The 51,843-nt window shown below is 40.3% G+C and overlaps 2 protein-coding genes and 1 long non-coding RNA gene across 4 annotated transcripts; 1 reads left to right on the top strand and 2 right to left on the bottom strand.

Annotated features, from left to right (window-relative positions):
• Window positions 1-2,974: 2,974 nt before the first annotated feature.
• On the top strand, window positions 2,975-17,897 carry naalad2 (N-acetylated alpha-linked acidic dipeptidase 2). The gene is made up of 19 exons (XM_081371115.1): window positions 2,975-3,130; window positions 4,174-4,279; window positions 4,619-4,805; window positions 5,685-5,786; window positions 6,395-6,520; window positions 6,711-6,897; window positions 7,002-7,095; window positions 8,421-8,516; window positions 11,984-12,069; window positions 12,171-12,290; window positions 12,390-12,472; window positions 12,836-12,899; window positions 13,096-13,163; window positions 13,328-13,416; window positions 13,519-13,609; window positions 13,727-13,991; window positions 16,500-16,581; window positions 16,766-16,858; window positions 17,183-17,897. Exons 1-19 carry the CDS (start codon window positions 3,049-3,051, stop codon window positions 17,388-17,390), a joined length of 2,229 nt encoding a protein of 742 aa, XP_081227241.1. The 5' UTR covers window positions 2,975-3,048; the 3' UTR covers window positions 17,391-17,897.
• A 215-nt stretch (window positions 17,898-18,112) lies between these two features.
• Window positions 18,113-26,399, bottom strand: LOC308693951. Of its 2 annotated transcripts, none has more exons than XR_014030527.1 (4): window positions 26,266-26,399; window positions 25,552-25,739; window positions 22,708-22,770; window positions 18,113-19,571 (listed from the first exon to the last, which is right to left on the bottom strand). It is a non-coding gene; the product is annotated as an uncharacterized lncRNA (long non-coding RNA). The 2 variants fall into 2 exon arrangements; XR_014030528.1 differs by having other exon boundaries at window positions 26,123-26,340.
• A 6,429-nt stretch (window positions 26,400-32,828) lies between these two features.
• LOC308693253 (NLR family CARD domain-containing protein 3-like) lies at window positions 32,829-50,554 on the bottom strand (the record flags this gene model as incomplete). The annotated part of the gene is made up of 8 exons (XM_081370047.1): window positions 32,829-33,003; window positions 42,417-42,587; window positions 43,108-43,278; window positions 44,393-46,207; window positions 48,427-48,513; window positions 48,857-48,952; window positions 49,784-50,338; window positions 50,415-50,554. 8 exons carry the CDS (start codon window positions 50,552-50,554, stop codon window positions 32,829-32,831), a joined length of 3,210 nt encoding a protein of 1,069 aa, XP_081226173.1.
• Between the last annotated feature and the right edge of the window lie 1,289 nt (window positions 50,555-51,843).

Below are 51,843 nucleotides of genomic sequence, written 5' to 3'. Positions count from 1 at the left end.
TGTATTATATCTTTTTTATCTATGCTTATTATTATTATATGTTTGTTTCTATTATTTATTTATTTTGCTATTTGCTTGCTACAATAGGCTTACTAAATGTTCAGATGTTCTAAACCATTTTCTGTTATTTTAATGCGTTGGCAATACAATATATATGTGTGTGTGTGTGTGTGTGTGTGTGTGTGTGTGTGTGTGTGTGTGTGTGTGTGTGTGTGTGTGTGTGTGTGTGTGTGTGTGTGTGTGTGTGTGTGTGTGCCCTGGTTTATATTACTTTGTGGGGACCAAATGTCCCCATAAGAATAGTAAAACCTGAGATCACCTCCATTGTGGGGAACAGCCAGCGGTCCCCATGAGGGAAATGGGTTAATAAACATAGTAAATTATACTTTTTTGAAAATGTAAAAATGCAGAAAGTTTCCTGTGATGGGTAGGTTTAGGGGTCGGGTTAGTGTAAGGAGACAGAATATACAGTTTGTACTGTATAAAAACCATTACGTCTATGGAGAGTCCCCACAAAGATATGTGCGCCTGTTTGTGTGTGTGTGTGTGTGTGTGTATGTGTGTGTGTGTGTATTTTCATGCCAATAAAGCTTTCTGAATAGGATTGAATTGAGAGAGAGGGAAACAAAATAAAATATACAAAATAGGCCTAAAACTTGGTCCAAACTTTGTTTCTTGGAGGAGTTTATTAACATCCTGGCTATATCAAACATGGGTCAACAGCGACATCTATTGCTGAACGAGAGTTATTTTCATTTTTACACATCCAGTCCCAGTTATAAGAATACACACACGCACGCGCTGCACGCACGCACGCACGCACGCACGCACACACACACACACACACAACGACCTGCTTCTCTCCCTTCGCATTCCTGGAGATGGTCCTCACTGCAGAACACGAAATCCAGGGGGAGGAGTTGGATCCAGATCCAACTCCTCCCACCTTACATATACCTAAACCTACCCATCTCCACCCCCTGATCCCTAAACCCACTCCTAAACCTACCAATCTCCACCCCCTGATCCCTAAACCCAACCCTAAACCTACCCATCTCCACCCCCTGATCCCTAAATCCACCCCTAAACATACCAATCTCCACCCCTTAGATCTGGATCCAACTCCGCCCCCTGGATCTCGTGTACTGCAGTGAGGTGCTTCTGGATTGTGCTTCTGAATTCGTCGCCTCTCCGAGCGCGTTCACGCAGAGCCGTCCGCGGGGGCGCGCCAGTTAACATACCGCAGCTGTCTTTACTCTTAACGGCTAAAAATGAATTCAGTTTACGCAAACTTACACCTAACTTTACTAAAATTATTAGAAACTTTGATTTATTTAAGGTTCACTACGTGCCCGAACCCCATTTGTGCGCATGTTTGTGAACTACTGAACACTGAACCGATCGATGTCCGACTCATGCAAAAGAATCGTTCTTCAGAATCGATTCATTTTGATGATTCGACTGAACCTAAACAAATTTTGAAAGAAAAGGTAGCCTGTGTGTTAAAATAATACAAATGTGTACCATCTGAAAGAACCAATATAACTGAATCGAATTAAGAATGAAAAATAGTCCCTACTTAAAACAACAAGCTAACCAGCCAAAAGTGGTGCGCTAACCATCAATCTGGCTTCATACCAGTACTGGCTCCTGCCATAAATTTAGATAGGGCTGATTCTGGGTCTTAGCGCTAGTTTACGATTTATGATAGCTTTATATTCTAATCGCTGAACACATCATCAGACACACTTTTGGCAGAATTCTAATGTCCTTGCGTTAGTCAGCCTGAGGGTGGCGCTCTAGTGATGATTGACAGACTTTAGTACACACGACAAACGCATTGAATGCCATCATAGAATTGCCTTTATGTATTTATTGCATCCAAATGTTGTTTTAGAATATTGCGGTGAGGAAAACAAAGTCATGTCTATTCCCAGAACAAAAACAATACAAACACAACAGAACTACTGTATATAAAAGCTATTCACATGAGCATGTTTAAACTAAAGGGTTTATACTTTTATTAATTTGATACGCTACTCCACATAGGAAGAACATTTATTCCATTCCATTCAATTGTTTTTTGTTAAAAAAAAAAGACAAATAGCATAAAGAAACAGAAACAGTGACAAACTTAAAAGTTAAATAAAAATGTCAAAATGTTTACAAATTGAAAAACACTTTGCAGCTTTCTTATTTTTTAAACACAATATTGTGTTTATGTATTGTTGAATTTCTCATCTTAAAATTAAAAACACTGGCTTATTTCCTCCAAATTTACATTTGTGAATACTAAATTTAGCAAAAAGAAGTAGCAGATTAACTAACTAATATTCCTCATGATAAGATTTGTCATAAGAGAAAAAAATAATAACACAATAACAAATAACACATAACACGTTTTTTAAAGCACATGAAGCGGACTGATAGCGTCTTGTTCTGTAGCGAGGTTTACAAGGTCACGTGAAAATGAGAGCGTGCTGCAGTTCCATTATTCACTACAGATTTACATTGGAAATGTGTGGGGGCGCTGTAGAGCTGAGGAGGGTTTTGCCCCGTTTAGTATCATAAATAGGCTACATGTCTGCGAATCCATGCGCTATTTATAATATATCCTGCTCACTTTACGTCTATAAAATCCGATTTGATCCGATATTTGTTGCAGAATGTTGAACACATTTATAATTTATTATTAATTCAGTACATATAGAGGTCCAGGGGTGTAGTTTGGGGGGGGGGGGGGAGATAACCCCCCCAATATTTAAATCTATGCATTATGCCTTCTAATTAGGTTAGTTGAAGTAGTTTATTATCAGCGGCAATGTTTAAACATTTGTCACTGCGAAGAGGAATTTGTAAAATGTCGCGCGAGGACTTCATGAATCGAGCGAGTTGGTGAATCATTTTTACTCAAAGGAACCGATTCGCTGCAATGAACTTTTAAACATAAGCCAACCAAGACCCGCCTACATTTCTCATCACCTCTCTTCTCCTGCTCGCAGTTCTAGTTCTCCAGCTTTCAACAAGTTATATGTGGCGCTTAGTCAAATGGGATCTGAGGATAAACTAATCAGCTGGATCTGCCGGTTAACGGTTATTACAGCTTTCTTCTTGATTGGCTTTATTATTGGTGAGTTTCTCCACCTTTATAAGTATTTTAGATTATGTGCAGTGTCTCTCGCAAGACAGGTTGTTTTTTAGACTGTCCCTTGTGCATCATTTTGCCATAAAAACATGTTGACACAAAGTTGCCAAATAGTTTTCGTTAGAAGTAGCAACTCATATGTTTATTAATTTTTCAAATTGAGGCGTTTGATTAAAAATCAAACTGAGGTGTTTGATACCTGTTGGTCTCACCTGTCCAGATCTCCTGTGCTGCATTCCTCAGGTCTTGAATGTCTGGATTTAGGACAGGTGTGACTACTGAGACCCCATAGATCTTTATTTAAATGCAGGTGTTTAAATTCCTTTTATTTGGATAAATATGTTTACAGATAAACACAGTCTTGAAGAAATGTTCAAGGGTCCCACAACCATGAAATATCAGAGAATTTAAATATTTATTTTAAAGATCTGGGAAACTCATGGAAATATAAATCAGTGATGTAGCCTATATTTATTTTCTGAATGCATTTTTTGTGTAATTATGTTCAGCTCTAAATATTGCATTAGCTAAAAATTGCTCTCTGTGAGTTAGATTCTTTCATAAACATGCTAAACCAAATCTGCATGGAAAAAAAAGTCATGAAAATCCATTCGACGAATGGTGTGTGAACCCCAGATGTTTTGCTCCCTTTGTTTATTGTTGCTTTAAATGATACGTTACACAAAATAAAGGTTCTTTATTAGTTCCATGAAGAATCATTAACATTAATGGAATCTTTCCATTGTACAAAACATTATTTAGATTCTTAAAATGTTCCTTACACTCGTTTCTTTGAAGAACTGTTCACTGAAAGGTTCTTTGGGGAACTCAAACTGGTTCTTCTATAGTATTTCTGTGAAAAAACCCCTTTAGGAACCTTTATTTTTAAGAGTGAGTGCATTTATGATGTTTAATTTTGAACAGACACCTTCATCATGAATTCCTCTTATGCACATTAAACAGATGAATTGCTAATATTTCTCAGACCCGGTTTGGGTGTAACAGGTGTGTGTTTCTCATCATCTTAGGCTGGTTTGCTCGACCTACTACTGTCAATCATGGACACACACCGAAAAGCTTCCTGCGAGACTTTCTGGATGAGATGCAAGCAGAGAATATTAAACACCATCTCAGGTGCCTTCAGATAAACGAGTCCTGATATTATTGAATGATATTAAGTGCATCTAAAACATACAGTAAGGTGGTGATACGACTGCATGTATTGTTGGCGGATTACATGTAATATAAATATAGGAGTTGCATCCTTTTTAGGTAATTTATGAACAAAGTGTTTATCTTTTTATTTTCTTTATTTAATAAAAGTGTTTTTATTTAGTTTAGGGAAGAATGTTTTATGTGGAATGAATATTAATGTTGTAATGTGAATGATGGATGTTTTGCTAGCCTAGTTGTCCTTCCCATTTGTAGATGAGCCAGTCTAGATTATGTTTGTCTCGTGTTTGTCATATATAGGAAGTTCACCAGGCTTCCACACCTGGCAGGAACGCAGCAGAATCTGGATCTGGCGGAGCAGATTGGAGCCGAGTGGATGGAGTTTGGGTTGGACTCGGTAGAGCTGGTTCCCTACGACGTGTTGCTGTCATACCCAAATAAAACTAAACCCAACTACATCTCAATAGTGGACCACCTGGGCAATGAGGTACTTACTGACAACCAGAACCCAAACACACACAAACAAGGCTTCTTCTGAGAGAACCTGAAGTTATTAGTGATAGTGATGACTCTCTTTCCTCTAGATATTGCAACTGATGTTGCACAATTATAAAATTACAAAATGTTTTCCTCAAAGTCTCCTTGCACCCACACGCACTTCTTCAGAACAGACACATTTGTAATTGCATTGGTGTCCGCCAACTTTTTCAGCTGCGCTGGTTCCTGGAAGTATTTTTATTCATGAATCGTTCCCATAGGGATTATAAAATAGTTATTGTTAAAGTTTTATAAGCCATGAACCAAACCAATCAGCCATGAGGTGAACCACAACACTACAAACTTTGATTTGAGGCAAAAAAGCTTTTGAAAATCGATCGGACAAAATACAAAGGTAACGGCTTTAGTGAACTGCAATAAAACTACTCATTTACAAATGTTGAGAATATGTATAAAACAATATATCACGTCATTCGCTGCTTCATGTGAGTGGGCGGAGCTAAAAAAACTATTTTGGCACATGTTGCTTTTTTCGACTCTGATTGGTGTAATTTTCTGTACAGCATCATGGGTAATGTTTTTCACCAGGAAAAATGAAGAGGACTCAATACTGAACATGTTCTGTTCTCTCTCATGACATCAGAAGCCTGATGAAGAGCAAGTGTGTTTTTAAGGCCTTTATCTCGTCACGAGTGAGGCTGCGAGTAGCGGCTCCAGCTTGGTTGTGATGGTGACAGATTAAAGTCCATGACTCTGTCAGAGGATGTTTTATAGTGATTACTGTGCATAATTCAATCAATAGCAGATGTCTCTCTCTCTCTCTCTCTCTCTCTCTCTCTCTCTCTCTCTCTCTCTCTCTCTCTCTCAGATCTTTAACACCTCTCTGGCTGAGCCGATCCCTGAAGGTTATGAAGATGTCACCGATATCGTTCCTCCTTATAGTGCTTTCTCTGCAAAAGGTCAACCAGAGGTGATGCACACATACCAAAGCCAAATGTAAAATCAACATGAAATCAAAACTGACCCTGTTAATTGTCTCAGTGCATGATCTGTGCTTGATTAATCATTGCATCTAATTCAAAATGAAATAAAACTTATGAAACTTATGAAACTGCTGTTGAAAAGTGTGCAGTTTTCATCCTTGATAATAATCAGAAATGTTTCTTGAGCATCAAATCATCATATTATACTGATTTCTGAAGGATCATGTGACACTGAAGACTGGAGTAATGATGCTGGAAATTCAGCTTTGATCATAGGAATAAATTACATTTTACAATATATTCAAAGAGAAAACAGTTATTGTAACTTTTAATAATATTTCACAATATTACAGTTTTTACTGTATTTCTGAGCAAAAAAATGCAGGCTTTGTGAGCATAACATTAAAGAAAAATTTAATGGTAGTTTACTGTAAGTTTACGGAAGTAAAATTAATTTACACACACACACACACACACACACACACACACACACACACACACACACACACACACACACACACACACACACACACACACACACACACACACACACACACACACACTCCAGCAGTAACCTGATCTTTGTGAATTGTAGGATGAACTGGTGTATGTTAACTACGGACGGACGGAGGATTTCTTTAAGCTGGAGAGAGAGTTGGGAATAAACTGTACGGGAAAAATCGTCATCGCTAGATATGGCAAAATCTTCCGTGGGAACAAGGTAGCGTTTAAAAGTAGTTTGGATGTGATGTTTAACGAGTTATTTAATCTTCACATAAGAAATAAAACCCTATGGCCTTTGAAGGACAGCTAATGCTGTGTGTGTGTGTGTGTGTGTGTGTGTGTGTGTGTGTGTGTGTGTGTGTGTGTGTGTGTGTGTGTGTGTGTGTGTGTGTGTGTGTGTGTTGCAGGTGAAGAACGCGATGTTAGCAGGAGCTAAAGGGATCGTGCTGTTCTCGGACCCTGCGGATTACTGTGCGGAGGGCGTTGAGCCGTATCCCAAAGGCTGGAACCTGCCAGGAGGAGGCGCTCAGAGAGGGAACGTCCTGAACCTGAACGGGGCGGGAGACCCTCTCACACCTGGATACCCTGCCAAAGGTGCGAAAGAGACTCTCCAGGACATTACAGACTCATGAAACACAAGTTTTCTTCATTATTGTGACGTATAAATTGATTTCACGGTGACTTTAAATGTGTTGTAGAATACACCTACCGGTCCAGCATGGAGGACGCAGTGGGGCTTCCCGGGATTCCAGTGCATCCCATTGGATATGATGATGCAGTTCTCCTGCTGCAGTGAGTCGGACACTGCTGAAAACAACTTGATGGCATACAAATAATTTTTTTAATTATTTAAAATATTTTTTCATTTAACAGTACAATAGTACTAAGCTGATCACATGCTTGTTTTATTGATTGAATAATATTATATTTAAATATTATTTCATATTTATAACACAAGTTTACTTTATTTATTTTTAATACAAGAGTACAATAGTATCATTCTAATAGTAATATATTTCTTTATCAATTTGTTTCATTTTACTTAATTTAAATAATATATATTTTTAAATAATTGTAATAATAATATTTAATAATAATAATGATTATTATTATTTGATAGTGTGGTAGATTTTTCTTCTTACGCACCCGACTCCTAATTACCGGGGTGTCTCCAATCGACACCCAAGCGTCTACAGTCAACAACTGGCTTCCAGTCTTTTCCTATAACACTGTCAAAGTGTCTAGTAAGCTTCCCTAACACACTTGCTGTGCAGCATTAACTAGACAGACTCCAGACAATGCCTTTGAATATGCTTTAATCACGGCCGGAGGATCTCAGAGAGAATCCCACCAGCAAAAATAATACAACAGTTTTTATAGAATAGGAGCATGGCAAAAATGACATGATACTTTACATCATTTCCCTAAAATGTGATTGGTTCTTCATATGCAAACCCTTCTGTTACTTGGTAGAAGCAACTTAGATCTCAAATCATTAAAGGTTAGAAGTTCAGTGATGACTCAATATGTCATGAGACTATTCTAGACTGTTATATTTTTGATATTGTCTCGTCAGCATCTCAGAATTTTCCACTGGTTTCGACACAAACTTTTGTGTGTAACGAGTACATTTTGTTCAAGTGGTAGAATGTTATAATTATGATTAGTTTAATATACAGTTTACTATTTTATTTATTAAAAAATCCATCACAATAGTCATAATAACATTTTTTAACGGTTTAAAGCTGATCACATTCTTGTTTCACTGATTTAATAATATAATATTTTAATATAATAATTCAAATATAAAATACTTATTTTTATTTTACCCTGCAATAGTTTTATTGCCTTAGTAGTGTATTTCTTTTATTGATTTGTTTCATTTTTATAACCTAAATAATAATAAAACAAAATGAATCTTATTTTTGAATAATAATAATATTTAATAATATAATAATAATCAGTATTATTTAATAGTCAAATTGAATAGGGAATCAGTTTTTCTTTCTTTATAAGTTGATCACATTTGTTTCATTGATTTAAATTTACAATATCATTTACATTTTGTTTCTTTACCTCGCCTGAAACGAGTCATTATATGATGTCACTTCCTGTAGGCACATGGGCGGGCCTCTTCCTCCGGATAACTGGAAGGGTTCACTTAACATCTCGTATCGACTTGGACCGGGATTCATGGACGCATTTAAGCAGAAGTACGAGACTTTCCTTCCTGTAAATCCACAATGAAGCTCTAATGTGATCCAGGTTTATCCAGTGTTCAGATTTCTGTGCTGAAAATGTATTACAATAGTGCATATTTAATTACGTAATGCCCATTTCCATATTTAAGCTTAACATTTCAGAAATTTGCAATATAAGTCTTAATGTACTGTGATTAATGGACAGTGCTGATATATATATTAGTTCAAATCATTTCACCTGTGGTGTCATGCTTTAAGATTTAACTTAATTTGAAAATAATGTAGGGAATGACTTGTTTGCATCGTAAAAGTTTTTTAATTAAAGAAGTAAACTGATTATATTCAGTCAGTCAGACAGTTACTATTCTGAACCAAAGTCAAAACCTCAACCATTAAATCCCCGACTTTTAACCCCACAACCTCTGATCCTGCTGTTCTGAAGTGAGACTTACACTTTACACAATCTTAATCATCTTACACACACATATTCACACACTCCTGGTAATCGTTAACTGATTTGAATGCATGATGTCAGCAGTGCAGAGAGGTTTGTGCGCTCGGCGATCTCATGAAGGGGCAGAGGCCACACGTTTGCTTCTCACAACACACACACGCAGAAAGATTCACACACACTTCTGTGGCTCTGTTGTTTTTCAGAAATAAATTCTGGAGGTCCGCCAGTTTACACAATGGCCTTGTGTTTGGCAAGCCCATCACACACACACACACACACAGAGAGAGAGAGAGTCAGCAGGCTATAAATAGCATAATGAAGCATGCGTTTCTATTTATGCATTTTGTGGATGCTTTTATCCAAATTGACTGTCATTAATTACTTGCCCTCATGTCATTTCAAACCCGTAAGACTTTCGTTCATCTTCAGAACACAAATGAAGATCTTTTTGATGAAATCTAAGAGATTTCTGTCCCTCCATTGACAACTACCACTCTGACGCTTCAAAAAAGTTCATAAAGAGATCGTAAAACTAATCCACAGGAATTGAGCGGTTTAGTCCAAATTTTCTGAAGCGACTCTGTAACTTTATATGATGAACAGATTGAATTTAGTATTTTATTCATATAGACATTCATCAACTCACACATCAGGTGTGGTAAATCGAAGCTCAAGCATGTTCGCTTGATGTGCGAGAACCAATGAGGTTCAATCTCGTGTTACGCACGTTTGAGATTCTGCAAGAACCATATAAAATTTAATACTTTTAATAAAATTAATTAAATACAGAAAACAATTCCAAACTGAGTTTTCTTTCACATTTTCCTAAAACACGTGCAAATGATGAACTTTAGCTCTATGCAGAGGTGTAAAAAGTACTAAAAAATGTTACTCAAGTGAAAGTACAAGTACTGAGGGAAAATATTACTCAATTAAAAGTAAAAGTATCTGGCCAGAATCGTACTCGAGTAAAAGTAAAAAAGTACCACATAAAAATTGTACTTGAGTATTAAAGAAGTAAAAGTAATAGCAAGAATGAAAACTAGAGATTCTTGTTTAAGCTTTTAATCTCTAAAATCATGAAGTGAATGAACCACATACAAGGTTTTATCCTGCTTTAGAACTGTTTGTATTTAATTGTATTTATTTATCAAACTATAAGACTACTATCTAATGCCAGTATGCAACATTATTTAAACAATCAACTAAACATGCTTTTACCACTAAAAGAAAAGAATTCGCTAAGGTACAGCCACTGGTGCTCTTGATCCTGTGGCTGATTTTGGACCATAAACAATGGACAAATGGAGTCTTCAAACGCCTCAGATGTAAAGTTATTCGCTTTCAAAGTGACGCCAAAATGTAGGGGTGTAACGATACACGTATTCGTAGAACGGTTCGGTTCGTTGGACCATTTTTCCTGCCGACCAAAATTTTGTTATTTCAAATGTAGGCGTGTTGCACGTGGCAAGCGCACTCATAATGTAAGAGACGCCGGCACGACCACAACATTTCCCAACATCAAATGGCAAACGTAATGCAAGAGGAACGAAACTGCTCGTTATTGTGTGGTTGAAGGACCGTTTATCAGTTTGAATCAAAGCAGCGCGAGCCGATCTTGATCAAGCGACACTGTTATTACACAGCGCTAATAAGATATCCAGTAAAGAAAGCATTTGAATTCGCCACAGAAGTAATAACATCGCTGCAAGATCTAGTGAGAAACATTCACATTTCTCCGTTATTAAAACCAGGAAGAAACCAGGAAGCCAGGAAACCAGGAAGAAACATTGTGCCATGAATGAACTATCCAGTGTCCACAGATCAACAGTTTGACAGGAATAGTAGGCTATAATGCCTTCAATGCCATTGAATGCCAATCAATGCCATTACGTCGGTTTTATTTTGACATTATGAATACAATTGCTGCCCTCAAATGTTAATCTGAACTAAAATAAACCTTTGTTTATAACTACTACAATATTAAATTTCATTTTTTCCAAGGAGCTGTTTTGTTTTATATGCTCCTAAGAGGAGTGAATTATAGCTCTAGAATTGCTCAAAGTAAAAAAAAAATCATACTTTATGATGTTAGTTTTAATAATAAAAAAAAAATGTAATCAAGGAAATTTCTCTGGCATTTCTTTCTTTTTGCTGTATCGAACCGTACCGAACCAAACCGAACCGTGAATTTTGTGAACCGTTACACTCCTACCAAAATGAATGGAAGTCAATGGAATGCTAACAGCAGGTGATGGCTTGTTAGCCAATGGCGGCCCCCGGGGGTGGTATGCTCTTCGGCTGCTGGATTGTCCCCCTGAGAATGACTGTTATAATTTCTCTAATTTCTAGGTCAAGGTGCTGTGCATTGTGGTAATAGATGCGACATGACGTCACTTCCAAAGGACCAATGAACATGTCTGACCAATTTGGTGAAATGTGAAAACAAATCTCATTAAATTAGACTAGACACTTAACTTAATTAAACTAGGCATCAGTGCAATTCAATTGGTTTGGTAATAGCAAGGAAAAATAGAATGAAGTGATCTCCAAAAAAGAAGTACTTTTTGACTGTAAATAAAATTGTAAGGAGTAAAAAGTACTTTTTTTTCTTAAAAAATGTAATTAAGTAAAAGTAAAAGTACCGATTTTTAATTGTACTCAAGTAAAGTAAAAATCCCCCAAAATAATACTTAAGTACAGTAATCAAGTAAAATTACTCAAGTATTTTACACCTCTGGCTCTATGATGGTTAAACTTTGCAATAATCAGAGAATCGTGTGTGTTTTGATCCGTGGTTCCTGGCCTTTACAATCCCTATACTTGACATCGCACATCCTGCAGTGTGACTATCTGTGATATCGATGCTAAAACGATATATCATGCAGCTCTAGTCGTTATCGTTAGTTGTCGTCCTTGGTGTGAACAGGCCTTTACCTGAGAAAGAGTTCAGGAACGCATTCAGTCTCATGTAAAATACTGAAGCTATTGAATAAAGCATTGCTTTGTCTTTGTGATATTTTAGTAAAGTACGTATGAACATCCACACCAACAATCAGGTGACCCGTATCTACAACGTGATTGGCTGGATCCGAGGAGCCGTGGAGCCAGGTGACATTACATTATCTGCTTTATTTTGGGGGTTTCTCTGTTTGAGAGTTTGCGTAGCTTTATTTTATACGGTCTAGTTGAGTTTGGTTGTGTTTGTTCAGACCGGTACGTGATTCTGGGTGGCCACCGTGACGCTTGGGTTTTCGGAGGGATTGATCCCGTGTCAGGAGCCGCTGTGGTGCACGAGAACGTCAGAGCGGCTGGAAAACTCATGAAAAGAGGTGTGTGTCATCTCACCGTCTAGTTTAATGCCGTTTAAACAGGACACTTCTTGTGTTCTCAGTTTCTTTTGGTAATGGCCATGTGTTTGTGTGTGTCAGGCTGGAGGCCGAGGAGAACGCTGATCTTTGCCAGTTGGGATGCAGAAGAGTTTGGTCTGCTGGGATCCACAGAATGGGCAGAGGTACGAGCAAATGAATGAAAGAAGGAACAAATGAGTGACTGAATACATAATTAATGTATTTTGATTGATTGAATGCATGGAAAATGTAACTAATGATGGAATAATTGAATGAATGATTGATTTGATTGATTGATTTAATGAGAAAATGCCTGAATGAATCATTGAATATATGAAAAAATTGCACAAATGAATGAACAAATTAATAAATGATTGAAGAGTTGAATGTAAAAATGAACTCTTGATTAAACAAAATAATCAGTGAATACAGTGAATCATTGAATGAATGAATGAATCGACTGCATGAATCTACTCTCCCTGTATCTCAGTTTGCTGAAAGCTGCTTGTTCTTCTGTGTGTTTGCAGGATAAAGCCAGAGTCCTGCAGGAGCGAGCCGTGGCCTACATTAATGCAGACTCTGCTATCGAGGGTTAGTCACACACACACACACACACACACACACACACACACACACACACACACACACACACACACACACACACACACACACACACACACAAGATGAGATCAACACTGTATTTACTGCCTTTACTGAGATCAACACCACTTTTACTGTCTGTCTATCAGAAATACACTCATAATGGAGTGTGTGTGTGTGTACGCAGGTATGTACACACTGAGGGTCGACTGCACCCCCTCCCTACACACTCTTGTTTATGACATCACCAAGAAGGTGAGATTCAGTTTAGAAAAGTTTATTAAGATCTATGTATCTTTCTTTCTGTCTGTCTGTCTTACTATCTATTGTTCTATCGTTCTGTTTTGCTATCAACAATTCTCACTAAATGCAAGTCATGTTAATATGTGATAAAGTGTAAATTAGTGATGTTTCTGAAGGTTTTGAGTCCAGAGGAAGGAGAGGAGGGCATGAGTCTGTACGAGAGTTGGCACAAACGAGACAACTCCACAGACAGAGATGCACCATGGTACTGACGTGCAGCTTCAGGAACATGATGATCATAATCATCTATAAGACTATCTGACTGATTATAGATTCATGATCTCAAATGTGTGTGTTCTCCCTGCAGGATCAGTAAACTGGGCTCTGGTAGTGATTTTGAAGCGTATTTCATCAGATTAGGGATTGCGTCTGGAAGGGCGAGATACACCAAAAACCGAGTGAGTGTGTTTGTGTGCAACACTGTATTTATTTAAGTCCTGTCAGTGTTCACATCTACGCAAAATAGATTTTAAATTTGCAGCATTTAAATTGTTTTGTACCACCATTTCCCCCAGAAAACTGAGCGCTACAGCAGTTACCCAGTTTACCACAGCGTGTACGAGACCTATGAGATCGTGGAGCGCTTCTACGACCCGAGTTTCCGCCGGCTGGAGGCGGTGGCCCGTGTTCGAGGTGGACTGATCTTCAGTTTGGCTGATTCTCTGATCTTACCTCTGGACTGTACAGAATACGCCTTGGCTCTCAGCAAATACGCTAACAGCATTCAGCAGCTAGCACTGAAGCATCCTGCCGCCATGCAGCAGTTCGGCATCTCATTCGGTACGCAAACTATCCATCATTTAATATGCAAGATTAGTATGTTCAAATCATGCACTCTATCCATGTTTCCACCAAAATTACCCAGAACTATTTGTCCCAGGAACTTTTTTTTCCCCGGACCTGTTGCTGTCTGCGTTTCCACCGTGGTCTAAAGTACCGTGAAGATTAGGCAAATTAGTTTTAATAAAGCCTGAACCTCATCATCGGCCCATCTGTCGTATTTTTAAAACTCTATTGTTGATGTGAATACCAAACATGTTGATGTGAGTTACTGCACGGAAAATGGTGGTTGAAATAAAATGGTGTATGTAGTCAACCAATCAAAATGCGGCATGAACTCAACCGATACGCATGTTCAATGCCCAAGTCCCGTCCCCTAAAGTTCCCGAACTTTGTAAAAGTACTACCTCGCCAGCAGGGACTTTCTGAGGGGGAAATATTTACCCAGAACTTTATTTAGACCCTGGATCCTGCAGTCGAAACACAGAGAGCACCACCCAAAGTTCTCAGTTCCTGCGGTGGAAACACGGCTTCTGAATAAAGGCTCTTTATTGGCATTAAGTTCCATGAAGCACCTTTAACATCCATGTAATCTTTCCATTACACAAAAGATTCTTTATAGTGGAAAACATTTCTTCAGATGATTAAAATGTTATTCACACTCAGGACCTATCATGCCTTTTTCCCCATGTTCATCTTTCTTTAGTGTGTAAAGTTGCTGTTTGAGCATGTTTGAGTTATTCTCTATATCAGTGTCACCGTTTCTGAACTCCCTGAAACGCCTCCATTGTAGTCTTGAGTTTCTTCTGGGAACGAGCACATCACAATATTCTTCATTTAAATAATTAGTACGCAGGATAAAGGGGGGGAGCCTGGTTGAGTTAGTTAGGAGTGTTGAAATTGGCGGTTATGGTAAGGGACGGGACATTTCGAAAAGCGCTTGACCAATCTCAACACACTGATCCAGCTGACCAATCAGAGCACAGTGTGCTTTTCAGAAGGAGGGGCTTCATAGAGACAGGAACCAAACAGAGCGTTACTGACAGACTGGGAAGAGAGGAGGTGCAACAATGAAGAATATGGGGAAATAATGTGTTTTTGAACATTCAAGTATGAAACCCTGTTCTAGTAGAAGTTAAAGGGGGGGTGAAATGCTCATTTTCACTCAAACTCCTGTTAATCTTGAGTACCTATAGAGTAGTATTGCATCCTTCATATCTCCAAAAAGTCTTTAGTTTTATTATATTCATAAAAGAAAGATAGGCTGTACCGAGTCTCTCCGGAAAAAAACGAGCGGCTGAAGGCGGGCCGTGTGGGCGAACCTAAAGCTGTGCTAACACGCCGAGCTAACAACACACAGAGACATTTGAAGCAGTTTTACTCACCGCCCGGTTCCAACGCACGACCGCGAACCTTTATCATTGTGACTGCTCGATCCTTAAGCATTAGACAATCTGCAAATCCGTCGGTCTTGCACAACCTCCGTTGATGATGCTCTGGAAAAACAAACTCCATCCACGGGTGCCTTAACGCTGGGTTCTTTGGGAATCTGTCCAGGGTTGTCTTGCCCTGGCAACCAAAAACCCACTTCTTTGGTGACATTGACTTCCCTAAAGCTGAGCATAGCGCTTTGATGGGCGTACTGCTTTCGCTCTCTCGCTCTGGTCTATGGTTGCGCGCGCGATCTTACCGGAGAAGTGCCCTTAGGACCCATATAAGGAAATTCCGTTACATCTGACGTCACACATGCCCATACTCGAAAAAAACTTTCCGAAACTTGTGACAAACCGGAAGGAGCATTTTTGGAACAGAAATACTCCTTCAAACGTACAATTTAATTTTTGAAACTTTGTCCATGTTTAGCATGGGAATCCAACTCTAAAACAGTGTAAAAAACTAAGTGTAAAAAACATGAGATAGCATTTCATCCCCCCTTTAAGTTAAAACTTAACTCCAAGTCCTCCAGAGTCGCGGCCAAAGCCGATTCGAAAGACTGTTCTCCAGCAGCCACCATTCTTTGTTTTCAAGTTGCAGGGAACCGTCACAACTCTGTCGTCATTATGTTAAGCCCGCCCCGCCTACTCTAGACACGATGTGATTGGCCTAATTTTGTTTTTTCCAGCTTGAAAGTCAACGGAGAGTTGCTAGACTACCCTGGCTGCAAAATAAATGTTGCTGCCGCTAGGGTGCATCTAGATTTCTAGGCTACTATTCTAGTAGAGCCAGAAACCAAACCAAGACTTTGAAAAAGGACATAATAGGTCCACTTTAAGAACTGATCACTGAAAGTTTCTTTGAAGAACCAAAACTGTGCCATCGCTGCAAAAACACCCTTTTATAACCTTTATGTTTTAAGAGTGTAGCACATTAAAAAAAAGTGTGCCATAGACATGAGTATAAGAATTTGGATGCATCCCATCTCTCCACATGCAGTTATTTCCATGTCAAATGCAAAACTCTTGATTTATCTCCTGACAGTCAACGTCTTTCTTTATCATGTGTTTCTAGACTCTCTCTTCTCAGCGGTTGAGAACTTCACAGTCGCAGCGCGAGACTTTCATCAGCGTCTTGATCAGCTCGACACTTCTAAGTATGAATGAGAAAACAACAGCACAGTCTTCAACATTTAAACGCTAGATTTGAGTTTACGCACAGGTCAGGTGTTGTGTCACAGTGCTGTCATGCAGTCTCAAGGCCTGTTATATGATGACGTGTTCCTGTGTCACATCTCATGACACATTACAACTGTTACCTTATCTTCATCTGTCTCTCAGTGCCCTGGATGTACGGATGGTAAATGATCAGCTGATGTATTTAGAGAGAGCTTTCATTGATCCGTTGGGTTTGCCTGGAAGACCATTTTACAGGTAAAGCACAATCTATCATTACATTGTGAAGTTCATAACTCAAGTTTAATACTTCGGATTAGTGGTTTAAGTCTAAAAACAGAAACAATCACACGTTTTCTTGTATCAGAGCCCTAAAGAACAGCTTTTTCTTGGTATAGTTCGCTTCTACCCACAATGCACTGTCAAATGCCAAATTTGGCATAACCTGTACTTCCATTAAGAAGGTAATAACCACTCAACAGTGTTTTGTGGATCAGTTTAAGTATTACCCATGTCTGATTAGATGTTTTTTGGTACATGCACAAACATCATGTTTGTCTTTTTCTCTTTCGTTGCTTCCAGGCATGTAATTTTCGCACCCAGCAGTCACAATAAATATGCAGGCGAGTCTTTCCCAGGGATTTATGACGCTTTGTTCGACATTGAGAATGTGGCGAACCCGCAGAAGGCCTGGGACGAGGTCAAACGCCAAATCAGCATCTCTGCCTTCACCGTCAACGCAGCCGCCGGGACGCTAAAGCCGGCCGTCGGAGAGACAGACTTCCTTTAAATCTGCTTTTCAAAACATGCTATTGATGCATGACTACAACATGTTGGCAAAACAGTTAACATGTCAATGTTTGATCAAACGCAGCAACTATAAGGACCTGACATGCAGATCTGTCTCTCGCGAGCGAGCGGATAAATCGTCAATATTAAGCAGATTTCTTTCATCCAAAGAGATTTGCAGAGATGGCATTGATTTCTTTAATTTAGTTCACAATATTATTCAGTTAGGGTTGACTGTAATGTTACTGTCAGCAACCCTGATCTAGAACCAATAGGCAATCACTACCGACATATTTTACAGGTTTTACAGTGTTATTTTTGATGAAGTGTACTGTACAATGTCATAGTTGAACATTTCTATTGACTTGCATTGTTAATTGTAAAAGCAATGTTTTTTTGTTGCTTGTAAATCTTGCATAAATTGTGACATTTGAGAGAATTATTTGTAAAACTATTCTTACATACACATGTAAAATTACAAAAATTGCAAATATAGCTTGTTTCTGAACTTGAATTCATTGTGAAATCAGACCCGACACGATAAGATTCAACGCGACAAAATCAATCTCGAGTCACAGCCAATCAGAAGAGCTTGTGGGCGGAGTCTCTCTAAGCGAAATGGACAAATAATTCATAAATTATTACACTACTTTGACATTATTGAAAATACACCAACTGAAACAATCTTTGTCATTGAACAGACTTGTTTGATCACAACGAGTTGACAGTTTCAAAGTTCTTGTTTGTTTTATTTTCAGGTTCTGAGGTGAAGTATTACATTTACATTTAAATGCATTTGGCAGAAGCTTTTATCCAAAGCGACTCACGTCGTATTTCAAGGTACACATTTACATTCTTATCAGTTCTTCTGATTATCCATTCTGGTATCCATTGTCGCTCTCAGTGTGTCTATAAAGGTCACCCGATCTGATACTCACACTCTCATTAGACACTTTTAACATTAAGAAAAGCACACACACAATACCTGAGATTTTCATTGAGAGTACAGTACAATAGTTTGTTTACAGTAACATGATAGAGTCTCATAAACAGTAGATCCATCAGATGCACATAAACACATTAATATTTCATTCTAGTCTATTTCTATCTTCCAATCCATGACAGGAGCAAACCTAATCCAAGCTCAATTTAGACTCAAACTCAACTAAGACAGTTGTTTAGGAGAGTATGTGCATGAAAATTAAGGCTGTAAATCATCAAAACAACATGGAATGATAAAACAACAAAAAGGCAACACGTATATTTGCTTGTATAAATGTTGACAGCACTAACATAGAGTAAATAACCAAAATACAGACAAGACACTGTTTTTTTTAAATTGTGTTTGATATTTTGATGCGCATTAATTGGACTCATCTTACTCTCACCTCTACAGGAAAGCTAGAATTACTGCAACATCTGTTTTATTGCCATATTGAAATTTTAGAAAGACTTAATATGCCCTATTGAAACAGACACCAATGAAAACAAGGCTGTGAGAGACATTAAACTAATTGTTCAGCCAATGAAATTAGCATTTCCACAAATTAAGTGGAAAAAATTTATGCAGGGGGACAAAAAGAAAAAAATGATGCTTCATTGATGTCATATTAGAATTACGAGTTCCTGAATAATAAAACCAAATTGCTAGTTGACTGTTGTGATGTGATATAAAAATAACCAAAATTGCAGCAGCTCCAACAGTTAAAGGTAGTTAGTAAGGTATTTGGATGAATTAGTTTGATATAGTTTTAATATTACTATAATATTAATATGAAGATTGTTTAAATGTAGGCTACTTTCATCCTGGACCCTCACAGCTTCGTTTTCATTCACATCTAAACTGATTAGAGTGTAAAGCAAGAACAGTCTGCGGCTGTGCTCATCCTACACAATCTATATTATCAGATTATTATGAACTCCAATAAAGTAAATCAATAATCTCACAGATTTGCCAGATCATACAGCGGGTGAGGATGCAGGTTTAGTTGATCACTGCTGTCTGAGAGCCTGAGCGTGTTGGCGGGAGTCAAGCGATCATTTTCTCTTGGTCTTGATCCTCTTTCTTCTCATTGGTCGGTTGAGGCTTTGGAGGGGCGTGTCCAGCCGCGCCCAGGTTATAGGCTCCGCCTTCTTCATGACCACCTCCACTTTAGAGGCCATCATGTTAACAACACTCTTACTGATGTCAATCACCAGTCAAACACACAATCATATATCAACAAAACGATCCAAATACACTGCAAAATCATGACCTTTTAATTCTTCTTTTGTCATTAATATACAGGGACAAAACCATTCAATGGATCATGTCTAATAAACACAACAGGTATTGTGCCTTTCTGCTTATTTGTGCTGTAACGCCACCTAATTGATGAAATTCACACTATAAATCATTGAATTGAAAGTGTTAAAGGGGTCATATAATGGTACATGCACTTTTACAAGTTGATTGTACTGAAATGTGTGTTGGCAGTGCCTGTACACAACCATCATATAATGATAAAAATCCATCCAGTGTTTTTTTTTTTTTAAATCTCCTTATATGTTTGTCTCAAATCGAGATCACCCGCCCTCGCTCGTGAGCGAGCTGTCAATCATAGTCCGCGCGGTCATTGTTGAAACGCTGGAGCGCTGTCTATGAGCAGAATGGAATCTAAGCAATTGTGGTGTTCTGTTCTTGGGTGTAATAAGGAGCACCGCAGTCATTTTGATGTTCCTAAATCCGAACCGCTGAAGACACAGTGGCTGAGTTTTGTTTTCGAAGCGAATATTCCCCACGATCAACGTCAATGCTTTCATGTTTGCGCAAATCATTTCACACACCAGACTGCTTTACAAACGAGGTCAGTATAAAGCTGGATTTGCTAAGAAGCTGCTCCTAAAAAAGGATCGGTACCAACTATTCGTGTTCCTGCTGAACCTCCAGAAGAACTGAAGTGAGTGTAACATTTTATTAACCTTTATATTAATCTTTGCAAATCGCTTGCACGCTTCACGATGAATGCGGCTGTTTACACTCAGGGTACATTACGGCATGTTTTCTATGTACAACGTTCTCAATATAATTCATAATCCCAAGTTTATAATGAACAACGCGTTATGGTTATTGTGTTATGGTTATTACAAACGGTGTACGCACAGAACAGAGGGGCGGGGTGAGCAAAGCTCATTATCATTTAAAGACACATGCACTGAAACGGCGTGCTGAAAACAGAGCTGTTTTTGACCAGGTAAAATGAGTGTTTTCTTACAATACTAATGAGAATTTTTAATTAAAGTGTATTACAAACTTTTCATTTAGACCCTAAAGAATCATATTAGCTTGTACAAAAATGGCATTATATGACCCCTTTAAGTCTCTTTTTCTAACTTTTTAGTACTAATGTAACCTAATCAAATATGGCATAAATAAATGGAAGTATAAGAATTACATAGTCAAACAAATGTAATATATATCATTAATTATATTATATAATTATAAGTTAATTATATTTACCTTACCTTCCACTAACTTATTTAAAAAAAAATAAAAAACAAGTTTGTATGTAGGCACAATTTATATTTGTCTACCAGTTTTGTTTTAGTATTATTTAGTATTTAAGTATTTATTATTTTGAATTAGATTTATTTTTTTTATTTTCAGCTTTCATTTTAATTTCAGTTTTAGTATTTTTGTTATGTGCTTTTGTCATTTTTATTTCTTTTAAGCTTTAATTTACTTTTTATTTCAGCTTTAGTAACTTCAGCACTTCAACTTGAAATTATTTCTTTCAGTTCTTCCAACATTTCACATTTTTTACTTTTCATCTAATATTTATATTTCAGCTTTATTTCAACACTGTTGTCTACAAAGTAATTCCATGCACTTAAGTGGATTTTAGAGAAAACGTTTTTTAAAGGGGTCATATAATGCAATTTTTTTACAAGCTAATATGATTCTTTAGGGTCTAAATTAAAAGTTTGTAATATACTTTAATTAAAAATTATCATTAGTATTGTAAGAAAACACTCATTTTACCTGGTCAAAAACAGCTCTGTTTTCAGCACGCTGTTTCAGTGCATGTGTCTTTAAATGATAATGAGCTTTGCTCGCCCCGCCCCTCTGTTCTGTGCGTACACTGTTCATTATAAACGTGGGATTATGAATTATATTGATAACGTCGTACATAGAAAACATGCCGTAATGTACCCTTAGTGTAAACAGACGCATTCATCGTGAAGCGTGCTCGCTATTTGCAAAGATTAATATAAATATTAATATAAAGGTTAATAAAACGTTACACTCACTTCAGTTCTTCTGGAGGTTCAGCAGGAACACGAAGTTGTTACCAAACCTTTTATAGGAGAAGCTTCTTAGCAAAACCAGCTTTATACTGACCTCGTTTGTAAAGCAGTCTGGTGTGTGAAATGATTCGCGCAAACATGAAAGCTTGACGTTGATCGTGGGGAATATTCCCTTCGAAAACAAAACTCAGCCACTGCGTCTTCAGCGGTTCGGATTTAGGAACATCAATATGACCGCTGTGTTCATTATTGCACCCAAGAACAGAACACCACAATCACTTAAACGCCATTCTGCTCATAGACAGTGCTCCAGTATCAACAATGACGCGCAGACTATGATGATGATGATTGACAGCTCGCTCACGAGCGAGGGCGGGTCTGATTTGAAACGCTGCTGTCAATCAACAATTGTGGGAGGGGCGTCCGACCGTGTGACGTCACACAGTCAGATGGCTCGATTTGAGACAAACATATAAGGAGATAAAAAAAAACACTGGATGGATTTTTATCATTTTATGATGGTTGTGTACAGGCACTGCCAACACACATTTCAGTACAATCAACTTGTAAAAGTGCATGTACCATTATATGACCCCTTTAAGGTCGTAAACAAATACAAACTTTTCAATGCAAGAGTAAAATAAATAAATAAATAAATATAATAAATACTAATTAAATTAATAAGTTTATCAAATTATCTGAACAAATTGTCTTATTATGTTAACAAAAAAAAAAAACATTTGTTACTTTAACTAAAATAAACATCAACTGAAATTAAATTAAATATTAAAAAACGTTAAATTATTGTATTTCAGCCATTAACTTCAATAAAAAAATTAACTAATAAAAGAAAGAAAAAAAAACTAACAAAAAAGAGACAAAAACCACAACAAAATTTCTAAACCTTTAACCAAAATTAAAATGCAAAATATAAAAAATAAAAGCTAGTTCAAAATATAAATAAATCAATGTTATCTCAATGACACTAAATGTGTTTTAAGGACAGATAATGGATGGTCACTGACACTCACCCCCCACAGGCTCATCTTCAGCTCAAACTCTTTTTCTCCATCAAAGATCAGACGCATTTTCAGCTGCAGAAAAAATCATTCATCAGACAACAGAAGTACAGACCATTAATAAATAACAATCACCACACTGGACAATAGCAAAAACACATAGGGCATTGTTACACTACATCGCTTTCTGCCAGGACTTTTACGTGCTTTTCCCAAACACGGAAGTGACATCGACATCCGGGTTAGCGGTAGCATGAGCCATCAGGCAAGTTTTATTTAAATAAACTCCTGATGTACTTACAAACTTTCCAATGCCTCGTTTTACGAGTACAGAACCACTGTATAAGTTTGGTACCATTCTGGGCGGTATTAGACCTGCAGAGTAATTTACGAGATACAACCCTGGATCCATTAGCGCCTGCACTAAGCCATTCGGCTGATATCTCTAAATAAGCTCTAACTTTAATAATGTTTGATCATAGAAAAAAAGGCTTCTGGGGGGTGTTTGGCTCGAGGTCATGGTGCAAAGGACCCTAGGTTGAAATTACTGAGAACCAACCCTTTAATGAAATACTGGAAAAGATTAATAACAGTAAATGATAAGCCACTCTCACTTTATCACACACACACACACACACACACACACACACACACACACACACACCACATTTCCATGCAAACAAATAATCAGTTAGTAATCAGATTGACGGCTCGGACTGAAAAGCCTTCATGTAAACACCTTAATTGAATGAACTCGATCCTAATGAAATTTGGATCAGATTGGGTGGTTTATTCCTTTTCTAATCCGATCGAGAGGACATGTAAACACTTGATCAGATTGAAATCCGAATCTGGAAAGTACTGTGCGTGTGCAATGACATAATGCCGCATGATGCGTACGAAGCTGTTGTAGTTGTTGAATGAAGTGTCATGAATGACCAACACAATCTCACGAGTCGACCTTCAGTCCTTCTTTCAGACTCTCATCCACAGGCTGTTTCGGGTGCAGGTAGGGGTGTTTTTACTGCGGGATAAATATAAGCAGCACGGCACAACGGTTCATGTGCTCATTGTCTTCTAATTAGGACCCGACCCGTAATATATAAATATTAAGGGCCTGTCCCAATACCTCCCCTTACCCTAGATTTCTGCCCTAACCCTTGTTTTTGCGTGTTCTCGTGTAGGGGTAGGGTGTCCCAATACTCTAAAGAGCAAGGGGGAGTGCTATTCTCCCCTTAAAATCAACCCTCAAAACATAGTGCGGTCCGATGCAGACTTAAAATGAAGTGGAAGATGAAATTACCCAGGATACCTTGCGGACTCAGCAAGCCAGTAATTTTTTTAAACAAGATGGCGGACACCGCTGGAAAGGAACAATTAAATTGTAATTATATCTTCGCAAATAAGCATGTTAAAAATTAGAAATATGTTGGAATATGTTAGTTTAATGCACATCCAATGGACTGTTAAGTTTTGAACACTAATGTTAGAAAATATTTCACGAAGCTATCTGACGATGTTCATGATACCTGCCGAGTGCTTCGAGAGAGTCTGCCCATCAAATATGCATCTTATCTGGGTAGTTAATCTAATTTTATTTTTCGATTTTGGCTTCCAAGGATTATAAAGATTGTAAAAAGAAGATGTGAGGTAAAACTAGCCGCGTTCGTCTAGTGCTTCATCTTTTTCTTCACAGCGCGCTGTCACTTTTCCCTAACGTTAAACCCAAACAGCACTAAACACAATCAGTGATTGTTGTAAAATGCAGTGTCAGCTGATTCTAAATTGCGGGACGTGTTTGATTTGTAAAAAGAGCTATAATAAGCACAATAATCCGCGCAGAGACGTTGATCCTGTTCCCATGGCGGCGCGCGTTCGGAAACGGACTGCAACTAACGTTAGACAAGCAAACTATACTTTGGGTTTCATGTGCGCGTCTAAACGATCAAATACAGACAAAAATATGGCTAAATGACCGGTTTGGAGATTCACTTTAACACGGGGAGTTTAAATGGGAGTTTAAATGGGAGTTAGTTGTGGAATAGTTGGGAGAAAATGTTTATTAGATCTGCATTCGGTCTTAAAGTGGCAGCGTCTAATAAACCTGCTAATGATTACACCTTAATGTGAATAAAACAACTAAAGGCAAAGAGAAAATTACTCCCAGCTCTTGAATGAATAACTTTAGCTTTAATGAGCATTAATCTATCTATAATAAACTATGCTGTGTTATTTTACATTTGATTACTTTATTAGATTTCTAGCATATTATTATGGATACTTATATCCTGATCATAACTGGGATAGTTATATATAATTTGCATATAGTGGTGTCCCATTTCATAGGGAAAGATCTTCAACTCCACTTCCCCTCGTTGAGGGGACTTTACTTTCGAGGGCACTCAAAGTGGAAGTTTTAAGGGGGGAGAAATGGGACAGGGCCCTAAGTCTGCTGTTTAAAACAAACAAACAAAGTAGGGGAATAGTGTGTGCAAACAGCGGGAAATATTTGTGCAGTGTGTGCATGTCAAAAACTCAATTCCCATTTGAAGCTTGTGATATATAATCACACACATCAACCCGATCATTTTATTTATCGTTCATGTAAACACTACGTTTGGATTCATCAATCAGAATGAATTAATTCCAATTGAAACAAAAGTTGTGCATGTAAACATTTAAGAGATGAAAATATTCATAGATCATATTCACATCACAGAATTAAACTCTTATTAAAACAGTTTACAGAGACTAAAGTGGAGCTGAATTAGTATCTTATATTCTCCAGTTACACACATATGAGACCTGTCACTGAAATCGGGTCAATCTAAAGGCTTGAAAGAAAAATATACTCACAGTAGTGTAATATCTCCAGTTTATAATGTGGATCATTCTTCAGATCAGTCAGTTTAGAGAGACACTTCATTCCTGAATGTCCTAATTTATTCCCAAACAGACCCAGTTCTCTCAGGTGTTCAGGGTTTGATCTCAGAGCTGAAGTCAGAGCAGCAAAACCTTCACCTGTGAGATCACAATAATTCAACCTGTAGAGAACAATGACACACACTTCACTCTCTCAGTTCAGATCAGATCAGTTTAGCAGTGAATCCATTATTAAAGAGAAAGTTCAAACTTAAAGCACAAATTAATGTTTGATGGATCATTAGATTGAGATCCAAAATGTCAAAAAACATGCTCATAAAACATCTAAAGTATCATTCAATCAGGAAAAATAATCTCTTATTTGCACTATATTAAAATTCAGTCTTGTGCAAAATCTGCTTTAATAAATGAGACTATTCACAACATAGGCTAGTTTTACTGTTACTTACTAGATCTGTGTGATAAAGTCACATTAGCTGCCACCGCTGGGGAAGCAGCACTGGCACACACACATACACGTATATATATGCACATACATACTGACCTCATTCATCAACATCTCGTTCCTCCCTACCATAGCAGCTATCATAGGAGCGGGTGCACACGCGATGATGATTGCACCAGGACATTTATCCATTTCTCCACTCTCCCTTCCATATTCATTCCCCGGTCATTTCATACACTTACATTGCACTGTCTGGTTGTTTCGTCCGTATTGTTTGTCTGTGTGGGCATAGTCAGTCTTCCAGCGCCAGCGGCCGAACCGAACGATCGAGCGGCGGGCGTTTATGACGTCATGGCGTGGTGCGCGTCGGCGCATCAAAACCGGAAGCTGACGAAACCATTGTCTAGCGTGAATAGGGGTGTACTCAAATGGAAAAATTATGTGTTAAGTGTATTATGTGTGAATGTATTATGTTTTATTTGTGTATATGTGTATTATTAATATATAATATATTGGGAATGGATAATCAAATAGATGAAGTATTTGTATGTTTATTATTTTTTATATGTTTCGGGGATTGGTGTAGCCCAAAAAAGGGGCGGGGCTTGGCCTATTTAAGCCAAGGCCAAACCTGAAGTCATCACTTGTTAACCAAGTCGGAAAGCGAGAGTGCAACCGTGGTGCCTCAAGCAAACCAAAATCTTTGTGAACTGGTGTACGGTAGATACGTTTTTTTTTGTTTTGTTGAAGAGTTCTCGTCTTTATTTTTTTTTTTTGTTGTACTTTTAGGGATTTTTCTTTTCTTTTTGTGTGCACCTGTACATATACTTCACTGTGGACTGTCTCCTTATTGGCACTGTAAATAAATTCCACCTTGCACGAAGTGCTTCTGCGAGTGCGCCATCCTTTTACATCCATACACGGACACACATTTCTCCCCGAAGACGGGCTGGTAGGCTCGTCTTCATCACATTTGGTGGCAGCGGTGGGATGGCGACTCGCAAGACCGCGCCGAGAGGTAGAAAACCCAGGGCGGGTTTACGATCCACAGAGAAGGCAGCGTCAGAGGAGGAGGAGACCTGGAATTCTGGTGAGAATACGGAGGATGAGGAGGGAGCCACGAGTCTTCCCAGAATCTCACCAAAGTCCAGTCCACAACCAACCAAGTCAATCACTCCTGACGCTACAGCTGACGAGGGTATGGTTTCCCTGATGCGCAGATTTCTCAACACTCAAGAGCAGAGAGAGGAGCGATATCTGCAGGAGCTCCGCGGTCTTCGTGAGTCCATCGTGCAGTCGATTCGTCCAGCTGAGACCTCACTTGACGCGGAGAGCGAACGAATGGAGCTACCAACGCCAGCACCGAAGGTATCCACAAGACACAGACCAGCCTATTTCCAAGACTCCATGAATGCTGCAGCACCGAGAGAGCCAAGGCAGTGGGCTGATCCGAAGATGCCGAGCTTCCAGGAGGGGGAAGACATCGAGAATTATCTTCGGCGGTTCGAGCGTCTGGCCAGGACCTGGAGGTGGCCCGAGGAGGAGTGGAGCTACCGTCTGGTCCCGTTGCTAACAGGGCGAGCATTGGAAGCATACCTGGCAATGGACGAGGAGGAAGCTGAGGTCTACACTGATCTGAGGGAAGCACTGCTGGAGAAGTTCAATATATCTCCCGAGACCTACCGCCAGCGCTTCCGATCGTCTACAGTCCCAGCTGCAGAGTCGCCAACAGAGACTTACCACCGGCTAAAGAATCTGTACAAGCGGTGGGTGCGACCGGAGGAGCACTCCAAAGAGGAGATCGGAGAGGCCATCATCCTGGAGCAGCTTCTTCGGGTGCTACCCTACGATGCACGCACCTGGGTGAGAGAGCACGAGCCGAGGTCAGGACTGGCGGCAGCAAAGTTGGCTCAGCAGTACCTGAATGCTCATCGCGGCGGTCTTCGTACTCAACCACTCAAAGGTACTGTACGTGGTGTTTCACATAACACTGGGGCTGAAAGGGGTCGTGTGGAACTAGCTGACCAGGCACAAGGTCCAAAGTCAACAGCCAAAGACTTGCTTTGCTTTTACTGCCAGCAGCCGGGCCACAAAGCAGCTGTGTGTCCCGCTCGCAAAGCGAAGCTTACAGGGTTTTGTTATGTGCCTAGAGAAGGGGACTGTGATTTTGATTCTGTGGGGGAGGGTCAGAATGTATATGATGTGACTGCTAACGGACATGCCCTAAAAGCACTTTTGGACACTGGAAGTTCTCTGTCAATGTTGAAATCATGCTTTGTAAATAATGTCAATTATGTGAACACTACCTCTGTTCAATGCGTGCATGGGGATGTAAAGCAGTATCCCCGAGCTGAGATAATGGTAGAGGTACAGGAACAAATGTACTTGCTTAATGTTGCCATAGTGGACAATTTACCAGCTGATATGATTCTAGGAAGAGACTTGCCAGTGTTATATGAACTCTTGCAACCCACCATCAAGGACTCTGAACATTCTTTTGCCACTGCCACTGTTAATTTGTCATGTCCTGCTCTTACTCGAGCTCAAGCCAGGGCAGGTCCGCAGCCACTGCCAGACTTGAATGATAGTCTGCTGCAGGGCGGGACTAAAGGCCCTAAAAAGTCACGGCGCCAAAGGCGGCTTGCAAAGTACCTGGGTACCCCAGCCGCTGAAGCCTCGGTGGAGGGCCTTGAAGTTAATGGCTGGAAGGTCCCAGGGAACATAGCACAACTCCAAAGGGAAGATGAAACGTTAAAGCCCTTATTTGTCAAAGCCGCGTGTGGAAAGAATGTGAATCTGTGCAAAGAAGAATATGTAGTGATGAATGGTGTGTTGTATGTGCGAACGAATGATGTGACACGTCTGATTGTACCATCTTGTTGTCGTTATCTTGTTCTGCACCTTGCACACACTGTTCCATGGGCTGGCCACCTGGGACAACAGAAAACATATGCACGTATTAGCTCACGCTTTTACTGGCCCACACTATACACTGATGTACAAACACACTGCAACACATGTGCTATCTGCCAAAAGACGGGTGCTGTATCCCAGCGGGGCAGAGCACCCCTGCAACCCCTCCCTGTCATCTCTGCACCTTTTAGGCGGATCGCCATGGACATTGTGGGACCATTGGAAAAGAGCAGTGCTGGACATCGCTACATCCTGGTAATCAACGACTACGCCACAAGGTATCCTGAGGCCTTCCCACTCCGTTCTATCACCACAACGAAGATCATCCATGCCCTGGTTCAACTATTCTCCAGAGTCGGCATACCTGAGGAGATCCTGACAGACCAGGGTACGAACTTTACCTCACGACTGATGGGGCAGCTGAACAAGCAGTTGGGCATAAAGGCCATCCGAACAACTCCATATCACCCTCAGACGGACGGTCTGGTGGAGAGGTTCAACCAAACCCTCAAGAACATGTTGCGGAAGTTCGTTGCGGACACAGGACGAGATTGGGACAAGTGGCTACCGTTTGTTCTCTTTGCCTACAGAGAGGTACCCCAAGCATCAACAGGATTTTCACCGTTTGAGCTCCTCTACGGATGGCAGGTACAAGGACCCCTGGACCTGTTGAAGAAAGGCTGGGAGGAGGAACCTGCATCCAAGATGGAGGAGAAAGGTGGCATTGTGCAGTATGTGCTAGAGATGCGAGATCGCCTGGAGCAGTACAGAGAACAAGCCAAAGAGAACCTACAGGAAAAACAACGAGAACAGAAAAGATGGTATGACCAACACGCCAGGCTACGACAATTCCAACCGGGACAGAAGGTATTACTCCTGTTGCCAACTTCGACGAGCAAGCTACTGGCTAAATGGCAAGGACCATACAGCGTCGTCCGCAAGATGGGGCCAGTCACATATGAAGTTCATCATCCAGACAAGGGCAAGACCAGGCAGACCTACCACGTGAACCTACTAAAGGAGTGGAAGGAGCCACCCGGTAAGGGACCCGAAACATCTCTTCTGGTGAGGAAGGTGGAGGTGGAAGAGGAATCAGAGGATGCAAGGAGGCAGCCGTCTGTGGTGAATCTATCGCACCTAGAGGACTCCAAGAGGAAAGAGCTGCAGCACCTCCTGAACCAGTTTCCCGCTTTGTTCCGTCAGAGGCCTGGACGGACTGAGCTAACCCAACATACCATCCACCTTTCCGATCCCACACCATCACGCCAACGTCCTTACCGGGTGCCTGAGAGGCTGGTGGAACCCTTAAAGGAAGAGATCAAGGTGATGAAGGAGCTAGGAGTGATAGAACCTTCAACGAGCGAGTGGAGCAGCCCAATGGTGATCATACCCAAGAAGGACGGATCCCTGCGTGTCTGCATCGACTTCCGCAAGCTCAACGCCCAATCTAAATTTGATGCATACCCCATGCCCAGAATAGATGATCTGCTGGAGAAAATTGGAAGAGCCCAGTACATCACCACGTTAGACCTGTGTAAGGGATACTGGCAGGTACCCCTCAACCCTCAGTCCAGACCATACTCTGCATTCCGGACACCACTAGGACTATATCAATTCACAGTCCTTCCTTTTGGCCTGCACGGGGCACCTGCCACATTCCAGAGGCTAATGGACAGGGTCCTCCAAGACTGTGAAGACTGGTCTGCGGCGTACCTGGATGACGTAGTAATCCATAGCAACTCTTGGGAAGAGCATCTTCAACACCTCCAAAAAACCCTAAAGAGGATAGAGGAAGCAGGATTGACATTAAACGTTTCAAAATGTGAGTGGGCAAAGCAAGAGGCAAACTACCTTGGGTATCACCTGGGCAACGGACAACTGAGACCACAGATTGACAAGGTGGAGGCAATCCAAAGGAGCCCCCGACCAAAGACCAAGAAAGAAGTGAGGTCATTCTTAGGACTGGTGGGCTGGTACAGGAGATTTGTACCAAACTTTGCCTCCATTGCGGTCCCCTTGACCAACCTGTTGTCAAAACTAGTGAAGAATCCTATTCCATGGACCGATGACTGTGAGACAGCTTTCACCATGCTAAAAGACAAGATGTGCTCCAGCCCAGTCCTGCAGAGTCCAGACTTTTCTCAGAGGTTCCTAGTGCAAGTAGACGCGTCCGCAACCGGGATTGGTGCGGTCCTTGCCCAGGGAAGTGCTGGAGAAGAGAGACCAGTTGTTTACCTCAGCCGTAAGCTACTGCCCCGGGAAACTAGATATTCGGCGGTCGAGAAGGAAGGTCTCGCCATCAAGTGGTCCCTGGACAGCTTACGCTACTACCTCCTTGGTCGAGAGTTCGATCTAGAAACCGACCACCGGGCCCTAACCTGGATTCAGTCCATGAAGGACCACAATGCCCGAGTCACACGGTGGTACCTCGCCCTGCAGCCATACTGCTTCAAGATACGGCACCGACCGGGCAGACTCAACGTGGTAGCCGACTACCTGTCCAGGTTTCCGGCCAGTATGCGGCTAGGAGAGGGGGAAGGTGATGTGATAAAGTCACATTAGCTGCCACCGCTGGGGAAGCAGCACTGGCACACACACATACACGTATATATATGCACATACATACTGACCTCATTCATCAACATCTCGTTCCTCCCTACCATAGCAGCTATCATAGGAGCGGGTGCACACGCGATGATGATTGCACCAGGACATTTATCCATTTCTCCACTCTCCCTTCCATATTCATTCCCCGGTCATTTCATACACTTACATTGCACTGTCTGGTTGTTTCGTCCGTATTGTTTGTCTGTGTGGGCATAGTCAGTCTTCCAGCGCCAGCGGCCGAACCGAACGATCGAGCGGCGGGCGTTTATGACGTCATGGCGTGGTGCGTGTCGGCGCATCAAAACCGGAAGCTGACGAAACCATTGTCTAGCGTGAATAGGGGTGTACTCAAATGGAAAAATTATGTGTTAAGTGTATTATGTGTGAATGTATTATGTTTTATTTGTGTATATGTGTATTATTAATATATAATATATTGGGAATGGATAATCAAATAGATGAAGTATTTGTATGTTTATTATTTTTTATATGTTTCGGGGATTGGTGTAGCCCAAAAAAGGGGCGGGGCTTGGCCTATTTAAGCCAAGGCCAAACCTGAAGTCATCACTTGTTAACCAAGTCGGAAAGCGAGAGTGCAACCGTGGTGCCTCAAGCAAACCAAAATCTTTGTGAACTGGTGTACGGTAGATACGTTTTTTTTTGTTTTGTTGAAGAGTTCTCGTCTTTATTTTTTTTTTTTTTTGTACTTTTAGGGATTTTTCTTTTCTTTTTGTGTGCACCTGTACATATACTTCACTGTGGACGGTCTTCTTATTGGCACTGTAAATAAATTCCACCTTGCACGAAGTGCTTCTGCGAGTGCGCCATCCTTTTACATCCATACACGGACACACATTTCTCCCCGAAGACGGGCTGGTAGGCTCGTCTTCATCACAATCTGTACTATGTAATATGTATGGAGTATCAATTAGTGTGTGTGTGTGTGTGTGTGTGATTTCATTTAAAAAAAATAATAACAATTCTTTAGAAAGTGTCAATGCAGAAAGATGAACATAATTAACAGTAAGACTGAATCCAGCATGTTCTTCCTTTCTCAGTTCTGACTGTGTTGAGCTCGAGTCTGTTTAAAGTCAAGAGACTGAAATGTTGATTGTGTGTGAAAGTGTGTATTTCAGTGTGACTCTCAGTCCTGCAGTTTCTTGTTATTGAGGATCAGCTCATGTGTTCAATCATTTACAGCTCAATAATCTGAACTCACAGCAGCAGAAAGAGGCTGAACACTTCAAATATACTTTACATTGTGATTCATGCGTCAAATATGATCTTACCACAGTATCTCCAGTTTACAGTGAGGATTCTGTAGTACATCAGACAGCAGATTCACTGATTTTCCTATATTATTCCCAGACAGATCCAGTTCTCTCAGGTGTTCAGGGTTTGATCTCAGAGCTGCAGTCAGAGCAGCAAAACCTTCATCTGTGATATCACAATAACCCAACCTGTAGAGAACAATGACACACACTTCACTCTCACAGTTCAGATCAGATCAGTTTAGCAGTGAATCCATTATTAAAGAGAAAGTTAAAACTTAAGGAACACTCCACCGTTTTTTCATATTAAACTATGTTTTCCCCTTACTAAGACGAGTTGATACATATCTCTCTCATCTCAGTGCGTGCACTCAATCGCTCTGGTGCGCGGCGACACTTTTATAGCACGTAGCTTAGCCCAGTTCATTCATTAGGGACCAAACAGAGATGAAGTTAGAAGCGACCAAACACCTCCACGTTTTCCCTATTTAAATACAGTTACACAAGTAGTTACACGACCAAGTATGGTGACCAGGGCCGTTTCTAGCCTTTTTGGCACCCTAGGCAAGATTCCTATTGAACCCCCCCCCCCCCACTGTCCTTCTAGGGGGGTTCGGGGGCATGCTCCCCCGCAAGAAAATTTTGTATATTTTAAGGTTAAAATCAATTAAAGTTGCATCAATCTGGTACTTTGAGAGCTAAAAATTAAGAGCTTCAACCCATGAACTGTGCACATTGAACAAAGAAAAACCATTGACTTATTAGTTATCATGATATAGAGTCTCAGTCTACATTACATTATCACTGGTGTTTATGATTTATATAAGTATTCCTATGACGTAAAATCCATATAGCCAATAATATGTAGGCTACTTTATAAATTAAAATGAATATTTCAAAAGTATATTTTACATTACACTATAGTATCGGAAAATTACAATACTTTTGTCCTCCTAATTTCTTCACTTGCAAGAAATAAAACCTTGAGCTTTTATTTTGGAGAAAAACACCAGATCACCATGCTGATCGCGTGAGCAAAGTGCGCACTTTTCTTTAAATCACGCAGCACAAACAGAATGTCTAGGCTACTTTAAAGTCTTGTGCTGTTTTATAAAGGCACAAAGCCTTTTGATTTCGATTTTAATTCATTGACAAAATATAACGCTAGAGACCTTTATGTTAGGCTATAAATTTTACATCTCAAGTGTTGGGAAAAGGGAGAAGAGCGATTTCGGCAAAAGGCGGATTCGAATTCGAGTCGAACGCATCCAAAGCTATACTTTCAAGCACCTCACGCCTTATGACCTATGCCACTGTAGATATTTAGTGGTGGGTGTATTTTTGCTAAAAAAGACAGGCACTTAGTGCAAATATACGCTCCATTATCGGAAATGGAAAAAAAGAAGGATTTTTCTTCCACTCACTTGGGCAAAAATCTTCTGGTGTGGTGGGGGCGCTCAATGGCGCCCCCCAGCTGTTTGCGCCCTAGGCGACCGCCTAGTTTGCCTATGCCTAGAAACGGCCCTGATGGTGACACAAAGTAAAACGTGGCACTTTTCTAAGCAGTAAAAAGGATAACTATAATGTATGGCGGCATAGCACTTGGGATTACTTCGACTCAGCGCAGTAAAAAGTCACTCCTGAAAAATCCTCTCCCCCTCCCCCTCTCACTTCTGTCATTAGAACCAACGTGACTTTTTACTGAGCCGAAGTGCTATTCCATTGAGTGCACGCACTGAAACAAGAGAGGTATGTATCAACTCGTCTTAGTTAAGGGAATAACATAGTTTAATATGAAAAAACGGTGGAGTGTTCCTTTAAAGCACAAATTAATATGTTTGAGGGATCATTAGATTGAGATCTAAAATGTCACAAAACATGATCATAAAACATCTAAAGTATCATTCAATCAGGAAAAATAATCTCTTATTTTCACTATATTACAATTCAGTCTTATGCAAAATCTGCTTTGATAAATGAGACTATTCACAACATAGGTTAGTTTTACTGTTAAGCCGACTGCACACTGTGCGATTTTGGACACGATTTGGCCGTCTGAGACAAATTTAGCAAATCCTAAAAGTTTCCTCTGATCTTAGGCCAAAACCTGAAGTGTTTGATCGTTAGTTTGTCTTTTTGTTTGGAAAGATGTTTGATGAGTGTTGCTTTTTCAATTGCACATTAAAAGCAACTCAAACTCGCAGTGCTTTCAGATGGAGCAGCGTTTACTACTGATCAGAGCCGTACGTCTGTAATGATGTAATCCTGGAGACAAGTTGAAGTGAACCCAAATGCAACTTTAATTAACAAAACAAACATTAAACAAATGCTGAAAACTGGAAACAAAGACAAGAACCTGGAAAAACATGCAATACTAGACAAAGACACAGGGCAAACATGAGGGCTTAAATACACAAGACTAACGACAAGACAAGGGACACCTGTGAACAATAACCAGACGATTAACCAATGTCACATGGCAGGATCATATGACAATCACATGACAAGACGAGAACCAGGAACAAGAAACAAAACCCAAAACATGACACCATAGCCCCCCCTCTATGGGCGGCTCCCGACGCCCATCAAAACAAAACAAAAAACAATAGTTCAGGAAGGTTGTGGAGCGGAGGCGGACCTGAGGGCGGGATGGAGGGCCAGGCCCATGGAGCGGCAGAGGGCCTGGAGACTGCGGCAGGACGGGAGGCGGATCAGGCAGTGCAGGCGACCAGGGCGCAGCAGGCAGCCAGGGAGGAGACTGCCCTTCAGGCGGCCAGGGAGGAGACTGCCCTTCAGGCGGCCAGGGAAGAGACGGCCCTTAAGGCGGCCAGGGAGGAGACGGCCCTTCAGGCGGAGCAGATGGTTCAGGGGGACCTGGCAGTTCAGGGCTACAGGGCAGACCAGACGGTTCAGGAGACCATGGCGGCGTGGCTAATTCAATATATTGAACTTGGGGTCTCTGGGAGGGGTGCTGGAAAGTGCTCCAACTGGGGACTCCGTTGTTCAACTGGGGGACTTCAATGCCCACATGGGCAGCGACAGTGACACCTGGAGGGGCATGATTGGGAGGAACAGCCCCCCTGATCTGAACCCGAGCGGTGTTCAGTTATTGGACTTCTGTGCTAGTTACAGTTTGTCCATAACGAACACCATGTTCAAGCATAAGGGTGTCCATCAATGCACGTGGCACCAGGACACCCTAGGCCGTAGGTTGATGATCGACTTTGTGGTCGTTTCATCTGACCTGCGGCTGTATGTCTTGGACACTCGGGCAAAGAGAGGGGCGGAGCTGTCAACTGATCACCACCTGGTGGTGAGTTGGATCCGATGGCGGGGGAGGAAGCTGGACAGACTCGGCAGACCCAAGCGTACTATGAGGGTCTGCTGGGAACGTTTGGCCAAGTATCCTGTCAGAGAGATCTTCAACTCCCACCTCCGGCAGAGCTTCGACCGGATCCCGAGGGAGGCTGGAGATATTGAGTCAGAGTGGACCATGTTCTCCACCTCCATTGTCGAAGCGGCCGCTCTGAGCTGTGGCCGTAAGGTCTCTGGTGCCTGTCGAGGCGGCAATCCCTGAACCCGGTGGTGGACACCGGAAGTAAGGGATGCCGTCAAGCTGAAGAAGGAGTCCTATTGAGCCTGGTTGGCTTGCGGGACTCCGGAGGCAGCTGACGGGTACCGGCAGGCCAAGCGAACTGCAGCCCGGGTGGTTGTGGAGGCAAAAACTCGGGCCTGGGAGGAGTTCGGTGAGGCCATGGAGAAGGACTATCGGCTGGCCTCGAAGAGATTCTGGCAAACCATCCAGCGCCTCAGGAGAGGGAAGCAGTGCCCTACCAACGCTGTCTACAGTAGAGGTGGGGAGCTGTTGACCTCAACTGGGGATGTTGTTGGACGGTGGAAGGAATACTTCGAGGATCTCCTCAATCCCGCCGTCACGTCTTCCATTGAGGAAGCAGAGGCTGAGGGCCCAGAGGTGGACTCGTCCATCACCCGGGCTGAAGTCACCGAGGTAGTCAAGAAACTCCTCGGTGGCAAGGCACCGGGGGTGGATGAGATCCGCCCTGAGTACCTCAAGTCTCCGGATGTTGTGGGGCTGTCTTGGCTGACAGGAAGTCTTGGCCATCTTGGCTTCTGGGATGGCAGACCGGGGTGGTGGTCCCTCTTTTTAAGAAGGGGGACCGGAGGGTGTGTTCCAACTACAGGGGGATCACACTTCTCAGCCTCCCTGGGAAAGTCTATGCCAGGGTACTGGAGAGAAGAATACGGCCGATAGTAGAACTTCGGATTCAGGAGGAACAGTGTGGTTTTCGCCCAGGCCGTGGAACACTGGACCAGCTCTATACCCTCTACAGGGTGCTGGAGGGTTCATGGGAGTTTGCCCAACCAGTCCACATGTGTTTTGTGGATTTGGAGAAGGCATTCGACTGTGTCTCTCGCGGTGGCCTGTGGAGGGTGCTCCGGAAGTATGGGGTCCGGGGTCCTTTACTAAGGGCTGTCTGGTCCCTGTACGACCGAAGCAGGAGCTTGGTTCGCATTGCCGGCAGTAAGTCAGACTTGTTCCCGGTGCATGTTGGACTCCGGCAGGACTGCCCTTTGTCGCCGGTTCTGTTCATAATTTTTATGGACAGAATTTCTAGGCGCAGCCAGGGGCTGGAGGGTGTCAGGTTTGGTGACAACATGATTTCGTCTCTGCTCTTTGCAGATGATGTTGTCGTGTTGGCCTCATCAAACCAGGAGCTTCAGCATGCACTGGGACGGTTTGCAGCCGAGTGTGAAGTGGCTGGGATGAGAATCAGCACCTCCAAATCAGAGGCCATGGTCCTCAGTCGGAAAAGGGTGGCTTGCTTCAGGTTGGTGGAGAGTTCCTGCCTCAAGTGGAGGAGTTTAAGTATCTTGGGGTTTTGTTCACGGATGAGGGAAGGATGGAACGGGAGATTGATAGACGGATCGGTGCAGCTTCTGCAGTAATGCAGTCGATGGACCGGTCTATCGTGGTGAAGAAAGAGCTGAGCCGCAAGGCGAAGCTCTCGATTTACTGGTCAATCTACGTTCCTACTCTCACCTATTGTCATGAGCTTTGGGTCATGACCGAAAGGACAAGATCCCGGATACAGGCGGCCAAAATGAGCTTTCTCTGCAGGGTGGCTGGGCGATCCCTTAGAGATAGGGTGAGAAGCTCAGTCACTCGGGAGGAGCTAAGAGTAGAGCCGCTGCTCCTCCATATCGAGAGGGGTCAGCTGAGGTGGCTCGGGCATCTGTTCCGGATGCCTCCTGGACGCCTTCCCGGGAAGGTGTTCCGGGCGCGTCCCACTGGGAGGAGACCCCGGGGAAGACCTAGGACACACTGGAGAGACTATGTCTCCTGGCTGGCCTGGAAACGCCTCTGTGTCCCCCCGGAAGAGCTGGAGGAAGTGTCTAGGGAGAGGGAAGTCTGGGCATCTCTACTTAGACTGCTGCCCCGGCGACCCGGCCCTGGATAAGCGGAAGAAGATACCTGCGTGAAGTTGGCCCCCCACCCAACGCAAAACGTCGTCAAACTATGCTCAATCGTTTGTGCTCCGTTTGTGCTGGTTTGTGCTGTAAAAATTTTCGTTTGTGCTGTTTCGGTTTTTTAGATATTAAAAGAATATTTTTAGGTCATTCTGAGGTCACATAGCCCCCCCATATGTTCCAAATTCACCCAAAATAGTCTCGTTCGTTTGTGCTTCGTTTGTGCTGGTTTGTGCCGGTAAAATTTTCGTTTGTGCTGCTTCGGGTTTTAAAATATCAGAAATTGAATTATAGACGATGACGTCACCAGCCCCCCCACATGCTCCAAATTCACCCAAAATAGACGCAATCGTTTGTGCTCCGTTTGTGCTGGTTTGTGCTGTAAAAAGTTTCGTTTGTGCTGCTTCGGTTTTTTAGATATTAAAATAATATTAGGTGGTCATTCTGAGGTCACTCAGCCCCCCACATGCTCCAAATTCACCCAAAATAGTCTCGTTCGTTTGTGCTTCGTTTGTGCTGGTTTGTGCCGGTAAAATTTTCGTTTGTGCTGCTTCGGGTTTTAAAATATTATACATTCAATTATTTTTGATGACGTCACCAGCCCCCCCACATGCTTCAAATTCACCCAAAATAGTCTCGTTCGTTTGTGCTTCGTTTGTGCAGGTTTGTGCTGTAAAAAGTTTCGTTTGTGCTGCTTCGGTTTTTTAGATATTAAAATAATATTTTTAGGTCGTTCTGAGGTCACTCAGCCCCCCATATGTTCTAAATTCACCCAAACTAGTCTCATTCGTTTGTGCTTCGTTTGTGCTGGTTTGTGCCGGTAAAATTTTCGTTTGTGCTGCGTTGGGTTTTAAAATATCAGAAATTGAATTATAGACGATGACGTCACCAGCCCCCCCACATGCTCCAAATTCACCCAAAATAGTCTCGTTCGTTTGTGCTTCGTTTGTGCTGTTTTGTGCCGGTACAATTTTCGTTTGTGCTGCATCGGCCTTTAAAATATTAGACAGTGAATGAAAGCGAATTATAGACGGTGACTTCACCAGCCCATTAAATGACTTCAACCAGCCTGCATCTTCATGAACGCACCACAGAGAAATGCACATTTCATACATAAGCAGAGAGCAGTCTGTTTTCTTTCGTTTTGAATTGTTCTGTTTAAAAGTAGACATGTCTGTGATGCAAGTAGGTCAAGGCGCTGAGTTTCGGTTCATTTATGAGACCAACTGCAGTTCAGGCGCCGGCGCCTCTATGTCCTGATTATCTGTTGTCTGATATAGGCCTATTAACATTTTATTTTGCCTATTAAATCCTGGCATTTGGTAGATGAAACAATGATTAAAATTAAGATAAAATTAATACAAAACGAATTTCACCTTAAAGAAAGGCTTTGTGCTTTCTGTTTGAGGTCTCTGTGAAAGTTTTAAAGCAGTCTTTTAGTGTCGTTTTCAGAGTGGTCAGTCCGTAACGAAGTTCTCCGTCCGTTACATTGTTTTTTCCTCATAAATGCAAACACGAAAAATTAAATAAAATGAATAATTTATGTTCTGCGGAGAGACAACGCTTCTTCATCCGGTGGGTAGGCTAGTATTAGGCTACTTTTGGTTTGCGCAGAATTACTAAAAAAAAAATGTAACGCACATGCTATTTCCCTCATATTAAATATAAAACGCATGAGTAGACTGATATTTTTTTAATGTCTGGACTCCTTTATTAAGGGAGAAGCCTATGGATATATAACAGACAGTTTCAATATATTGGTATTAATTTATTCTGATAATTTATACTTCAAGTTTTGACTTGCAAATGTCACGTCCATAACGCTGGAATTGACCGATTTTAAAGAATTTATCCTCAACTGTTTTTGTGGTGTAAGTCTATGTATTTTATAATGTTAACTTCAAATAATAGTTATATGAAGATGTGGTAGCATTGGATCTGGACTCAGGAGTTGGAAGGGGTGTGTCTCGATTCTGCCTTCTCACACCGCAACACAGGTCCGTGGATGGAGCGTCGGGATTTTGGTTTCATATTGCATATTGTTACACAGCCCTAGTCGTTTGTTTTAGAAATGTTAAGTTCTACTTCTGTAGTTATTTTGGTGAAAGTAACTGGAGTAGCTAATGCATTACAATTCTGAGACGGCCTTTATTGTAAGGTACTCTAAATAATTTCCTTTAAATAAAAGTAACAAAGTAATCTATAATGTATTACAGTTTGGAAGTGCTGCTGATATTGTGAAAAATGATTAGCCTATAAATAGATTATATATTTTCATAAAATTAATATTTTAATGTTAATATAATTCAAATTTAATATAATTCAAATGTAATTTATTCCTGTAATGTCAAAGCTGAATTTTCTGTATCATTACTCCAGTTTTTAACGTCACATTATTCTTTAGAAATCATAAGATGTTGATGTTGTGCTCAATTATTATTGGTGCTCACTGCTCATTTAAGAAAGGCTCTTATTTTGTATTGTATTTTGTATTATATTTTTTACATATTGCGTATGTTTTTTTTTTGTTTGTTTTTGTTTTTTATGTTTAATATTTTTTGTGGAAAATTTAATTTTTGATATTTTTTCCCCTTTTGATTAATTTAATCCGTTTCGGTCTTACCTTGTTACTTCAACTAGCTACTGTAAAAAAAATATATATGTATATTATATTATATTATATTATATTATATTATATATATTTTTTTAAAGGCCGATGCAGCACAAACGAAAATTGTACCGGCACAAAACAGCACAAACGAAGCACAAACGAACGAGACTATTTTGGGTGAATTTGGAGCATGTGGGGGGGCTGGTGACGTCATCGTCTATAATTCAATTTCTGATATTTTAAAACCCAACGCAGCACAAACGAAAATTTTACCGGCACAAACCAGCACAAACGAAGCACAAACGAATGAGACTAGTTTGGGTGAATTTAGAACATATGGGGGGCTGAGTGACCTCAGAACGACCTAAAAATATTATTTTAATATCTAAAAAACCGAAGCAGCACAAACGAAACTTTTTACAGCACAAACCTGCACAAACGAAGCACAAACGAACGAGACTATTTTGGGTGAATTTGGAGCATGTGGGGCGCTGAGTGACCTCAGAATGACCACCTAATATTATTTTAATATCTAAAAAACCGAAGCAGCACAAACGAAACTTTTTACAGCACAAACCAGCACAAACGGAGCACAAACGATTGCGTCTATTTTGGGTGAATTTGGAGCATGTGGGGGGGCTGGTGACGTCATCGTCTATAATTCAATTTCTGATATTTTAAAACCCGAAGCAGCACAAACGAAAATTTTACCGGCACAAACCAGCACAAACGAAGCACAAACGAACGAGACTATTTTGGGTGAATTTGGAACATATGGGGGGGCTATGTGACCTCAGAATGACCTAAAAATATTCTTTTAATATCTAAAAAACCGAAACAGCACAAACGAAAATTTTTACAGCACAAACCAGCACAAACGGAGCACAAACGATTGAGCATAGTTTGACGACGTTTTGCGTTGGGTGGGGGGCCAACTTCACGCAGGTGAAGAAGATGGATGGATCGATGGATATTCTGTAATGACATAATCCTGGAGCTGAAGTGAACCCAAATGCAACTTTAATTAACAAAACAATGAAACAAAGGCTGGAAACTGGAAACAAAGGCAGGAAACTGGAAAAACATGCAATGCTAGACAAAGACACAGGACAAACATGAGGGCTTAAATACACAAGACTAACGACAAGACAAGGGACACCTGTGAACAATAATCAGACGATTAACCAGTGTCAGAAGATTTGACTCTCAGTCCTGCAGTGTGACTTCTCCTACGACAACTGTCAAATTGTCTTCATTTTTCAAGACAAGCCATGACCAAAATAAACATTTGAGATTTCTGCAGTCACCATTTCAATCATGTATTGAACGAGCTCCGCATGTAACGCAGCTCACATCACCAAAAGTGTCATTGATTGATGATGTAAAACATGTTCAATCATTTACAGCTCAATAATCTGAAATCACAGCAGCAGAAAGAGGCTGAACACTTGAAATATACTTTACATTTTGATTCATGTGTGAGAGTCAAATATGATCTTACTCTAATTTCTCCAGTTTACAGTGAGGATTCTGTAGTATATCAGACAACAGCTTCACTGATTTTCCTATTATATTTCCAGTCAGATCCAGATATCTCAGGTGTTCAGGGTTTGATCTCAGAGCTGAAGTCAGAGCAGCAAAACCTTCATCTGTGAGTTCACAATATCTCAACCTGTCGAGAACAATGACACACACTTCACTCAGTTCAGTTCTCAGTTCAGATCAGTTTAGCAGTGAATCCATTTTTAAAGAGAAAGTTCAAACTTAAAGAACAAATTAATATGTTTGAAAGATCATTAGATTGAGATCCAAAATGTCAAAAAACATGCTCATAAAACATCTAAAGTATCATTCAATCAGGAAAAATAATCTCTTATTTGCACTATATTAAAATTCAGTCTTGTGCAAAATCTGCTTTAATAAATGAGACTATTTACAACATAGGCTAATTTTACTGTTACTTAGATCTGTACTATAATAGGTATGGAGTATCAATTAGTGTGTGTGTGTGTGTGTGTGTGTGTGTGTGTGTGTGTTTTAATTTTACAAACTTAAAATCAATACTTTAAAAAGTGTCAATGCAGAAAGATGAACATAATTAACAGTAAGAATGAATCCAGCATGTTCTTCATTTCTCAGTTCAAATATACTTTACATTGTGATTCATGTGTGAGAGTCAAATATGATCTTACTCCAATTTCTCCAGTTTACAGTGAGGATTCTGTAGTACATCAGACAGCAGATTCACTGATTTATCTATTTTAATCCCAGACAGATTCAGTTCTCTCAGGTGTTCAGGGTTTGATCTTAGAGCTGAAGTCAGAGCAGCAAAACCTTCATCTGTGAGATCACAATTTCTCAACCTGTGGAGAGATGAAAATCAAACAGCATAATTTAAACACTATCAAATGGCTTTCCAACAAATTTCAACTCTTATATAAACAATGTAAAATTCTTATCCAAGGTTCATGGTCAAATTTTTCTATTTACAAAATGTTTTTGCAGCGGTAAGAAATGTAGCCAATCACAGACATGTTTGCTGATCTCTTTTTTGTTCAGTGTCGAGTTCTTCATACTCGCGAATCCTCTCTTTAACAAAAAGACAGATTTTCTTTATGCAGTGTAGACAACTTTATTGTTTATAATGGAACTTTGTGAGATTGTGAACTGAGATGAGTGACAGCTAAATAATGATTGTAAAGGGAGCGCTCTTTCGAGGCTATACATAATCCATTGAATAAAAGTTTTGTTTTTCTCGCTGCTGAGGACCAATGGCCAATTACACGCTGCAGAACAGCATCAGCATGTCAAAATAGATACGCACAACAGATTAATAGATAAATAGAAAAATTTTCATATCAATATATTTTTGAAATTCCATTTCAAATATTTGCAAAAGTAATGACTTGTAAATAGTCTTAAATGTCTCATTGTACATTGCTATTCTTGTTAAGTAAGAGTCGTTGCTACACATTAAATCTGAACTTTACTAGAGAACCATCACTAGTTTCAGATACTCAGTAATCTGATTCTTAATTGTCAATCTCACAGTAAAGTTAAAATGTTTAACTTTAATCTAAACATCAAGTAAATGTTTAATTGTCCTTCTAATAGTAAAATTTCAATGTACGAGTCTATATAAACCATACATCAAATGTTTTAGGAGATTTGAACTACTTGATAAATGAGCTGTTTCTCCAATTGTTTGCTTGGTCTTCATTTCTTTTATCATTTCTTTTAAATATTTAAATTCCTTCTTTATGTGCAAGAACATTCAACTAGTAAACCTGAATTATTTATACACAAATTTTCTGACTTTGTTTGAATGCCTGAAGGAATTTTATATTGTCACGGTTTAAGAGACACATCAAAATACTGACCACTGAACTCTAGACAACATCTGCAGCACTGAAGATTTATGAACTGTTATTTTCCTAATGTTTTAACAGTGAACTGATTGTTCTGATTGATACTTACTGAACTGATCTGGATTCTTTAATCACAGGAAGAAGCTTCAGAAGAGCCTTTAGTTGTTCAGTTTTATTGACTCTTCCAGCAAAATCATTAATATTAAACTCATCCAGCTTCTCCTCTGATGTCAACAACACAAAGACTACAGCTGACCACTGAGATGAAGAGAGTTTGGCTTTCTTTATTCTTCCAGATTTCAGATACTGTTGTATTTCCTCCACTAGTGAACGATCACCCAGTTCATTCAGACAGTGGAACAGATTGATGGATTTCTCTGGAGAGTCAATGATCCTGATCTTCTTCTTGATGTACTCAACTGTTTCCTCATTGCTGTCAGATCTTCTTGTCTGTTTCATTAGTCTTTGTAGGAGAATCTGCTGAGACTCCACTGACAGACCCAGAAGAAACCGCAGGAAAAGATCCAGATGTCCATTTTGACTCTGTAGAGCCTCATTCACAGCTCTCTGATGCAGCGCAGATAATGACACATGTTTAAACATGAGCCGAAACCGGTCCTTTGACCATTCATCTTCTGGTGAATTGAGCTGAAACTGTTTAGTGATTGAGTCAAACACATTTGTGTTGTTGAATGTACAGGAGAGATGCACATATAGAGCCGCTAGATGTTCCTGAACGCTCAGATGAACAAAGCAGAAGATTTTCCCCTGATACCAGCCAGACTCCTCTCTGAAGATCTGAGTGCACAATCCTGAGTAAACTGATGCTTCTGTCACATCAATGCCACACTCTCTCAGGTCTTCCTCATAGAAGATCACATTGCCTTTCACAAGCTGCTGAAAAGCCAGTTTCCCCAGTTTGAGGATCATGTCTTCATCTGTCACGTTCTTCTCATAGTCCTTCTCATGTTTGATGTTGGTCTGAAGGATAAGGAAGTGTGTGTACATCTCAGTGAGAGTCTTGGGAATGTCTCCAGTCTCTGCTTCGCTCAACATCTTCTCCAGAACAGTGGCTGAGATCCAGCAGAACACTGGGATGTGGCACATGATGTAGAGGCTCCTTGATGACTTCAGGTGTGTGAAGATTGTATTGGCCAGACTCTGATCACTGACTCTCTTCATGAAGTATTCCTCCTTCTGTGGATCATTGAAGCCTCGTACCTCTGTCACTCGATGGACACACTCAGAGGGGACGAGATCGGCTGCTGCTGGTCTGGAGGTGATCCAGATGAGAGCAGAGGGAAGCAGATTCCCCACAATGAGGTTCGTCAGCAGCACGTCCACTGAGGCTGATTCACTTACATCACACAACCTCACATCGCTCTGAAAATCCAGAGACAGACGACACTCATCCAGACCATCAAAGATGAACAACACTTTATATTTGTCTTTGGATATTTCCATTTCTTTAGTTTCAGGGAAAAAGACATGAAGAAGATCTGAAAGACTGAGTGTTTTGTCCTTCATCAGATTGATCTCTCTGAAAGGAAGTGGAAATATGAGCTGGACGTCCTGATTCTCTTTCTCTTCAGCCCAGTCCAGGATGAACTTCTGCACAGAGACTGTTTTTCCAATGCCAGCGACTCCCTTTGTCAGCACAGTTCTGATGGGTTTGTCTTGTCCAGGTAAAGGTCTAAAGATGTCACTGCATTTGATCGGTGTGTCCTCTGTTGCTGCTCTCCTGGATTGTGTCTCAATCTGTCTCAGCTCATGTTCATTACTGATCTCTCCACTCTCACTCTCTGTGATGTAGAGCTCTGTGTAAATCTCATTCAGGAGTGTTGGGTTTCCCTGCTGTGCCGTTCCCTCATACACACACTCAAACTTCATCAGATTTGATCTGAAAGTGTTGGGGACTTCATGGCTGTAAAATTAAAATACAGGGCTTATCATTATAACAGTGATTACTTCCTTTGATTTTGACTCTCAAAAAGCATGTCTAATTAATTTAAATTACTATGTATACAACTTAACATTTTTACGGCCATATGAAAATGGTTTTATTTTTTTCCATTTATTTTTTTCTATTTAATGGTTTAATTCAATTTTAATAATCAAGAAGCGTCTAATCAGGATGTGAATTACACAATGGCCTTCAGGGGGGTCAATGATTTTGGAGGGGTGGGGGTATGGTGCAGTTCGCACCCTGATTGTACAATTGTACGTGTGTGTGTGTGTGTGCGCACCATCAACAAATTGACATCATTTAAAATGTAATTTGGTTCAAATGATATGCACTGTAAACCCATTGGGTAGGATTAGGGGTGAGGAGTGCATGCGTATTACATGCCATAAAGTGCGTATCATATGTACGCAAAAACTCTTTTTGGCGTACAAATGATACGAGAAATATCCTTCGTGATATAGATATGCACTTTCATGAGATCGGGCTCTACATTCTAGCATGAATTAGTCTGAAACTCAGTACACATATAGATCACATCAAGCCAAACAGCTTTTACTTTTTACACCAGCCCAACAGGAAGTCAGCTATTTAGGGTTGTTTGGAAAATGCTTGCTCTGGATTTTGATATATTCCTCCTAGGGAATTCATCCGATCGCCACCAAACTCGGTGTGCATGAAGTTAAAGGTGAACTAAGTAACTTTTTTTACCTTAACTGAACAGCTTCGGAGTCATTGGAATGGTTATATTACTTATTTCGGGTTGAATGGTGGTCGTTTCGCACCCCCCTGGTGCCCGTGAGCGGAAAATACGCACTTGCAACTTTGAGCCGGCGGGCCGCCGGCCGCCGCGTCAGGAAGTCTCGCGTGATATCAGGTCTCGCGATGTAAACAATTGCTTTACGGCCAAAATAAATCTGCTAAAATGCTGTCATTATTGCGCTCCCTCACGCTGTCCGAACCCGAATGAAGAAGACGTTTTAAAGAATGTTCCATCTGCTTTGATGTCGTTGATCTATAGCCTCTGGTGTCTGAGAATCGCCAACGAGTTTTTACAACAGTGTTGTCAAATATCTATTCCGAAGCTGTGGGGGAGCTCTAGAGAGAAACCTGCGAGCAAAAAGCAAGAATACAGCGAAGAAATCCCAAAGCTACTGAGTGCTGCTTTAAGACATTGAGGATGATAAATTTCCAGCGGATTTTTGATATCTCGAACGGTTTGGTTGTGGCGAGGAAATTAATTTACAGCGAAAAAGGGAAACAGGAAGTGTGTAATAATTTCTGCAACTGATCTTGATGAAACTTCGTTGTAAGAGACAGATCACATGGATGTGACTATTGTGAGTCAAAGTTATAGCGCCACCAACTGGCAGCAGGACGTCTGTCACTTTCAAAATGTTTCGAGCTGGACAACTTTCTACTTATAGTCATTAGATCCGACCAACAGGAAGTCAGATATTTTGGTCTGAATGTGGATTTTTTGCTAAATCAGCCTCTGAATTTTTACCCACTCCTCTTAAGTGGTTTATTTAATTCCCACCAAACTTTTTCAACATGATGAAAATACATTAAATGTGAACGGATATTGAATATCTCAAACAGTTTTGCTATGGCGAGGGATTAAAGTCATGTCAAAAAAAGGCAACACTCCACATGTGTTGTTGTGGCAAAACGCCCCACAGAACAGAGGGGCGGGGTGAGCAAAACTCATTATCATTTAAAGACACATGCACTTAAACGGCTTGCTGAAAACAGAGCTGTTTTTGACCAGGTAAAATGAGTGTTTTCTTACAATACTAATGAGAATTTTTAATTAAAGTATATTACAAACTTTTAATTTAGACCCTAAAGAATCATATTAGCCTGTACAAAAATGGCCCCAAATTATATGACCCCTTTAAAGTCCTGTAGTTGATTCATAGAGTAGTCATACTTCTCACAGAGGGGTTTTGTTACGGCTGTTCTGGGTGGAGGGATTGAACTGAAACATCATGAGAATCAGAGAATTAACGGTTGTTAATCAACTTATTATGCACTTGCTAAAGGTCACAACCATAATAAACAAACAAACAAACAATATTTTACTTTTTCGTCAATATCTGCTTGCTATCATTCTGTTGGCCATACAGATTTTTATTTATAACTGAATAATTTTAATTTAATATAAAGAAATGTCATACCTGGAATGTAGTGGCACATCCATAGACACATCACTCCTCATAGACACACAGCTGGGCTCTGGCTCTGATCTCTTCTGATGAACTGAACTAAAACAGAGAGAGATTAAAGTGAATCCTTTGAATTACTGTATTACCATTAGTTTATTTAAAAAAAAAACACTTATGATCTTTTCATTTACAATGTTGATACAAAAACCATAAAAGGCGCACTGAGTGCTTTCATAGATGTCTCTCTGCCTAATATCTATAAAAACATGAATACCTTGTATTTAAAACATCATAATATAAATATGACACGTCTGAGCTCTGGTCTTATTGTTTTTATTCAAATTCTCACTTACACAGACACACACACTCACACAAACATGTTTTTGGGAGAGTCAAATTCTGTCAATTAAAGGTGATTTAATCTAGTGTTTATTCAAAGTACCTGCATCCTGGAGAAAACTCTTCATCTCTGGATGTCTGTGTGTCATCCATGATGAAGCTGAACAGTTGAAACAGAAGCTGATCTTCACCACTGACTCTGAATGGAAATGACAAACAATAATTCAGCTGAAAGGATCTGAGAGTCAGAGAAATAGGATCATGTGACCCGGTGTTCACTCAAATACACAATGTTACTTGAATAGCCTATTAGGCTACACAAATGGAAAACCCCCCACAGACAACACAAAACCAATTAAACCAGGTTAATCTGAAATATCATAAAACTAAAATGATCAAATACATGTCAAAGAACTATTTACATCCTTTGTATAAAATATATATATATATATATATATATATGAATGCGGAAGTCACATGTAAAGTAAGCATCTCAAGACCTTAACACTCACCTTGATCAACATTTAATTACATATCGATTAAAAACCTCCTCCATCCATTCTTTCAAGTAGCTACATAAATGCACATTCACGGCTTAGTTTTTATTAAGGTTATTATAAACCTTTGATACTCCGTATAGAATCGATTCTGGTTGTTTTAGATGCGCGGTAGTGCATGTGTAATATTTTTCAACAGAGAGGGACCGGTGACACACCCTGACCCGTGACATGCATGTGTAATATTTTTTGTGGAGTTTAGACTTTGTGCACACAAGATATAAATGAGCCACACCTAACAAATATGTGAACTGCGTGAACTGTCAGGTGTTTGTTGAGATATGATGAGGATCTGAACTTCTTGCCACACTGATCACAGCTGGGTGGTTTTTCATGACAGCGCAGATGAAGTGGCTGTTGTTCTGGAAATATTCACCTGATTGTACACCAAGGATTAATATATGTCCCGATTCCCCACAATGAGGTTCATCAGCAACACGTCCACTGAGGCTGATTCACTTACATCACACAACCTCACATCGCTCTGAAAATCCAGAGACAGACGACACTCATCCAGACCATCAAAGATGAACAACACTTTATATTTGTCTTTGGATATTTCCATTTCTTTAGTTTCAGGGAAAAAGTCATGAAGAAGATCTGAAAGACTGAGTGTTTTGTCCTTCATCAGATTGATCTCTCTGAAAGGAAGTGGAAATATGAGCTGGACGTCCTGATTCTCTTTCTCTTCAGCCCAGTCCAGGATGAACTTCTGCACAGAGACTGTTTTTCCAATGCCAGCGACTCCCTTTGTCAGCACAGTTCTGATGGGTTTGTCTTGTCCAGGTAAAGGTCTAAAGATGTCTGTGCATTTGATCGGTGTGTCCTCTGTTGCTGCTCTCCTGGATTGTGTCTCAATCTGTCTCACCTCATGTTCATTACTGATCTCTCCACTCTCACTCTCTGTGATGTAGAGCTCTGTGTAAATCTCATTCAGGAGTGTTGGGTTTCCCTGCTGTGCTGTTCCCTCATACAGACACTCAAACCTCTTCATCAGATTTGATCTAAACCTGTTGAGGACTTCATGGCTGTAAAATTAAAATACCACAGCATTAACAAACACAATGTCTTTTTTTAATCATATATTTTGTTGAAATGTAATACCTGAGATCAGTCTGTGTATCTCCACTCTTAAACTCTACTGGCAGTATCATAGACGCGTCACTCCTCATAGACACACAGCTGGGCTCTGGTTCTGATCTCTTCTGATGAACTGAACTATAACAGAGTTTAAAGTTAAACATACTTGCCATATTCAACATATTCCATTTATCAATAAAACAACCACTCTTTATGATTATTTAATTGTTAAGAATTGTACATTGAAATGAGTTCTTTCACAGATGTCTCTCTGTGTGAGCAACACTATACTGTATGCATTCAAATATTACATTAAACATTCTTCTTGTACATTATTAATTTATTGTAGAATATATTACTGATAATGCTCTGATAATATAAAATGCCATACTATAATCATATTTTTATAGAAATGAAATACCTGAGATCAGTCTGTGTATCTTCACTCTTAAAACGTATTATAATATCCATAGACGCGTCACTCCTCATAGACACACAGCTGGGCTCTGGTTCTGATCTCTTCTGATGAACTGAACTATAACATAAAAAATGTATAATTCATGGTGATAATATTTTAATATAAGTGTAACGACTCAAACAGGAGAATGCAATAATGCAAGTAAAACTCTTTATTGGAAGTTTAACAGATAAGTCAGATGTAAACAGACACACACAAAACACGGAGGCAGTCGAGTGGCCACGCCCACACGCACACACACAACAACTGCAGTGGGGTAGTAAGACCTCACACTTGCAGTACTGCCCATATTTGGAAAGTTGCTAAGGTTTGTCCAAAAAGTCGCTAGATTTGTCGCTAGTCGCTTTTTTGGAAAAAAGTCATTTAAGGGTTCTGAAAAGTCGCTATATCTAGCGACAAAGCCGTTAAGTTGGCAACACTGGGCCTGACACCAGGGCTTTTTCTTGTTTACTCAACTTTTGTAAATAACAGTTATTCTGACTGAAATTAAGTTGTAAGTCTTACAAAAATATTTAATTGGGTTAACTTAAGATTGTTCGTTTTCTGGAGAGGTGCAACTATTTTTTAACAAACCTTTTTAAGTTGAGCCAATTCAAAAATTTTTGTCTGTAGAACTCAATGTCTGAAGTTGAGTGAACAAAAAAATCCTTTTGGAAATTGGTACTAATAATGATATGTTACGGCTGGAAACTTACAATAACATTATTATTATTTATAATAACAAGTCAAAAACTGAAAACAGTGAGTCAATGTTAACAAAACATTTATTCATAAGCATGTTGAAGGCAAATAAAAATGTCATTTCAATTAGCTGTCATCATGACAAGAATTTTCTTTTTTTTTTATTCAAAGGAATATTTTACCCCAAAATCATAATTATTAACTTTTTTCTGTCTCAAACTCATAGGACTCATTTTCTTCTGTGCAAGACACATAAAAACATGCAGCTTTAATTTGTATTTTCTTAAGTAATAC

The sequence above is a fragment of the Scardinius erythrophthalmus genome, assembly GCF_964197995.2.
Source record: "Scardinius erythrophthalmus genome assembly, chromosome: 7".
Classification (NCBI taxonomy): Eukaryota; Metazoa; Chordata; class Actinopteri; order Cypriniformes; family Leuciscidae; genus Scardinius; species Scardinius erythrophthalmus.
Note: the sequence above shows the minus strand (reverse complement) of the source record. Positions and strands in the feature narration are given on the sequence as shown.

Coding starts and splice junctions, on each gene's coding strand:
- naalad2 (XM_081371115.1), top strand. CDS start 3,049: ATGGGATCTGAGGATAAACTAATCAGCTGGATCTGCCGGTTAACGGTT. Junction 6,521..6,710: donor AAATCTTCCGTGGGAACAAG/GTAGCGTTTAAA, acceptor TGTGTGTTGCAG/GTGAAGAACGCGATGTTAGC. Junction 12,070..12,170: donor CCGAGGAGCCGTGGAGCCAG/GTGACATTACAT, acceptor GTGTTTGTTCAG/ACCGGTACGTGATTCTGGGT.